Raw genomic sequence first — 60,948 nt, 5'->3', positions numbered from 1 at the left:
TATTCTGGAATGTTCCACCACGCCATCTGTAAAGCAACGCAGGATTCATTGTTTCTGTCCCAGGTCAGCACGGAGACACCCACCCTGTATAACCCAGACTCCACAATTCAGTACAAGGGCATTCCAGCCACTGTGTTTGCACCAATGCTGACAGTCTCTCAAGGCCCTCTCCCCATAATCCCCACATATTTAACATGGCCATTCCACCCAACCTGCACCTCTTGCTTTTGAACCCTGATGGTTGCTTTCTAGTCAGCTAGATTGACAAATGGAGTTAACAAAGCAAACCTGGTTAAAGTCCTGTATTCTGGGGAATAGCAGTGAAGATGAATACTTGTGACCAACTGCATGCTCCCTTCCTGATTATTCCACAATAGTAGGACTCTCCTTTGCAGAGAGAGTGAGCAGATTAGTTACAGAAATCCTTTGCATGCTGAAAACCACAAGAGGAGAGTGAATCAAGTTGGAAATCTTTTCACTTTGAATGCCAGTAAAGGACAAGAAAAATCAGACCAAAAATATTTTAATTTCCAAATACAGCAACAGCTCAGAACAGGATTGTGAGTACACAATAGTCAAAATTGGATCAAACTTCATTCTCCATCCAGTCAGTTGAGGGTGAGCCTGTCAAACAGGTACTCTCCCATGCCATTCTCAGGGACTCCCAGTCTCTTCAGGTTGGTGATGTGATCGCCAAGCTTCTTGATCATCTTCACTTGTTCATCCAAGTAGTGAGTCTCCAGGAAGTCACACAGCTGAAACAGGAAGACAGAAATCAGTGAGTTCTATTATCCAGATGAAATATCCCTTCTCCCACCATCTGCACATCTTGGCATGCTAAGGGGCAATTTAGCATGGCCAATCCACCTAACCCACACATCTTTGGACTGTGGGAGGAAACCCATGAGGCAGCAGTGCTAACCTCTGCCACATTACATGGGTAATGTGTAGATTTAACCTGAATCACCCAAAGTGACAAGTCACAATTCCATTAAACTGAGTGAATGGATCAAGAAACATTGCTGCCTCAGAATGGATCATTTTAGTGATCAGGTTCAGTGTCGGTGACCTTTGCAGAACAAACCCACAAGTGGGAAACAAGGCTATGGAATTCTGTGGCAGGGGGATTTGTAGATTCCAATATCATCTCAACACCACTGTGGAAAACCCATTACACAACTTACATGAGGGTCAGTGTTCCCAGAGGAGAGTTTGTGCAGATCCAGCAGACTCTGGTTCACATTCTTCTCCATCTGCAGAGCTCTCTGCATGGCCTCCAGACCATTGCTCCACTCATCCTGCTCTGGCTTCTGGAAGAGGGGAAAAAGCTTCATTATTCTATTGGGGAGGGGGAAGGTGACAATTAGTCCATGGAGCGGCATGCTGAGTATTAGAATCACTGGGATGACATTGGAGACCATTACTGGACAAAGTTCAGCTCATTAACTCTGCTAGTTAGTTACAACATCCCCAATTTGCTCAAGTTCCTCAGAACAGAAATTTACCCATCAATGTTTATAGCTTTACCCCACATTCACCACCAGTTGCCTGTGCAAGCACCAGAGTTAATAGACCAGAAGATAGTTCCTCTTCCAATCATTTGATCAGCTGATCTAAAGATCCACATCACACCAACTTATCCTGTACCCATCCTCACTTTGCACCAACATTTGAAATGAGATGGAAGTTGTTCAGAAATCTGAATTGCATCTTAGAAGGTTCTCCCAAGAGAAAGATCCAACCTTGACATCCTCCAGGATGAGTCTGCCTCCACGTTTATTCTGGAATTCCATCAGTTTCTCAGCGTGTTCCCGTTCCTCATGTGACTGCTCCTTGAAGAACTCAGCAAAGTGACTCAGGGCAACATCATCCCGGTCAAAGTAACAGAACTGAGGAGAGGAAAACAACAAGTGAAGAAGAGTGACCAGGTCAGAGCCAAATCTTATCTCCAGCCAGTAAAGAAATAAAAGGCAGCTTCATGGTAGATTTGTTATTGATTCCTTACAACTGGTTCTCAGTGAGGAGCTCCCAGTTACTAAACTGAGCTGGGAAAATGAAGTCACAGAATCCCTGCAGCGCAGGAGGCCATTTTGCCATCAAACCTGCCCAGAAATCCCACTCAGGCCCTGGCTCTATCCCACAAATTCACCCTGCTAATTCCCATGACACAAAGGGGCCATTTAGCATGGCCAATCAACCTCATCCATGCATCTTTGGACTGTGGGAGGAAAAGAGAGTACCCAGAGGAATCCCACACAGACATGGGGAGAACATCTAAACTCCATACAGAATGTCACCCAAGGCCAGAATTGAACCCAGGCCCCTGGCACTGAGGCAGCAGTGCTAACCACTGTGCCACCTGAAGCCACTAATTAGTGTTTTGCTAAATACAGCAAGTCCTTGTGTGCAGTTGAACTAATGTGTCAATACAGAATATTAAAGGAACAATAATGTTAAAGACTTTAATTTCTGCAGTGAAAAAGTCAGCAAGACATTTCCCCCGTGTCAGTGATGGAACAAATCTTTCCAATTCACTCCAATACAAATCATTGCTTCCTGTACAATAGACACAACAGGAATTAACTAGGAGCTAATAACTGGCCACAACTAGACAGCCAATGTTGCACTAACTAGTCACTCAGGTACATTTAATTGCTCCCTTAGCCAAGCTGGAAATGTCAACGATAGGAGGCGGCCATTTGGCCCTTCAAGCCTGCTCCAGCATTCATTACAATCATGGTTGATCCTCCAACTCAATAGCCTGATCTTGATTTCCCCCTTAACCTTTGATCCCATTCACCCCAACTGCTATATCCAGTCACCACTTGGAAAGTTAATCAGGTGCAGACTTGTACAAACTGAATCCTGTATCAGAAACAGGAACGCTGGAGTTAGTTTCAGATTTAAGCATTTCAGGAATAGCACACAGCTATAAAGAACAAGAAACACACTCCTGTCTGGAGAGGGTGTTCATTGTATGGAGACTGGGAATGTCTGCATTGACCTGGGGAAATTCAGCTTGCTCAGAATATCACCGTCTTAATTGAGAAATAGGGGTTCACCCTCCCAGGAATAAAGCTCACCATGGAGAGGTAAACATAGGAGGAATAGAGCTCCAGGTTGATCTGCTTGTTAACAGCATCCTCACAGTCCTTGTGGTAGTTCTGACGCACTTGGGAAGCCATCTCACTGAGGATAAGAGTCACACAACAACAAGCTGACCTCTACCCTCACAAGCTCTTGTATTTATACCACTGGGACATCCTGCATTCAAACTGGGAATGACATCACCAATGATGATTGACAATCCCTGACAACCAATCAGGACTCTGTTGTGAATCCCAGGCACCAATGAAAGAGGGAGTGGGGTGTGTTACCCAGAGCCAATCAATTCTGTGGGATACAGACAGGTTCAGGTGTTTTTTCTGGGATTGGAAAATTGGAAGTGGAGGAGGCCATTCAGCCCCTCCATCCTGTTCCACCATTGAATTTGATCATGGCTGATCATGAGTTTCACTCTATGAATCTGCCTTGATTCCACATCCCTTCATAACCTGAGCTAACAAATAGCTCGCTAGCTCAGTTTGGAAAAGTTTCAATAATTCTCAACATTTTCGTGGTGAGACTTCCCGATTTCCATCTTCAGTGTGAAGCAGCGCTTCTTAACAACCTCCCTGAACAGTCCCGCTCCAGCCTGAAGACTCTGCTGCCCCTGTCCCGGACTATCCCACACCAGGAAATTGTTTCTCTCCATCTACCCTCTAGTTATCCTCCTAGACCCCGGTGGGACAGAAGTCTGCAACAATGTTCCTCCATCAGGCTCTGGCTTGGGCCTCACCCCATGTATGTGGAGTCTCCACATTTTCCCCGTGTCTGCATGGGTTTTCTCCGAGTGCTCTGGTTTCCTCACAGTCCAACCATGTGCAGGTTAGTTGGATTGGCCAGGTTAAACTGACTATTAGTGTCAGGGGGATTAGCAGGGTAAATGCACGGGGTCATGGGGATAGGGCTTGAATTGGGCTGTTGTTGGTGCAGACTCAATGGGCCAAATGGCCTCTTTCTGCACTGTCGGGATTCAATGATTCTAAGTAAGCCCCATGTCTTCCAGTTTAGTTAAATCTACCCCATAAAATCTATTAATCATGTCACCCCATCAGCGCAATTGATATATATAAATATATATTCACTGTCTGTGTGGAGTCTGCACGTTCTCCCAGCCTCTGTGTGGGTTTCCTCCGGGTGCTCCAGTTTCCTCCCACAGTCCAAAGATGTGCAGGTTATGCTGATTGACCACACTAAAATTACCCTCGTGTCGGGGGATTAGCAGGGTAAATATGTGGGGTTGCGGGAATAGGGCCTGGGTGGGATTGTGGTTGATGCAGCCTTGATGGGCTGAATGACCTCCTTCTGCACTGCAGGGATTCTATGTTATATTTATGTTTAAGGGGAATGTTTAAAATTCATCTTTATCCTGCAGGCAGTCAGTGTGTCTGGAAAACATTTAGCTCAGATGTTGTAAAAGCAGGACGATTACTCCTTTCACATAGGAATTTCTTATTTTGAGAGAGGCAAAAGACTTTAGTTTACACAGAAAATTCTTTGGGAAGTTAATTGACAGGGTCATGTGATGATGTGGTTAATGGGCAGAGTTGGGTCTGCATTCGGGAGAAGAAGATTTTGCAGTTTAAATTTTCATTTCTAGCTGGGAATTGTTTGAAGACAAAGGCTTCTGCAAGCTGATCTGAAACTCAGTTTTCTCTCTGAATGCTTCAGGAATGTTAGCACTTATTATAGCAAGTATATGTATGGTTGCTAACTATTTAAAGTGGCATTTAAGTCTGAAAGAGGAATGTTGCTTATTTGGAACGGAAACAGTGATAAGCTAAAAACTAACGATGCATCCTTTCATTTTTAAATATTATTAATGGTTAAACTGCTTCATTTGTTAGAGTTATATTTAAATTCTGTTATTAAATAAAGCATCCTATCCTCACATTTATACCAAAATAGAAACATTGTTGGGATCTAGTCAGGAGTCTGAAGGTAGCTTGAGGTTCTGATCCAGAACCCTAACAATCATCTCAAACACATCAATTATAGTCATCGCTTATTCTTCTGTACTTGAGAGAATGCACGGCTGTTCTGTGCAAACTGCCTCATCATTTAACCCCCTTAACCCGAGTATCATTCTGGTGAAGTCCTCACTTCAAAGCCAATATATCAGAACTAAATGCCGTGCTTAACATGTGCTCAAACCCATACTTTATACACTCCAGCTGATTGGGGTGAAGATTAAAATTCTATTTGTCTTTTCAATTCATTAGTGTGTCTGTGCAATAGTTTTTGTCATTTCTGACATGGACCCATAATTCCCTCTGCTCCGTCACTGTTCCCCACATTGTTCAGCAAACACTTTGATTGGTGTTCCCTGCTCCAAAGTGGATGATCTCGCTCTTCCTTGTACTGAACTCTTGGTGTTGCACTCCTCACCCATATACAGCAAGACCCAGAGAACATTCTAGCGTAGGTTGAAAAGCAGCAAGTTAACTCTTGTTTCGACTGGGCAGATGGTGGAGGGAGTGATTCATATCACCCCACAGTCCCAAGCCTCTTGGGAGAGATGCCACCAATGGGCACAGTTCCAGGATGCGGTGAATGTCTTGTGGTCACAAAGGGCTTTGTCCAAGCACATGGACACTCCATGGCCACCCAGCTGGACAGCAGACACTTTGACAAAGGCCTATGGTTACTGGTTCAGAGGGAACTATTGGGAGATTCTTTCCACGTGCTTGGAATTCCATATCACAACCTGGAGTGAAGTAGGGATGATGAGCTCACAGAGAGGAATAATCCATTCCCCTTTCTGGAAACTTGATGTACAAAGACATTAACATGACTGGGATTCTATAACTGAAGACTCATTTCATTGACATTCCCAAATAAGATTCTAAAATTTCCTGGTGAATGCCGCTGTGGCAACAAAGCTCCAATCCTTTCCTGCCTTGGACAAAGCAATGGAAATCCAGTAGGATTTGGGAATGACAATTGTGACTGAATGTACAAGATTAAATGCAAATAGGGTGGCACAGTGGTTAGCACTGCTGCCGTGCTGTGCCAGGGACCTGGGTTTGATTCCCAGCTGGGGGTCATTGTTTGTGTGGCGTTTCCATGTGTTTCCTCCAGGTGCTCTGCTTTCCTCCCACAGTCCGAAAGATGCACGGGTTAGATGCATTGGCTGTGCTGAATTCTCCCTCAGTGTGCCTGAACAGGTGCCAGAATGTGGCAACTCAGGGATTTGCACAGTAACTTTGTTGCTTTGACTGCAAGTCCACTTGTGACACTAATAAGCTTTAAAAACAGTTTTATGTCTTGATGCAGCCTTGATTCCACATCCCTTCATAACCTGAGATAACAAATAGCTCGCTAGCTCAGTTTGGAAAAGTTTTAATAACTCTCAACATTTTCAGGGTGAGACTTCCCGATTTCCATCTTCAGTGTGAAGCAGCGCTTCTTAACAACCTCCCTGAACAGTCCAGCTCCCGTCTGAAGACTCTGCTGCACCTCTCTCGGACTATCCCACAAGAGGATATAGTTTCTCTCCATCCATCCTCTAGTTATCCTCCTAGACCTAGATGGGACATAAGGCAGCAACAATGTTCCTCCATCAGGCCCTGTCTTGGGCTGTGGCTTGGGCCTCACCCCATGTAAACCCCATGTCTTCCAGTCCAGTGATATCTGCCCAATCAGATCAATTCACCATGTCATCATAGTAGTGCAATTGATATGAGTATCTGGAATTAGGAATCTACCGATGACCATGAAATCATTGTTGATTGTCATAAAACCCATCTGGTTCACGAATGTCCCTGAGGGAAGGAAATCTGCCTTTCTTACCCAATCTGTCCTTCATGTGAGTCCAGAGGCACCGCAATGTGGTTGACTCTTAAAATGGCCTCAGGGATTGGGCAATTAATGCTGGCCGAGCCAGTGACGCCCACATCCCATAAGCGAATCATATACATATATAGAGAAATGTTTAAAATTCAGCTTTATTCTACATATTCTGTGTTTGGAAAAACATTTAGCTCAGATGTTGTAAAAGCAGGATAATTACTCCTCCCACATGGGAATTTGTTACTTTGATAGAGCCAATGGACTTTAGTTTACACAGAAGTTTCTTTGGGAAGTTGATTGACAGGATCATGTGATGAAGTAGTTCTTGGGCAGAGCTGGGTCTCTGGCAGAGGGAAGACATTTTTGCAGTTTAGAGTTGTAGTTCTAGCTGGGAATTGTTTGAAGACAGAGGCTTCTGCAAGTTGATCTGAAACTCAGTTTTCTCTCTGAAAGCTTCAAGACTGTCTGCACTCATTACAGCAAGTATTTATATGGTTGCTAACTGTATTTAAAGTGGCATTTAAGTTTGTAAGACGAATGTTGCTTATTTGGAACAAGAACAGTGATAAGTTAGAAATTAAAGTTGTTTCTTTTCATTTTTAAATATTATTAATGGTTAAACTGCTTCATTTGTTAGAGTTGTATTCAAACTGTGTTATTAAATAAAGTTTGTTTTATGATATAAGATCATTAATTTGTCAGTGGAATTACTCCTGGAGGAAGGATCCTATCCTCACATTTATGCCAAAATCCCTATTTTTTAATGGAACCTTGTTGTTGCTACAATTAACGTTGCTTTCTTTGACTTTCCTCAAGCGGATGGCATCTATTCTCCAAATTCTAGCCTCAATAATATCAGTTTAATGAGTTTGCAAATGGAAATTGAGCCGTGTGGATGGTGTTGAACACAACTGTGTCGATGTTGCCCCATCTCTTGGAGAATTGATGCATCTTTTGTCACATCCAGAACTATCTGTGACACTGACCACAGCAGTTGAAGGCACCAAACCTGCACTAGATAATCCGCAGGGAATCTACAAACCAAATCTCCAAGCCACTCATCATCCTGAGTTGGAAATATATCGACCGTTCCTTCGCAGTCGCTGGGTCAAAATCCTGGAATTCCCTCCCTAATGGCATTGTGGGTCAACTCACAGCACATGGAGTGCAGCGATTCAAGAAGGCAGCTCACCACCACCTTCTCAAGGGGAACTAGGGATGGGCAATAAATGCTGGCGTAGCCAGCGACGCCCATGTCCCATGAATGAATAAAAAAAACCTGAACAAGTTGGGGGAGAAATGAAAGTGAATCAGTGGAACTGAGCACTAATGTTCCAATGAGGTATTTCTTTTCACACCAATCAAGTATTTCTTTCGACACCAATCAAGTAAACAAACTCAAATGAACTTAGGGACAAAGTAAAAGGGGCAGCTCCCCAAAAGGAAGGGGGGAACAGCCCGAACCAAAATCAAAGTCGAAAGGAAACTTAAAACGTCAAACCAAAAGGTGATTATCGGGGTCGATAATACACCCCAGCCCCTGCGGCGCCCAGCGGTCGCGGAAGGCGTCAACCGCGCCCGTGGACACCGCATGCTCCCTCTCCAGAGACACCTGGCCGCGAATGTAGCCGCGGCAGAGGGGCAGACAGTCGGGATGGACGGCCCCGTCGATCGCCCGCTGCCTGGACCTATTGATGGCGCGTCTCGCCAGGCCCAGGAGCAGGTTCACGAGGAGGTCGGCATCCCGACCCGCCCCTCTCCGCACCAGGTGCCCGTAGATCAGGAGCGTGGGACTGAAGTGCAAACAAAACATCAGTAAAAGGTGTTTGAGGAAACCAAAAAGGGTGTGCAGCCTAAAACACAGAACGTAGACATGGTCCACGGACTCCACAAGGCCACAGAAAGGGCAGTCTCGGGAGCCCGTGTACCGGAAAAACCTACGGTTGTACGGCACTGCTGCGTGCAGCACCCTCCACCCCAGGTCCCCGAGATAATTGGGGGAGATCCCTCCGTAGAGGGACCTCCACTGGGGACCTCCGCCGCCCAGCGGCAACAAGGCCCGCCATGGTGTATCCGGGCGACGGGCGAGGACGCGGTAGTGAAAGGTGTGCAGCAGCAGCCCGTACAGGAAACGCCTCCGCGCGGTGGAAAAGGGCATGGAGGGCATTTCCGCGAGGCGGCACACGCAGTGGGGCACCTGACCTGGGGGGGGGAGGTCTAGGCTTCGGGCCAATGTGGACTTCCGTCGCCTCGACAATCACCAGGCAAGACTGTTCTCTTCCTGTTGGGAAGCACTTCAGCGGTCACGGGCATTCGGCCTCTGATATTCGGGTAAGCGTTCTCCAAGGCGGCCTTCGCGACACACAACAACGCAGAGTCGCTGAGCAGAAACTGATTGCCAAGCTCCGCACACACGAGGACAGCCTCAACCGGGATATTGGGTTCATGTCACACTATTTGTAACTCCCACAGTTGCGTGGACCTGCAGAGTTTCACTGGCTGTCTTGTCTGGAGACAATACACATCTTTTTGGCCTGTCTTGATGCTCTCTCCACTCACATTGTTTCGTTTCTTAAAGACTTGATTAGTTGTAAGTATTCGCATTCCAACCATTATTCATGTAATTTGAGTCTGTGTCTTTATAAGCTCTGTTTGTGAACAGAATTCCCACTCACCTGAAGAAGGGGCTAAGAGCTCCGAAAGCTTGTGTGGCTTTTGCTACCAAATAAACCTGTTGGACTTTAACCTGGTGTTGTTAAACTAATTCCGTCCGAGCAGGGGAACGCTCGGGCGGGATCCCACCGCACGCCTGTGCCGCCTCCAGACCGCGTGTGCACTCGGGGCCGAGCACGACTGTCCTAAGGTCTTGGATGGCTTTGGCCGCGCGCCAGACGGCCACCCCTGCGCGCTCAGCCAGCACGTCGGGGCTCATCCAGCCCGCTCCTCCGCCATCCAGCACGTCCCCGATCCTGGTCACCCCGGCGTCCACGGCCCTCCTCTCCGCCAGCCACCTGAAGTCGTAAGGCTGGAGGTGCGGATTCCTGAGCAGCGGCTCTCGCACGAGAGCCGCTACTCCTGACGGGGGAGAGCTGCGTCGCGAGGCGACAGTGTTCCAGACCGTGAGGAGGTCCTGGTAAAAGACGGGCAACTCCCGCAGGGAGGTCGGAATACGCCCCAGGTTGATGTGCAGGAGCTGCACGTCGTAATTGAGGCCATGCAACTGGCGGAAAAAATACGTCGCCATCGCACGCCATCGTGGAGGAGGCTCGACGTAAAGGTATCGCTGCAGTGTCTGGAGGCGGAAGGTCGCCACCTGCGTGCGGAGGCACACCAGACCTTGTCCGCCCTCCTCAATCGGGAGATGCAGCACCTCGGCAGCGACCCAGTGCAGTCGGTTGTCCCAGAAAAACCGCACGAGGGCTTTCTGCATATCGGTGACAAAGCCAGGGGGAGGGGCCAAAGTGACCAGCCGGTACCACAGCATGGAGGCGACCAGCTGGTTTATGACGAGAACGCGCGCCCTGTAGGACAGCACTCGGAGCAGTCCTGTCCAGCGACCCAGGCGGGCGGAGACTTTGGGCTCCAACTCCCGCCAGTTCGCCGGCCAGGATTCCTCGGCTGGGCAGAGATGGACCCCCAGGTAGAGGAGGTTGGTCCTGCTCCAGGTGAAAGGCCTGAGCTCCTCCGGAAGGGGGTCCGTCTCCCACGGACCGACCAGGAGTCCGGAGCACTTGGCCCAGTTGATCCTGGCGGAGGACGCGGCGGAGTACACCGCCTGGCATTCTCGCATCCTCCGCAGGTCAGCCGGGTCCGTGAACATGAGGAGCACGTCGTCGGCGTAAGCAGACAGGCCTCAATGAGGTAAACTCCCCCCAAGCAAATTTATGGGCTGTGGGTCCAATATTTCCCCTTCTCCAAATCTCAAGTCTGTTATGAGAGTCGAGGAAAGATTTTATCTGAAGCATGGATCATCAAGAGCCTGTCCTTTGGACACCTATATTTCCTCATTGCAGACATTAAAGTAGATCCTTTGGCGATAGGGGCAGTGGTTGAACGAGTGATAACCTGCCCTAAAATGTAGGACAAGATGGTCGATGCTCTATTATATCGATAGGTCAAACCCAAAACTTGGCAATTTCAAGTGAAGACCATATGAGGTCATTCATTCCCCTTGATTCAGCCTCCCCGTGTGACAAGAAAAGCTGATTGGATCATAGCAACACATTTATATCCATATAATCCCTACAGTACAGAAGGAGGCCATTCAGCCCATCAGGTCTGTACCGACCACAATCCCACCCCAGCCCTATTCCCATAACCCCATCCATTTACCCTGCTCATCCCCTGACACTAGGATTAATTTAGCATGCCCAATCCACACATCTTTGGACTGTGGGAGGAAACCCACGCAAACACGAGAACATGCAAATTCCCCACAGACAGTAACCCAAGGCTGGAATTGAACCTGGGACCTTGGTGTTGTGAGGCAGCAGTGATAACCACTGTGTCCATTTCCCACGTCAGTCAATTTATTATTGAATGTATTTCCACCATCCTTTCAGACAGCGCATTCCTAATCATAAATCACTGGTTAAAAATAATCCTCCACATCTGATGTCATTGCCCTTATTGACATTCTCAACTGAGTTGAAAATGAATGCTGTCATTTTTAGGCTTGGGAGAAAGCAATTGATGATTCTTATTTGGTATGAATGCACAATGAGATTAAATGATGGTGTGGAGTTTAAGTCACAGGTTTGTGATATTTATTGACTCTATTCAATCAACTACAGTTTGAAGACTTTTACTCCAGGAATCCCCATATTGCCCTCCCTTGAGGCAAGTCTAACATTTCAGGCAATATTGACCAAAGCCCAGTTGTACTTCCCTTCAGTATGAGGAAGGCAGAGACCTCCCAGACCCCATTGCTGTTATCTAGTACTATACTGAAAAGGCTTAGCAGGGCAACAAGTGGGCAGGTTCAGTTCCAAAGCATTTCACTAATAATTCTGTGGAAACTATCCACCCAGACAAAGATTTAAAACAACTCATTTGACAGCAGCTACTGGTCTGAATGATTTGAGCTGCCATTGGTGCAAAAGGCAGAGACACAATGGACATCAACAAATCTGGATTCAGCCAGCAAGGCTCAGATCTGACAATTCCTCCCAAGGAGAGAATCTAGCACTGGTGTTCAAATGATGCAAACGATTAAGCATTTATCTGGTGCCTTCCAAAAAAAAAAGGGTATCTTGGAGTTAGACTGTCAACGTAGCTGGTCCATTGGTGACTGCAAATAATTAAAACCAAGCTTCACTCCATTATGAAATGTTTATTTAGTTTGTTCATTCCCATAATGCACCTCTGGCTCAATCGCTCTAAAACCACAGGTCCAGAGATCTCAATTATACAAACTTGAACACAAAGCTCATCCCCCACAATCAGTCTAGTCACTCTCCCCCAGGGTGAGCCTGTCAAACAGGTACTCTCCCATGCCATTCTCAGGGGCTCCCAGTCTCTTCAGGTTGGTGATGTGATCTCCAAGCTTCTTGACCATCTTCACTTGTTCATCCAAGTAGCGAGTCTCCAGGAAGTCACAAAGCTGGAAGACAGGAGGACAAGTCATTAACATCGAGCAGCAAAGCAAATATCAAGCATTGGATTTCCTCAATAGATGGTGCAATGCAGAGTGACTGAAGGGGAGGGGGTGAGGGGCTGTGAAATACAAGTGCTTGTATCCCATGATTACTGGGACAAGATTATCCCCTCTCCATCACCAGATAAAACTCAAGAGCCACTCCAATAAAAAAAAGTCAGTTGGATGCAGAAATCTTGACAGTAACATTTCACTGTTTTAATTTATACAGTAGCCCAGATTACAGCATCAGTGACTTACATGAGGGTCAGTGTTCCCAGAGGAGAGTTTGTGCAGATCCAGCAGACTCTGGTTCACATTCTTCTCCAGCTGCAGAGCGCTCTGCATGGCCTCCAGACCATTGCTCCACTCATCCTGCTCTGGCTTCTGGAAGAGGGGAATGGCAGACAGTTCATTCACAATGGAGTCAAAACACATGAGAAAATAGGGATCATAACCAGAATGTTACAAGGAACTAAAGCATCACACTAATTGTATCAAAATCAAAGGGGACGCAGATATCCAACCTTGACATCCTCCAGGATGACTCTGCCTCCACGTTTATTCTGGAATTCCATCAGTTTCTCAGCATGTTCCCGTTCCTCATGTGACTGCTCCTTGAAGAACTCAGCAAAGTGACGCGGGGCAACATCATCCCGGTCAAAGTAACAGAACTAAGGGGTGGGGGAAGAAAGGAGTAAATTTATTTTTGGAATTAGAGACTGATGCAAATTTTTACAGATGCACCATTGAAAGCATCCTTTCGAGATGCATCACAGCTGGGTATGGCTCCTACTCTGCCTAAGGCTGCAAGAAACTACAAAGGGTCATGAATATAGCTCAATTAAATTTTAAAAAGTTACACAAAACCCAGAGGGCAATTTCTCTCCAGTGAGTTTAGTTTGATTCATGGTATTTTTCCCATCATTCAGAGGGACATTAAGCCAATGCTTGACTTCAGGAAGCAGAAAGGAGAACATGTCCCTGTCTATGACAGGGAGGTCGGAATGGTCAAGAGCTTCAAGGTTAGGTGTTCAGATGGCCAACAACCTGTCCTGGTCCCCACAGGTCAACACCATAGTTAAGAAAGCCCACCAACGTCTCTACCTTCTCAGAAGGAAATTTGGCACGTCCGCTACAACTCTCACCAACTTTTACAGATGCACCATAGAAAGCATTCTTTCTGGTTATATCACAGCTTGGTATGGCTCCTGCTCTGCCCAAGATGGCAAGGAACTACAAAGGGTTGTGAATGTAGCCCAATCCGTCATGCAAACAAGCCTCCCGTCCATTGACTCCATCTACACTTCCCGCTGTCTTGGCAAAGCAGCCAGCATAATTAAAGACCAGAAACCCCAGACATTCTCTCTTCCGTCAGGATAAAGATAAAGACCAACATCACGTACCAACCGACTCAACAACAGCTTCTTCCCTGCTACTGTCAGACTTTTGAATGGACTTACCTTGCATCAAGTTGATTTTTCCTCTGTGCTCTAGCTATGACTGTAACACTAGATTCTGCACCCTCTTTTCCTTCTCTATGAACAGCATGCTCTGTCTGTATAACACAAAATAAATATTTTCTACTTTATGCTCAAATGGCTCCATCTGTTCCCAGGTGGATATAACATGGTCTATTTGGGTGAAACTATTTGATCATGATCTCCCCATGAGAGAGAGAGAGCTCGCTGCAACTGGAATCTTGCTGTGCATAAATTGATTGCTGAATTTCAGAGTGAACAATTTATCACAACAGCTACTGAGGCAACTCAAGGAAAGAGGCACTATACAAATGCACTAACCCCCCACAAAATGGACCAAGCAGCATCCTTCATTCTAGTTTCACTGCAGATCAAGAATCCTGGGCACCCCGAACACCACCAGGACTTTTCTGGTCATTAATTGATAGTTACAAGCAGGGACTTGCTAACATTTCCCCAGCTACAGTCACCCGCATTGAAGCTGAACCTTGTCTAATGTTAACAAGCACCTGACCAGCTTTGTGCTCAGTTCCAAACTCAGGCAGCAGCTGAACTAGTTTCATCCATTAAACCCCTCAATGGAGAGCAGCTGTTACAAGGAGCAGCCCATTCACTCAACATCACCCTGGATGACACACTGGAGACACTCACCCCTCAATGATTCTCTCACCCCCAGGGATGAGAGACAAAATAAATAGGTTTTAGTCACAAGTAGACTGACATTAACACTGCAATGAAGTTACTGTGAAAATCCCCCAGTCACCACACTCCAGCACCTGTTCAGGTACACTGAGGGAGAATTTAGCATGGCCAAAACACCCTAACCAGCACATCTTTTAGACTGTGGGAGGAAACCAGAGCAATCCCACACAGACACAGAGGACATGCAGAAACCACATAGACAGTGACCCAAGCATCAAACCCAGGTCCCTGGTACTGAGGCAGCAGTACTAACCACTGTGCCATTAGTATCATTTATAAAGTCACTTCATTCAACTAGAGAAGATCCCACATTTCAGACCACAGTGACAAGGAACACAAAGCTCACCATGGAGAGGTAAACATAGGAGGAATAGAGCTCCAGGTTGATCTGCTTGTTAACAGCATCCTCACAGTCCTTGTGGTAGTTCTGACACACTTGGGAAGCCATCTTCACTATTACTGCCACCTAGAAAGTTTTAGAACTGCCCCTTTCTAACACAAGCTCTTGTATTTATACCACTGGGACATCCTGCATCCAAACTGGGAATGACATCACCAATGATGATTGACAATCCCTGACAGCCAATCAGGAATCTGCCATCAATCCAGCCTCCAATTATCACAGGGTGTGGGGGGGAGGGGGGGAGGGGGTGGGAGCCAGAGCCAATCAGAGCTTTGGAAACCAGGCAGGTTTGGGAGATTCACCGCGATGATGTCACTGCTTTTGGGTCCTCGACCATCTTCCCGCGTGAAAATGTCTCATTGTTTAACCCTCTCATTTTAATTGGACGATAACTTGTTCCTTTGGCTGAAGTGGGTGTTATAATCTGGACAGGTTTGTTATTGGCCAGCGACAGCGAGGCTGATACAATATTCAAAACTATCCCGTCGTCTTGAGGGAATTTTCCTCCGAGGAAAGTGAAGCTGAGGCTGCAACCAGATCAGCCATGATCTTATCAAATGGGCAAGCATGCCCGATGGGCTGAATGGCCTAACCCTGCCCCTAATATGTATGTTCCTCAGGGAAACAAGTCCCTTCAATGAGCCTCAGAATATTGGAATCAGATTGAAACGCTCTCCAACAATCTGACTCGTCCCTTTGAGGCAGTTCTGATTTCCAGCGATATTTCGACACCTGATCTCAGTGCAAAGGTCATTCAGCTTTTCAATCCTAGCTTTGGTGATGTGATGTGTTGCCTGGTATTAAATCTGTGCTCCCATCAATCCCTTTAAACACAAACGCAAAGGCAGCAACTGGATTCCCAAGAAACGGTCGTAACCGCTTCAGAGAGCTGGAGGAAACCGTGGAGTCACCTTTGTGTAGGGGATACTTGCAGCTCATCCATGTCTGAGATTAGCAGACCAAAGCAGCCGATAATTGTCTTTCACCTTTTGTTGATATTTTGTTTGTCCCACGCTCCTGATCTATGGACACCAGTGCGGACAGGGGCTGCGGGGGTGGAAGACAGAAGACCTCCTCGTGAACCTGCTCCTGCGTCTGGCCAAACTCACCATAAACAGGTCCAGGCAGCGGGCGACCGAGGGTGTAGTCCAACCCAACTATCTGAACCTCTACCACGACTACATTTGCGGCTGGGTGTCCCTGGAGAGGGAGCATGCGGTGTCCGAGGGCACAGTCAACACCTTCCGTGCCCGCTGGGCACCGCAGGAGCTGGGGTGCATTATTGACCACTTTAATCGCATTTTAATTTGATGTTTTAAGTTTCCTTTCCACTTTGTCTTTTGTTTCGGGTGGATTCCCTCCTTTCGGAAGCTGCCCCTTTTAATTTGTCCCTGAGTTAATTTGATTTTGTTTATTTGGTCGGTCAAAAGATTGATAATTGCGTTTCCTTTTCTGAAATATGGAGCAATGAAATCCATCGACATTCCAAACCCACACCAAACTTGAACATTTTAGGAGCTGACTAGCATTTAAAATGTGGTGCCATCAATCTCCAAATCTACCTTCTGGATATCTAATCTCAAAGCAAAATCATTCCGTTGTTCCATCCTGGATTTGATGCCGTGATGGTTCCCCTTGGGCATGAACATGGTCTCTCTGGAGACTAATTCCATCACACCCAGTGCAGGATGCAACTGAATTCCTCACCCTGATTGCACACCCTGGATTGTTCCAGCTAGATTTGCATTTCCAGCTAGAATCCCTATTGTGCAGAAAGAATCCAGTTTGCCCATCGAGCCAGCATCGACAATGATTCCACCCAGGCCCTATCCCTGTAAACGCATATATTGACCCGACTAATCCCCCTGACACTAATGGTTAATTTAGCATGACCAATCAACCTAACTCGCACATCTTGGAGTGTGGGAGGAAACCGGAGCACCCAGAGGAAACCCACGCAGACACGGAAAGAACATACAAACCCCACACAGGCAGTGACCCAAGCCGGGAATCGAACCTGGGTCCTGGCACTGTGGGGCAACAGTGCTAACCACTTTGCTACCATGCTGCCCTCCTTTGAGTCACAGAAGACAAATCCAGTATAATTTGCAAAGAATAATTGCAGTTTGGTGTGTGATGTGTAATGGGACAAAGTGATTCATTTTATTGGGTTGTTGGAATGATATAGCGCAGAGGAGGCCATTTGGCCCATTGTGTCTCTATCTGCCCTTTGAGATGTTCAATATCCCCCATTCCCCCTTCCCATATCTGTCTTTAAATATATATCCAATACCATTTCATTATGAAGTCTGCTTCCACCATCCATTCAGGAAGCCATTGTTTTGTAAATTGAATATCTCCAATCCGCTGAATTCATTGAGTAGCTGTTTGCCGGAAGCGTTTCCGGAGGAATGTCTATTTAATTTAATTTGATGAGATCCATGCTCTTCCTTTGGAAGGATTATATTTTGCTGATGTTTAGTTCCATCGACATTACTCTGCCTCCAGTTCCATATCTCACTCTTCAGGGGTTGATTCCTAACTGCCCTCTGAAACAGCCTGGAGCCCATTCAGTTCCAGGGGCAATTACAGATGGGCAACAGATGCTGGCCTTGCCCCCACATCCCAGGAAAGATTAAAATAACCTTAGGGTTCTAACATTTCCTGATGAATGCAGTTGGGGCAACAAAGCTCCAATCATTTTCAGGCTTGGAGAAGCAATGGAGATCCATTGGGATTTGGGAATGACAATTCGGATTGGGAATGAATGGACAACAAGATTAAGTGTAAATGCTGGTTTTGAGTTTTATAAATTGGTGAGAGATCACATGACACCAGGTTAGAGTCCAACAGGTTTATTTGAAATCACAAGCTTTCGAAGCGCTTTTTAAGGCAAGGATAGATAAATTTTTGAACACTAAAGGAATTAAGGGTTATGGTGGGCGGGTGGGTAAGTGGAGCTGAGTCCACAAAACGATCAGCCATGATCTTAGTGAATGGCGGAACGAGCTCAGGGGGCCAGATGGCCTACTCCTGCTCCTAGTTCTTATGTTATGTTCCTTCATAGGGGAAGTGACTTCACCTGACAAAGGAGCAGCGCTGCCAAAGCTTGGGAGTTTAAATAAACCTGTTGGACTATAACCTGGTATTCTGTGACTTCTCATCTTATTCCCAGGTCCCACACCAACATCTCCACATTATAAATTGATGTAATAGGGAGCGTTTAGCTGGTTTTGTAATGACTATATTCAGCCCTTCAATAGGAGAGATCACATGACACCAGGTGATAGTCCAACAAGTTTATTTGAAATCACAAGCTTTCGAAGCACTGCTCCTTCATAGGGGAAGTGACTTGACCTGACGAAGGGGCAACACTCTGAAAGCTTGTGATTTTAAATAAATTTGTACTATAATCTGGCATCGCGTGACCTCTCATCTGGTTCCCAGGTCCAACACCAGCGTCTGCACATTGTAAATTGATGTGATAGGGAGCTTTTAGCTGGTTTTATGACTATATTCAGCCCTTCGATAGGATTAAATTTTACATAAGGAATCCCCATATTCCCCACTCTCAAGTATCACATTTCAAGCAATATTGACCAGACCCCAGTTTAATTCTTTAAATGGGACATGGCCATCACTGGCTTATTGCCCATCCTTCGTTGCCCTTCAGGTGGTGAGCTGCCTTCTTGAATCACTGCAGTCCATGTGCTGTGGGTTGACCCACAATACCATTAGGAAACTCCAGGATTTTGACCTAGTGACTGCAAAGGAACAGCAACATATTTCCAAGTGAGGATGAGTGACCTGGAGGGGAATATGCAGGTGGTGTCCCCCTGTCCTTCTCGATGGAAGTAGTTGTGGGTTTGGAAGGCACTGTCTAAGGATCTTTGGCAAATTGCTGCAGTGCATCTTGTAGATGGTACACACTGCTGCTACTGAGTGTTAGTGGAGGAGGGAATGGGTGTTTGTGCATGTGGTGTCAATTAAGTGGGCAGCTTTGTCCTGGATGGTGTCGAGCTTCTCGAGTGTTGTCAGAGTTGCACCCATCCAGGCAAGTGAGGAGCATTCCATCACACTAACTCATCATTGTTATTCCCTTTAGTACCAAGAGCCAAGACCTCCCGTAAGCCTGGTCTATATCGAGACTGAATGGCAGTAAAAAGCTATTTCACAGCAAGTGCTTGGAAAGATTTGCTCTTGGGGCAAAAAGCAGAGAATATTTATCAACAGATCCCGTTCCAGCCAGCTAGGCTCAGATCTGACAACTCCTCCCAACCAAGACACTGGTCTTGAAATGGTGTCAAATTTAATGTACAAAGAACAAGTTAGACCATCCACAATGCTACTGGTATGTCAGTGACTGCATTACTGGATGTAATTACAACACAGGCAACATTCACTCCATTACAAATGATTTGTTTATTCCCACAATGCCACAAATTGACAGCTCCAAAGATGTCAATTATACAAATAACATGCTTATCCTGTGCTGTGAATTCAGTCACTCCCCCAGAGTGAGCCTGTCAAACAGGTACTCTCCCATGCCATTCTCAGGGGCTCCGTCTCTTCAGGTTGGTGATGTGATCTCCAAGCTTCTTGATCATCTTCACTTGTTCATCCAAGTAGTGAGTCTCCAGGAAGTCACAAAGCTGAAAGGGAGGAGGATAAGTCATTAACATCTCACAGCAAAGCAGATATCAAGCATTGTACCACCTATTGGAGGAAATCCAAATGAGGAAAAAAGTGCTTAAATCCCAGGATTAGAAAACCATAGAAAATTACAGCACAGAAACAGGCCTTTTGGCCCTTCTTGTCTGTGCCGAACCATTTTGTGCCTAGTCCCACTGACCTGCACTTGGACCATATCCCTCCACACCCCGCTCATCCATGAACCCATCCAAGTTTTTCTTAAATGTTAAAAGTGACCCTGCATTTACCACTTTATCCGGCAGCTCATTCCACACTCCCACCACTCTCTGCGTGAAGAAGCCCCCCCTAATATTCCCTTTTAACTTCTCCTTTCACACTTAACCCATGCCCTCTGGTTTTTTTTCTCCCCTAGCCTCAGCGGAAAAAGCCTGCTTGCATTCACTATCTATACCCATCAAAATCTTATACACCTCTATCAAAGGAAAGGAAAAGGAAAGGAACATGGTGGACAGAGTACCCTTCGTTGTCCAGTACTTCCCCGGAGCAGAGAAGCTACGGCATCTCCTCCGGAGCCTTCAACATGTCATTGAAGACGAACATCTCGCCAAGGCCATCCCCACACCCCCACTTCTTGCCTTCAAACAACCGCACAACCTCAAACAGACCATTGTCCGCAGCAAACTACCCAGCCTTCAGGAGAACAGTGACCATGACACCACACAACCCTGCCACAGCAACCTCTGCAAGACGTGCCAGATCGACACAGATGCCACCATCTCACGTGAGAACACCATCCACCAGGTACACAGTACATACTCTTGCAACTCGGCCAACGTTGTCTACCTGATACACTGCAAGAAAGGATGTCCGAGGCATGGTACATTGGGGAAACTATGCAGACGCTGCAACAATGGATGAATGAACACCACTCGACAATCACCAGGCAGGACTGTTCTCTTCCTGTTAGGGAGCACTTCAGCGGTCACAGGCATTTGGCCTCTGATATTCGGGTAAGCGTTCTCCAAGGCGGCCTTCGCGACACACGACGGCACAGAGTCGCTGAGCAGAAACTGATAGCCAAGTACCACACACACGAGGACAGCCTCAACCGGGATATTGGGTTCATGGCACACTATTTGTAACTCCCACAGAGTTTCACTGGCTGTCTTGTCTGGAGACAATACACATCTTTTTAGCCTGTCTTGATGCTCTCCACTCCCATTGTTTTGTTTCTTAAAGACTGGATTAGTTGTAAGTATTCGCATTCCAACCATTATTCATGTAAATTGAGTCTGTGTCTTTATAAGCTCTGTTTGTGAACAGAATTCCCACTCACCTGAAGAAGGGGCTTAGAGCTTCGAAAGCTTGTGTGGCTTTTGCTACCAAATAAACCTGTTGGACTTTAACCTGGTGTTGTTAAACTTCTTACTGTGTTCTTCCATTGAGCCAGTGTCTAATCCAATTTACTACCTCCCCATGTATACCTAGCGACTTAACCTTCCTAACTAACCTCCCATGAGGGACCTTGTCAAAGGCCTTGCTGAAATCCAGGTAGACAACATCCACCACCTTCCCTTCATCCACTTTCCTGGTCACCTCCTTGAAAAACTCTGAGATTGGTCAAACATGACCTACCACATATTACTGGGACAACATTGTCCCCCTCTCCATCACCAATCCCCTGATAAAGACCAAGAACCACCCTAATGTCAGTTGGATACAGAAAACTTGTGTAACATTTCACTATTAATTTATCCAGTAGCCCAGATTACAGCATCAGTGACTTACATGAGGGTCGGTGTTCCCAGAGGAGAGTTTGTGCAGATCCAGCAGACTCTGGTTCACATTCTTCTCCATCTGCAGAGCTCTCTGCATGGCCTCCAGACCATTGCCCCACTCATCCTGCTCTGGCTTCTGGAAGAGGGGAATGGCAGACAGTTCATTTAGTGAAGTCAAAACACACAAGTGCATCACACTAATTATTGGATTAAAGTCAGTCCAAGGGGATGCAGATATCCATCAAATCCAACCTTGACATCCTCCAGGATGAGTCTGCCTCCACGTTTATTCTGGAATTCCATCAGTTTCTCAGCATGTTCCCATTCCTCATGTGACTGCTCCTTGAAGAACTCAGCAAAGTGACTCAGGGCAACATCATCCCGGTCAAAGTAAGCAGACTGCAGAGAGACAAATGGAAGAGTCAGGTTTGATCTGATTTACAGCCAAAATACAAACACAGCTTCACAAACAAGTTACCCATTCACTACCTCAGCACTGGAGATTCAATGCATATTGTAAAGTCCTCATGTTGTAGGAGACCAGTTACAATGCATTTCATACGCAAGTCAATATTATTCTTTGTGTAATCGCCTCAGGTCAGTCTTCCATCACCAACACCTATTTACACACTGAATAAAATACTGCTTCAGCAGTTACAGGGGAGGCGATGGCCTAGCGGTATTATCGCTAGACTATTAATCCAGAAACTCAGCTCATGTTCTGGGGGACCCAGGTTTGAATCCTGCCACAGCAGATGGTGGAATTTGAATTCACTAAAAATCAGGAATTAAGAATCTACTGATGACCATAAAATCATAGTTGATTGAGAAAAATCCATCTAGTTCACTAATGTCCTTCAGGGAAGGGAATCTGCCGTCCTTACCTGGTCTACCCCACATGTGACTCCAGAGCCACAGCCAACGTGGCTGACTCAACTGCCAACCAAGGGCAACAAATGCTGAACAGCAAGTGACACCCATGTCCCACAAATGACTAAAACTAGTCAAGCCCCACGACCTACATTACTTCAAGCAGCTCCCACTGATTCTTTCCTATCAGGCAAGCGTCCACTTGTTCAATTTTTTAAAAAAAAGGGAATTTATATTCCAAGGCCCTTGAACAAATTTATTGACAATCCCCTATCTCACTCATTTTAAAAATGGGATTATTTGCCCCAAGTACCTGCCTGCAATTCACATCTGGTATCACAAGGAGAATATCTCACCATCATACTCAAAGCCCTTCTGCAAAGTGGACACCAGAGACACCATCTCCTAGAACCCAATTAGCTTTAGCTCAGGGCTAGTCAAGATTAGGATATTAAATTTAATGATCTGCCATGATCAAAATGAATGGTGGAGCAGGCTTGAAGGGCCGAATGGCCTCCTCCTGCTTCTAGCTTACACTTTTTCTTTTATACCTGGCATCGACAGTCCTCTTTCAACCATTGTATCAATTTTGTATCAACCCATTACAGATGCTTAATGAAAGCTGGCCATGTAAAACCAGTTACCAATTACAAGGGCAACAGTGGCAAGCACTGCTGCCTCAGTCAGGGTTAAATTCCCAGTTCAGGCCACTGTGGAGTTTGTATGTTCTCCCCATGTCTGGGAGAGTTTCCTCCCACAGACCAAAGATGCGGGTTACGTGGACTGGCTATGCTAAATTGCCCCTTAATTTCAGGGGGACTAGCAGGGTAGATACATGGGGTTACAGGGCTGGGACTGTGGTTAGTGCAGACTCAAATGGGCCAAATGGCCACCTTCTGCACAGTAGGGATTCTATGATTACAATATTGTGCAAATATATTTAACTCAATGGCAATGTTAGAAACAAGAGGTCAACAGGGTCATAGTTCTGACTCTGGTGAAAACAATCATACAGCTTAAAGATTATTATAGATGATACAGGTGTTATAATCACTGCAAAAGAGGTTTATTACTGACCATAAAATAAGTTGCACTACATTAGAACTTTTATAAAACCAATGCATTCATTGTATACAGACCAACAGGTTATTCAAAAACACTAAGTTTCTTGAAAAAAAACAAAGCTCACCATGGAGAGGTAAACATAGGAGGAATAGAGCTCCAGGTTGATCTGCTTGTTAACAGCATCCTCACAGTCCTTGTGGTAGTTCTACTGCACTTGGGAAGCCATTCTAACTCACTAGACTCTGACATTGATGCAAGTGGGACCAACTCATCTTAAATACCAAGACTCACATTCCAATTGATGCTACACCACTCCCAGTACCCAATCAGAACTACAAGCTCCTTAGAGGGCACCAATCAAGAATGGAATGCAGTGGATATGATCATTTGGACCAGGGAACATTCTGATTGGATGATTAGAGCAGGCAAGTGCAAAACTGCAGCACATGGGAAGCAAAAATGACCAATCATGTTCTTCGGTCAAAGTCGAAGGAACTTCCTACGGACCTGCCAGTCCTGACGGAATCAGCAATTTCTCATTCTAGGACAGCTTAGGCTCATGGGGTTGGGGTGAGGGCTGGGGGAGTGGTGTCACTCTGACTGCCTACTTCTCTTTCACAATCTTGTGGATCCCTGGGTGACCTCTACAGAGGGCGTGTGTGGCAGGCATCCATCAGTACACCTGGTGCCGTCTGCAGTCAGTGGGCACCTAGGGTATAGACTGTCTTGCAGGTGTCATTAACAAGATCCTGCTTTAGTAGGGCAAGTACCTTTCTAATGTACTTTACCCTCACGTTGGCATAATCATTTTTTATTCATTCATGGAACATGGGTGTCATTGGCTGGGCCAGCATTTATTGCCCATCCCTAGTTGCCCTTGAACTGAGTGTCTCGCTCAGCCATTTCAGAGGGCAGTTGAGAGTCAACCACATTGCTGTGACACTGGAGTTACATATAGGCCAGACTGGGTAAGGATGGCAGATTTCCTTCCCTAAAGGACATTAGTGAACCAGATGGGTTTTTCTGACAACCCATAATGGTTTCAGCATTGTCAGTAGATTTTTAATATTTTTTATTGAATTCAAATTCCATCATCTGCCGTGGTGGGATTCGAATCCGGGTCCCGCACAAACTCCGGAAGCACAAAGATGGTAATGGGCTGGAGCTTTTATTGCCCATGTTGGTTTGACCTGACAAGGATATTATCAAACTAGAAAGAGTGCAGAAAAGATTTACTAGGATGCTACCGGGACTTGATGGTTTGAGTTATAAGGAGAGGCTGGATAGACTGGGACTTTTTTCTCTGGAGCGTAGGAGGCTGAGGGGTGATCTTATAGAGATCTATAAAATAATGAGGGGCACAGGTCAGCTAGACAGTCAACATCTTTTTCCCAAAGGTAGGGGAGTCTAAAACTAGAGGGCATAGGTTTAAGGTGAGAGGGGAGAGATACAAAAGTGTCCAGAGGGGCAATTTTTTCACACAGAGGGTGGTGAGTGTCTGGAACGAGCTGCCAGAGGTAGTAGTAAAGGCGGATACAATTTTGTCTTTTAAAAAGCACTTAGACAGCTACATGGGTAAGATGGGTATAGAGGGATATGGGCCAAATGCAGGCAATTGGGACTAGCTTAGTGGTTAAAAAAAGGGCAGCATGGACAAGTTGGGCTGAAGGGCCTGTTCCCATGCTTAAACCTCGATGACTCTATGACACCATTGGCCTTCATAGGGTCTGGTGTTAATGTTGAGGGAGCTCAATGCAACTCCCTCCTGACTGGATACCACTATGCTACCACCTCTAAAACGTATTTATTAGTATCACAAGTGGGCTTACGTTAACACTGCGATGAAGTTACTGTGAAAATCCCCTCGTCACCACACTCCGCTGTCTGTTCAGGGAAGAATTTAGCACGGCCAACGCACCTAATCGACCTGTCTTTTGGAGTGTGGGAAGAAACCGGAGCACCTGGAGGAAACCTGCGCAGACATGGGGCGAACATGCAGACTCCGCACAGACAGTGACCCAAGCCGGGAATCGAACCCGGGTCCCTGGTGGTATGCCCTGTTGATATGCCAGGGTGGGTGTTGGAGAATGCTTGGACAGTGGTTGAGCTGTATAACTCTATGAGAGTGACTGTTGCTTTACTAGGACAACTCTCCTAATTCTGGCACAAGTCCACAATGGTTTATGAGGGACTTTCAGGGTTGGCTAGATGTGCCTTTGCCATTTCCAATGCCTAATCTGATGTCAGGTGGTCCATCCTGATTTAATCTGACTTGACCTTTTGGTCGTGGTTTGAAGCCTCTGATGGACTTGCTGGGCCTTTACAGAGAGCAGGTCAGAGTCAGCACATTGCAGATTTCTTCATTAAATTTACATTTCCCAGCTGCCTCGGTGAGGTGTTCTTTTTCTTTCTAGAAGGAGGCCATTTGGCCCATCGAGCCCGCACCAACACCAGACCCACCCAGGCCCCATCGCTGCAACCCTCCTAATCCCCCTGAAACACTAAGGGATGGCACAGTAGCACAGTGCTTAGCACCGCTGCCTCACAGCGCCAGGGACCCGGGTCTGATTCCCGGCTTGGGTCACTGTCTGTGCGGAGTTTGCACATTCTCCCCGTGTCTGTGTGGGTTTCCTTCAGTTTCCTCCCACATTTTGAAAGACGTGCTGGTTCGGGTGCATTGACCCGAACAGGCGCCAGACTGTGGCAACTAGGGGAATTTCATGGTAACTTCATTGCAGTGTAAGCCTTACTTGTGACTAATAAATAAACTTTAACTTTACTTTAGATAGTGAGATAATCACTACACTAATTCAACACTGAGCAGGGGTCATCCGGACTCGAAACATTGGTTCTATTCTCTCTCCACAGATGCTGTCAGACCTGCTGAGATTTTCCAACATTTTCTGTTTCCGATTCCAGCATCCACAGTAATTTGCTTTTATTCTAATTGGCTGAATTGCACCCTCCCCCATCCTCTCTCCTTTGTTAACTGGGGCCTGGTTTCATAGAGTCATAGAGGTTTACAGCATGGAAACAGGCCCTTCGGCCCAACATGTCCATGCCACCCTTTTTTTTTTAAACCCCTAAACTAATCCCAATTGCCTGCATTTGGCCCATATCCCTCTATACCCATCGTACCCATGTAACTGTCTAAACGCTTTTTAAAAGACAAAATTGTACCCGCCTCTACTACTACCTCCGGCAGCTTGTTCCAGACACTCACCACCCTCTGTGTGAAAAAATTGCCCCTCTGGACACTTTTGTATCTCTCCCCTCTCACTTTAAATCTATGCCCTCTAGTTTTAGACTCCCCTACTTTTGGGAAAAGATATTGGCTATCTAGCTGATCTGTGCCCCTCATTATTTTATAGGCCTCTATAAGATCACCCCTCAGCCTCCTACATTCCAGAGAAAAAAGTCCCAGTCTATCCAGCCTCTCCTTATAACTCAATCCATCAAATCCTGGTAGCATCCTAGTAAATCTTTTTTGCACTCTTTCTAGTTTAATAATATCCTTCCTATAATAGGGTGACCAGAATTGCACACAGTATTCCAAGTGTGGCCTTACCAATGTCTTGTACAACTTCAATAAGACGTCCCAATTCCTGTATTCAATGTTCTGACCGATGAAACCAAGTATGCCGAATGCCTTCTTCACCACTCTGTCCACCTGTGACTCCACTTTCAAGGAGCTATGAACATGTACCCCTAGATCTCTTTGTTCTGTAACTCTCACCAACACCCTTCCATTAACTGAGTAGTTTGATTGATGGCTGATTCCTGATAACCATTCCTAAATAGAAGATAGTAATTGTAGATTATTGATAAATGGATGGCATTGGTAATGTATCTTTCATATTTGTATTTTGAATATTTGTAACTGTTTTTGTAATAAACAAATGAAATTCTCGATTGAGTCCTATTTGATGGCCCAATCAGGGACCCTCCTGTTCTACGTTAAAAAAAGGCAGATTCCTGATTGGCTGTCAGAGAGTGTCAATCATCATTGGTGATGTCATTCCCAGTTTGAATGCAGGATGGCCCAGTGGTATAAATACAAGAGCTTGTGTTAGAAAGGGGCAATTCTAGAACTTACTAGGTGATAGTAATAGTGAAGATGGCTTCCCAAGTGTGTCAGAACTACCACAAGGACTGTGAGGATGCTGTTAACAAGCAGATCAACCTGGAGCTCTATTCCTCCTATGTTTACCTCTCCATGGTGAGCTTTGTCTCTGACACTTTCAATGAGGATTATGAATTTGCACTGAACTGCTCCAATGAGCTGTAAATGCAGTTTATTGAAGAGAGGGTTTTTTGGAATTTTGTTATTGAAATGTTTGCTAAATGGAACTTGAACTTTTTTGCCACTTTATAATCTGCTAATATCCTTTCCCTTTGATTCTGTCTGTTTCTGATTTATTTTTGATGCCTGCAATAGTTTCTGAAGTATTTGGATTTTTGAATTATTTGTGTAGCTAATAAAACTCTGACCAAGCTATACTTCTGTCATGTGACTATCTATTTCAAAGGGTCTACCTTCTCTCCCTTAAGTCTGGAGAGACTAGAGGTCATCTAATGACTTCAGTATGATTCTGGTTGAAGTAACTTAATCAGTTAATAATTTGTGAAATTAGACTATTTAGTTGCATGTTTTCATGAATTATTAAACCACCCCTCTAATTGCTAAGAGGGGATTATCCACCCCCTCCCCAGGATAAGGGTGAGATTATCCACTCCTGGGGTAGTGAATAAACCTGTGGATCTTTTTGTGAAAGAAATGTATAATTCTCATGTGGTCAGCACTGCTGTCTCAGTGCCAGGGACCTGGGTTCAATTTCTGGCCTTGGGTCACTGAAGTTTGCACATTCTTCCCCCATGTCTGGACTGTGGGAGGAAACCCACAAAGATGTGTGGGTTAGGTGAATTGGCCATTCTAAATTGACCCTAGTGTTGGGGGATTAACAGGATAAATGTGGGGATAGAGTCTGGATGGGATTGTGGTTGGTGCAGACTCTGGGCCAAATGGCCTTCTGCACTGAGGGATGCTATGATTTACCCTGGGTACAATTCCAGCCTCTGGTGGTTGTCTTGTTTGCACATTTTCTCTGGGTTTCCCCTCTCGATCCAAAGATGTGCAGGTTAGGGGGATTAGTGTCAGAGGGATTAACAGTAAATGTGGGGTTATGGGAATAGAGCCTGGGTGGATTGTGGTTGGTGCAGATTTGATGGGCTGAATGGCCTTCTGCACGGTAGGATCTCTGATTTAACATGGTGTCTCTCCCTGCAGTCCTCTTTCTTTGACCGGGATGATGTTGCCCTGCGTCACTTTGCTGAGTTCTTCAAGGAGCAGTCACATGAGGAACGGGAACACGCTGAGAAACTGATGGAATTCCAGAATAAACGTGGAGGCAGAGTCATCCTGGAGGATGTCAAGGTTGGATTAACTTCTGTAATTTCCTTGATTGAGTTACAATGTGAACCATTTACAAATACAACATGGTCAAACTGGGCTACACCAGTCTGTTCTCCAGAGCTGTCTCCTCTCGCTCACTTAGCCCATCAGTAAACGTCTAGTTTGTTCCACTGTTCCAATTTGCCTTGTCAAATTCAACTTGTGGCTGTGACTTAATGAAATTAACTTTCTATTCCAACTGCTTCAGACTTTTCACTCTTGCAATAGTTTCTCATTTCAATTAATTGTGAATGAAATCTTCCAGAAGCCAGAGCAGGATGAGTGGAGCAATGGTCTGGAGGCCATGCAGAGAGCTCTGCAGATGGAGAAGAATGTGAACCAGAGTCTGCTGGATCTGCACAAACTCTCCTCTGGGAACACCGACCCTCATGTAAGTTCTTCCATTGAGGACTTTCAATAATCTGGAATTAATGGTAACCTAGCAGCCCTTGAGTATGCCAAGGATCTCCATTCTGAATTGCTTTAGTGCCTAGTAAGTGGTCTGTTTTAGAAGGGGTGAGGTAGGTTGGCTTAAGGTGGTCATAGTAGAGATTAGATCCTGGAACAAACTGGGCAATATTCCATCAATCATATGACCTTGTTGCCTTGTGCATACTAAAGCATTAAGTCCCTTCCCCCTGCCTTTATCTGCTGCTGGATATAATCCTTTCCCCTTCCCTTCCAGCTGTGTGACTTCCTGAAGACTCACTACTTGGATGAACAAGTGAAGATGATCAAGAAGCTTGGAGATCACATCACCAACCTGAAGAGACTGGGAGCCCCTGAGAATGGCATGGCAGAGTACCTGTTTGACAGGCTCACCCTAGGAGGGAAGTGATTGCTGGGATCAAACTTGTGTTCAGTATCCTATGTATAACTGGCCTTTTGCCCTGTGTACCAGGAGCCATTGATATCTTGCTCCATTGAGAAATAAATCAATTGTTCAACATGGACTAGGTTTGTTTTTAGTGTCTTTTCAGTTGAGATAACATGAGGTTTCTGCCATTGTAAATTAGATTACACCTATGCCAACATTTAATTGTTTTAGTGCACTTAGTGTTGCAATACTTAGGACTGATGTATTGCACCACAGACTGACACTTGGCCTACAAAGAACTGGAAGCTTTAGACACTAGCTGCAAATTGCTTTCAGGACATTCATCCAGCACTCAGTTTAAGGCGCCATATTGAATGGGTTGTGACACTACACTGGGTAAACCACTGTACAGGGCACAGCTGATGGTAAATGCTAAGCTGGTCAAATCAGACTTGAGATCATTGTCCTCTAACTTCATTTCCAAACTCCTAGGTTTTGAAATGCAACAAATGGGGTGGGGGGAAAGGGGATAATAGGGTCCACAGGACCACTCTCCTATCTGTATGATAACACCATGGTGGCACAGTGGTTAGCACTGCTCCTTCACAGCACCAGGAACCCAGGTTCAATTCCCAGCTTGGGTCACTGTCTGTATGGAGTTTGCACATTCTCCCCATGTCTGCATAGGTTTCCTCCGGGTGCTCAGATTTCCTCCCACAATCTGAAGATATGCTGGTTAGGTGCATTGACCTGAACAGGTGCCAGATTAGGGCAATTTCATTAACTTCATTGCAGTGTTAATGTAAGCCTTATTTGTGACACAAATATAGATTACGATCAATCCAGTAATTTAAGGTAAAGCAGCATTTTTTTCCTTTTCTGTAAGCTTCCTTTATACACAGCTCACTGAAAAGTAAACAGCTATTCCTGCTTCCTGTAGGTCTTGGTATTTAAATCTACCATGTCTCAAATTTACCTTAATCTCACTTGAGTAACATTAACTCTATCCAAATTTCCTTCACCCCTTGTATCTTTCCTGTAAGTCCTTTAACATATTCAAATTCTGCAGCTATTAATCCTAACTTGCCTTAGGTAGACATCTGTTTGAGGTGGTTCTAGGCTCATTAACACAAAATGCCCCAGCCTATTCACACCCCTGTCTTAATTACTTTAGTTCAAATGTGTGGCTATTAATATACAAAATATTCCCATTTCTTGCCTTTCCCCTGATATTATTAAAATGCACTGAACTGTTAGTGCTTATCATAGAATCCCTACAGTACAGAGGGGGCCATTCAGCCTGTCAAGTGTGTACCAACCACCATCCCACCCAGGCCCTATTCCTGTTGCCTTACTAGTCCCCTGACGCTTGGGTCAATTTAGCATAGCCAATCCACTAACCTGCCCATCTTTGGAGTGAGGGAGGAAACCCACACGGAGAACTGGAATTGAACCTGGGACCCTGGTGCTGAGAGGCAGCAGTACTAATCACTGTGCCACTGTGTCACCAACAACTAGCAGCCCTATACACACACACAAGTTCCCTTCACTGCTGGTACTAAAGGGAGCTAAAATTAGGTCACTGGGCAAGCAACATTCCATATTTAATTACTGGCCTAATAAGGGAGGAAAAGTGACAGTTCCCATGTTGGAAGATTGAAATTAGTTTGTAAATCTATCCTCGTTCCCAATTGGATATGCTGTTCAGTAAAAATTTGGAAAGGACAGTGAAAGTGCCCATGCTGTATTGCAAGGCGTGAATACGGGTGACACAGTGGGTTAGCACTGCTGCCTCACAGCGCCAGGGACCTGGGTTCGATTCCCGGCTTGGGTCACTGTCTGTGTGGAGTTTGCACATTCTCCCTGTGTCTGCGTGGGTTTCCTCCCACACTCCAAAGATGTGCGGGTTAGGTTGATTGGCCGTGTTAAATTGACCCTTAGTGTCAGAGTGGATTAACAGAGTGGAGTTACGGGAATAGGACCTGGATGGGATTGTGGTCAGTACAGACTCATTGGGCCGAATGGCCTCCTCCTGTACTGTAGGGATTCTATGATTCTTTCTCTTTGTTTTGCATAGGATAATATTGTATATTTCATATCAAATAGGAATCAACTTTTTCATATTCTATTGGTCTCTTCCAGCCCCATAAATGATTGAAGCTTCATTTCTACAGTTGCATTTATCTGATGTTCAACATTTTCTCCTATTGCTCTCTCCCTTCACCTCTACCCTGTCCCAGACTTAATTACCCTCATTATCTCACTCTGAAAGCAAAAGTAACTAATTAATTTTAGGAATTTAGTTGAGAACTGCAATGAAATTAAGTTAAAATTTATTTATTAGTCACAAGTAAGGCTTACATTAACACTGCAATGAAGTAACTGTGAAATTCCCCCAGTCTCCACACTCCGGCGCCTGTTCAAGCCAATGCACCCTAACCAGCACGTCTTTGGAGTGTGGGAGGAAACCGGAGCACCCGGAGGAAACCCACACAGACACAGGGAGAACGTGCAAACTCCACACAGACAGTGACCCAAGCTGGGAATCGAACCTAGGTCCCTCGCGCTGTGAAGCAGCAGTGCTAACCACTGTGCCACCGTGCTGCCTCTAGAGTCTTCAGTTATTGGATATACGGTCACGTTCATATCTTTGCATCTCTGGGGGATTTTCACAGAAACTTCATTGCAATGTTGATGTCAGCCGAGTTGTGACTACTCTCCTTATACTTCACACTCCAGCACCATTCACAAATTGTGAAGAATGATTCTTCCCCACCGGGAGTTTTCTGTACTCCGCACCATCCCTACTCCCTATAGGTTGTGATACTGGATTCAAAGAGTTTCCCGTGGGAAGGATCAATCGAAGATTCCATCGAAACCAAAGGCTTTCAAAGTCTCTGTTGTCCATTGAGTGTCATGATGTGGAGATGCCGGCGTTGGACTGGGGTAAACACAGTAAGAAGTTTAACAACACCAGGTTAAAGTCCAACAGGTTTATTTGGTAGCAAAAGCCACACAAGCTTGTGTGGCTTTTGCTACCAAATAAACCTGTTGGACTTTAACCTGGTGTTGTTAAACTTCTTACTGTCCATTGAGTGAACATGTGATGTCCATGTGTACCTTGCATAAGTTATTGAGCAGAGAAGAATGTGGGGAACTGGATCATACTTCCTTCTTCTGGAAGGACTAATGTCTTTCATCAAATGCACAAACCAAATTCTTAAAAACGGTGAGGTAAATAAAATATTTCACTTCCTACCATGCTTGACCTCCCTTTAACTCCTCCCAGCAACCTAGAAACCAAATCCCAAAAACTATTCCATAGAAGTCTCGAAAACATTAACGTTACAGCACAGGAACCGGCCCTTCGGCCCACAATGTTGTGCTGAACATGATGCCAAATTAAGCTAATCCCTTCTGCCTGCCCTTGCTCCATATCCCGCTATTCCTTGCATATTCACATCATACATATCAAATTCTGCTGATACCCCATTTATCTCCTAACCCCTTTGAATGGATTCAAATGTTGACGCTGCAACTGTAATACTGATTTGATTTATTATTGTCACATGTATTAGTATGCAGTGAAAAGTATTGTTTCTTGCACAATATACAGACAAAGCATACCGTTCATAGGGAAGGAAAGGAGAGGGTGTAGAATGTAGTGTTACAGTCATAGCTAGGGTGTAGAGAAAGATCAACTTCATGCAATGTCGGTCCATTCAAAGGTCTGACAGCAGCAGCAGGGAAGAAGCTGTTCTTGAGTCGGTTGGGACGAGACCTCAGACTTTTGTATCTTTTTCCTGATGGAAGAAGGTGGAAGAGAGAATGTCCGGGGTGTGTGGGGGCCTTAATTATGCTGGCTGCTTTTCCGAGGCAGCGGGAAGTGTAGACAGAGTCAATGGATGGGAGGCTGGATTGCGTGATGGATTGGGCTACATTCACAACCTTTTGTAGTTTAGAAGTTGATTCGATTATGATTAGGAGTTGATTTTGGGAATGTACATGTGAACTGCAATGAAATTGCTGTCTTCAGTGATTGCATCTTAATATCTTCGCCGCTCTCGTAGTTTCCAGGAAGCTTTCAACTTTGCTATTGTGAAAAAATACATGAATCCCAAAATGTGCTGCTTCTCAGCATGAACCTTTCAAACCCAACATCTACCCAACTCCCTCCAGGTTACCATAGAGAATCCAAACAATTTCCTGTGGAAAGAATCAATCAATAGTTCCCTCTGAGCCAGTGACGCACGGATCTTCATCAATGCCTCAGCTGTCCATCTGGTTGGCCATTGAGTTACCATGTGATGTCCACCATAAGTTTAAACAAAGCCCTTTGTGACCACAGGGCATTTCGGGTCCTTTTTGACCAGAACGGGTGTCAATACCCAGATACATTTTCTTGTCAGGTGGGTCAACTGTGCCTATTGGTGCCATCTCCCCGCAGAGGCTCGGGCCTGTTGCGTGACTGGTGGCTCCAGATGTGAATTACTTCCTCCCCCATCTGGCCCACTCAAACCGGAGTTTTAATCCAAGGAAACACATCAGCCAATCCAGGACTGATCCATATCTGTAATGAAACCAGATGTGAACACATGGGATCTCAGAGGAACAGTAACATGAGGGGAAACAGGGAGAGATGTGGATTATTTTTAAGCAGTTAGTTGGTACAATCAGGAATTCTCTGTCTGAAAGGATGGGGGCAGGTTCAATAATAAATTTGCAGTTTATTTATTAGTGTCATCAGTAGACTTACATTAACACTGCAATGAAGTTACTGTGAAAATCCCCTAGTCGCCACAGTCCGGCGACTGATCGGGTACACTGAGGGAAAATTTAGTACAGCCAATCCACCTAACCAGCACGTCTTTCAGACTGTGGGGGGAGACCGGAGTACCCGGAGGAAACCCACGCAGACACGGGGAGAATGTGCAGACTCAGCACAGACAGTGACCCAAGCCAGGAATCGAACCCGGGTCCCTGGCGCTGTGAGGCAGCGGTGCTAACCACTGTGCCACCGTGCTGCCGGATGTAGACATGAAAAGGAAATAGATTGGCAGGGTTATCAGGGAGATAGTTCGATTGGCGTTGGCTATTGTCCGGCATTCATGACGTGAATGTTATTTGCCATTCACCAGCCCCAGCCTGAATGCTGTCCAGATCTTGCCGCATATTAACACAATCTGCAGCATCTGGGTTTAGTCCCATTGTGCATTTTATACTAAATAAGAATCATCCTTTCCAAATCTTACTCTATCATAGAATCCCTACAGTACAGGGGAAGGCCATTCGGCCCATCGCATTTGTACCGACCACAATCCCATAACCTCACACATTTACCCTGCTAATCCTCCTGACACTAAGGGACAATTTACCATGGCCAATCCACCTAACCTGCACATCTTTGGACACTAAGGGGCAATTTAGTGTGGCCAATCCACCTACCTTTGGACTGTGGGAGAAGAACGGAGCACCCGGAGGAAACCCACACTGACACGGGGAGAATGTGCAAACTCCACACAGACAGTGGCTGAGGCCTGAATTGAATCTGGGTCCCTGGCGCTGTGAAGCAGCAATGCTAATCAATCTGCCACTGTACTCCATTTGTCTCATTCACTTCTATGGATGGGTTCAAATGCTGCAAAATGTAATTATCCAATCTTTCCAAGTTAATTTTAGGAATAGTGCTGGGAACAGCGGTGAGGGTAGTGAAATTCCAGTCTTTAGTCATTCCATGTTAATATTATCGCCTCTCCCGAGAGGCTTGTGCCTGTAGTGTGATTGGTGACTCCAGATGTGAATCAATGCCACCTCTATCAAGACCAGAGTTTTAATCCAAGGAAAGGAATCTCATCAATAAATTGAGGACTGATCCACATCTGTAATGAAACCAGATGTGCCTACATGATATCTCAGAGAGAGTAAGGTAAGGGGAAATGCCCAGGGAGAGAATTATTTTTGCATACTCCAGTGGTTAGCACTGCAGCCTCACAGCGCCAGGGATCCGGGTTCGATTCCCAGTCCCAATTTGGGTCACTGCCTGTGTGGAGTCTGCGCATTCTCCCCGTCTCTGTGTGAATTTCCTCCAGGTGTTCTGATTACCTCCCACAGTCCAAAGATCATAGAATCCCTACAGTGCAGAAGGAGGCCATTCGGCCCAATGGAGTCTGCACCGACCACAATCCCACCCAGGCCCCATTCCTGTAACCCCTCATATTTTATCCTGCTAATATCCCTGACACTAGGGTTAATTTAGCATGACCAATCAACCTAACCTGCACATCTTTGGACTGTGGGAGGGAACAGGAGCACCTGGAGGAAACCCACGCAGACACGGGAAGAATGTGCAAACTCCACACAGACAGTGACCCGAGGCTGGAATCAAACCCAGGTCTCTGGCGCTGTGAGGCAGCAGTGCTAACCTCTGTGCCACCGTGCCACTCTAATGATTTTGATTTGATTTATTATTGTCACATGTATTAGCGTACAGTGAAAAGTATTGTTTCTTGCGCGCTATACAGACAAACCATACCGTTCATAGAGAAGGAAACGAGAGGGTGCAGAATGTAGTGTTACAGTCATAGTTAGGGTGTAGAGAAAGATCAACTTAGTCCATTCAAAAGTCTGATGGCAGCAGGGACGAAGCTGTTCTTGAGTCGGTTGGTACGTGACCTCAGACTTTTGTATCTTTTTCCCGAAGGAAGAAGGTGGAAGAGAGAATGTCCGCGGTGCATGGGGTCCTTGATTATGCTGGCTGCTTTGCCGAGGCAGCGGGAAGTGTAGACAGAGTCAATGGATGGGAGGCTGGTTTGCGTGATGGATTGGGTTGCACCGTGGTTAGCACTGCTGCCTCACAGCGAAAGGGACCCGTGTTTGATTCCCGGCTTGGGTCACAGTCTGTGGGAAATGTTCACGTTCTCCCCGTGTCTGCGTGGGTTTCCTCCGGGTGCTCCGGTTTCCTCCCACAGTCCTAAAGATGTGCTGGTTAGGGTGCATTGGCCGTGCTGAATTCTCCCTCAGTGTACCCGGACAGGCGCTGGAGTGTGGCGACTAGGGGATTTTCACAGTAACTTCATTACAGTGTGAATGTAAGCCTACTTGTGATGAATAAATAAACTTTAACTTTGTAATTAACAAACTTGGCCAAAGGTGTTTTGACGAAAAGAGAAATTTAGCATGTACTTTGCAGTGTAGGACTCTGAGACACTTTCAGGGTTTAAGAATCTCAAGAACCTTCAGAATGGGAGCTGGGGGGGGGGTTACCAAAGATGAGAGACTTCAATAATGGTGAGAAGTTGCAAACCTTAAGACTGTTCGCCGCATGGACGGGAAGATTAAGATGTCACCTCCTAGCCTTTGTTCAAGTCCTGAAAACCATGAAAAGTTTTGATAGAGAAATATTATTCCCTGTGATGAGTGGACGAAACCAGAAACCAAAATTATTGGAAGGAAAATCTAGAGGAGGGATGTGGAGCCATTATTTTACTGGGAGATTGCAACTTTTTTTTTCTTTATTCTTTCACGGGATGTGGGCATCACTGGCAAGGCCAACATTTGTTATCCGTCCTCTATTGCCCTTGAACTGAGTGGCTTGCCAGGCCATTTCAGAGTGCGGTTATGATTCAACCACATCGCTATGGGTCTGGAGTCACCTGTAGCCCTGACCAGGTAGGGACAGTAGATGTTAGTAAAACAAAAGAGATAGTCAGCATAGTGGTGAACATGCCCCTGTCTACATCAATGGGGATGAAGTGGAAATGGTCGAGAGCTTCAAGTTTCTAGATGTTCAAATCACCAACAACCTGACCTGGTCCCTCCACACTGGCGCTATAGTTAAGAAAGCTCTCTACTTTCTCAGGAAGCTAAGGAAATTCAGCATGTCCGCGACAACTCTCACCAAGTTTTACAGATGCACCACAGAAAGCATCCTTTCCAGATGTATCACAGCTTGGTCTGGCTCCTGCTCTGACCAAGACCGCAAGAAACTACAAAGGGTTGTGAACATAGCCCAGTCCATCACACAAACCAGCCTCCCATCCATTGACTCTACACTTCCCGCAGCCTCAGAAAAGTAGTCAGCATAATCAAGGACTCCATGCACCCAAACATACTCTCTTCCAGGGTGGCACGGTGACACAGTGGTTGGCACTGCTGCCTCACAGCTCCAGGGATCTGGGTTCAATTCCTGGCTTGCATCACTGTCTTTACCGAGTCTGCATGGGTTTCCTCCGGGTGCTCCGGTTTCCTCCCACAGTCCAAAAGACGTGCTGGTTAGGTGCATTGGCTGTGCTAAATTCTCCCTCAGTGTTACCCGAACAGGCACCAGAGTGTGGCGATTAGGGGATTTTCACAGTAACTTCATTGCAGTGTTAATGTAAGCCTTACTTGTGACACTAATTGATAAATTTTTAACTTTAACCTTCTTCCGTCGGGAAAAAGATACCAAAGTCTGAGGTCACGTACCAATCGACTCAAGAACAGCTTCTTCCCTGCTGCCATCAGACTTTTGAATGGACCTACCTCACATTAAGTTAATCTTTCTCTACACCCTAGCTATGACTGTAACACTACATTCTGCATTCTCTCTTTTCCTTCTCACCTCTGTACTTCATGAATGGTATGCTTTGTCTGTATAGCATGTAAGAAACAATAGGGGTACATGTTCATAGCTCCTTGAAAGTGGAGTCACGGGTGGACAGAGTGGTGAAGAAGGCATTCGGCATGCTTGGTTTCAGTCAGAACATTGAATACAGGAGTTGGGACGTCTTGTTGAGGTTGTACAAGACATTGGTAAGGCCACACTTGGAATACTGTGTGCAATTCTGGTCACCCTATTATAGAAAGGATATTATTAAACTAGAAAGAGTGCAGAAAAGATTTACTAGGATGCTACCGGGACTTGATGGATTGAGTTATAAGGAGAGGCTGAAGAGACTGGGACTTTTTTCTCTGGAGCGTAGGAGGCTGTGGGGTGACTTTATAGAGATCTATAAAAGAATGAGGGACATAGACAAGGTAGATAGTCAATATCTTTTCCCAAAGATAGGGGAGTCTAAAACTAGAGGGCATAGGTTTAAGGTGAGAGGGGAGAGATACAAAAGTGTCCAGAGGGGCAATTTTTTCACACAGAGGGTGGTGAGTGTCTGGAACAAGCTGCCAGAGGTAGTAGTAGAGGCGGGTACAATTTTATCTTTTAAAAAGCATTTAGACAGTTACATGGGTACGATGGGTATAGAGGGATATGGGCCAAATGCAGGCATTTGGGATTAGCTTAGGGGTTTTAAAATAAAAAGGGCGGCATGGACAAGTTGGGTCAAAGGGCCTGTTTCCTTTTCACTGTATACCAGTACATGTGACAATAATAAATCAAATCAAATCAACTCTCCTTCCCGACAAGGGGCATTAGTGAACCAGGTGGGTTTTTACAACAGTCGATGATAGTTGTCATGGTCATTGTTATTGAGATTAGCTTTCAATTCCAGCTTTATTAAACAAATTTAAATTTCACCATCTGTCATGGTGGGATTTGAACCCATGCCCCCAGAGCATTAGCCTGGGCTCTCTGGATTACTAGTCCAGTGACATTGCCACTATGTCACAGTATCCTTGGACCTGGGACACACAATCTGAAACAGTAGTAGAATTCTATTATATGAATAATCTTAGAGGGGAGTTAAACAGCTTGAAGCATAGGAATAAAAAGTAAGGATGTGGCATTAAACAAGACTGCTTCAATGAGGAGCCAGTCCAGACAAGAAGGGCCGAATGGCTTCTTTCTCTGCTGTAGGTTTCTATGGCCCAAAAGCAGTGACATAATTGAGGCTAATCTCCCAAACCAGCCTTGACTCTGGGTCCCTTTTTGTAATCTTGAAGAGCCTGTGAATCATGTCTACGTTGAATGTCAAAGGCTGCACTCCCTTTTTAATTAGCATAGTAACTTTTTATTGATGTTTTGTTTGCTCTTCAGCCCCACGCTCCTGATCTACAGGCACCGGTGCGGAGGGGGGGCGGGGAAGGAGGATGAGCTCCTTGTGAACCTGCTCCTGGGCCTGGCAAAGCTTGCCACCTACAGGGTCCAGGCAGCGGGCGGTCGAGGGGGTCATCCGACCCGACTGTCTGCCCCTCTACCGCGGCTACATTCGCGGCCAGGTGTCTCTGGAGAGGGAGCATGCGGTGTCCACGGGCGCGGTTGACGCCTTCCGCGACCGCTGGGCGCCGCAGGGGCTGGGGTGTATTATCGACCCCGATAATCACCTTTTGGTTTGACGTTTTAAGTTTCCTTTCGACTTTGATTTTGGTTCGGGCTGTTCCCCCCTTCCTTTTGGGGAGCCGCCCCTTTTACTTTGTCCCCAAGTTAATTTGAGTTCGTTTACTTGATTGGTGCCGAAAAAGCTACTTGATTGGTGTCGAAGGAATTCCTGATTGGCTGTCAGGGATTGTCAATCATCATTGGTGATGTCATTCCCAGTTTGACTGCAGGATGTCCCAGTGGTATAAATACAAGAGCTTGTGAGGGCAGAGGTCAGCTTGTTGTTGTGTGACTCTTATCCTCAGTGAGATGGCTTCCCAAGTGTGTCAGAACTACCACAAGGACTGTGAGGATGCTGTTAACAAGCAGATCAACCTGGAGCTCTATTCCTCCTATGTTTACCTCTCCATGGTGAGCTTTGTGTTCCTTGTCACTGTGGGCTGAAATGTGGGATCTTCTCCAGTTGAATGAAGTGACTTTATAAATGATATTTCTCTTGTCTTCCATCCCTGGGGGTGAGTGTCTCCAGTGTGTAATCCAGGGTGATGTTGAGTGAATGGGCTGCTCCTTGTAACAGCTGCTCTCCATTGAGGGGTTTAATGGATGAAACAAGTTCAGCTGCTGCCTGAGTTTGGAACTGAGCACAAAGCTGGTCAGGTGATTTCCAACAATTTTTTTTTGGGGGGGGTGGGGGGAGGAGAGCTCCCTCTGGATGTGGGTCTTTTGAGCATAGAAAGAAGAATTATTTGTTAAACACCTTTTTTAAAGTAACACAAATCATCAGATTACGTTGACTGGACACTGAGCAGATTCTGTTCTGATTTTAATTCTTCACTGACAGGAAGAATGTGAGTTGAATTTGATGGGATGTGGAATAAAATCCCTGCTTTTGGTAGTTTCTCTTTTTTAAAATCAAATTGAATTTGGCTAGGTCAGCTTATGAAATCATCTCTCTTTTCAGAGCTCACCTATTAAATAGAGATATTGGCCAGGGATTTGGGCCCCTTAAATCATCTCTACTTTAGAGACTGCACTATCCTGCTTGGCTAGGAGGGTCTATAGAAATTAGACCAGGCCCCTTGAGTCCTAATCCATTCAGTATGATTATGACGGATCCTTGATCTCCATGCCATAATCCTCCTTTCTCCCCAAATCTTCAGTTACTTGTCTCTAACTTGAATATGTTTCATGACTTGACCTTCTATAGTGAATTCTGCTGGTTCATAACTGGGGGGTGAGGGGAAATGGCCAGCCCTATTAGAATTGTTTCCATCAGACCTTCCCTTATCCTTCTAAACTAGTGAACACAAGTCCATTCAAACCAATTCTCCTTGTAGTCCCACTGTCAACCCTGCTATCAGCCTAGTGAACCTCTGCCCTCTATGGCTGCCTGGTATATAATTGCAGTAAAACATGTCTACTTCCAAACTCTAATGTTCCTGCAATGAAGGCCAACATGTCTTTCTCTCTGCTTGCTGCCTCCATGTTCATTGACTGGTGTACAAGGACACTCAGATCCCTCTGTACATCCCCACTTTCCATGTACAACCATTTTAAATATTATCCCCTTTCTGTTTTTCATACAAGTGTATAATTTTCCCTTTGGCCATGTACTGCATCTGCTGTCTTTGCCCCTCACTCATCTTAACCACCTTGCACCCTCGGCTATCAATTCTGTCTGGTTCTTGTCATCAGCAAGCTTGGAAATGTTACGTTTGGTTCCCTCATCCTGGTCACATGTGTGTATATATTGTCAACACTGATCCTTGCAGGACCTCACTGGTCACTGCCACTTGGGGGGAGAAAGACTCATTTATTTCCACTGTTTCCTGTCTGTCACCAATTCTCAATCCAAGCAATACATTGCACCATTATTCCACATGCTTTAATTTTACCCACTAACACAACGACAGACCTGGCAAAAAGCCTTCTGAAAGTCCAAAGGCACATCAACTGATTCTATTCTCTAGTTACATCCTCAACTCCAGTAGATTTGTTGGCATAGTTTGCCTTTAAACCCATGCTGGCTTTGTCCAATCCCATTAATGCTTTCCCAACTGTTTTCACATACTCTAGCATCTAGCTAACTACTCTTCCCCCTTTAAATAGTGGGGTTACATTTGCCATATTCCTATTTCTTGGGACTGCTCCAAGAGTCTACAGAATTTTGGAAGAGGGCCACTTCCTTTAATACCCTGGGACATCGATTATTGAGCTTTTAGCACCATTTTCTTGTTCATAGTGAATTCTTCAATTCCACCCTGATGCCTGAACATTTCTAGGAGGTTATTTTAATCCTTTTTTTCTGTGAAGACGGAAGCAAAACCAGTTCAATTCTTCTGCCAAATACATTTTTCTTTATCAGATTTTCCACCCTTCATTAGGGGTGGCAGTGGTTAGCACTGCTGCCTCAGTGCCAGGGACCCATGTTCAATCCCTGGCTTGGGTCACTGTCTGGAGTTTATGTTCTCCCCATGTCTGGGGTTCCTCCAGGTGCTCAGATTTCCTCCCACATTCTGGAAGATGTGCATTGACTTGAACAGGTGCTGGAGTGTGGGGACTAGGGGAATTTCAGACTACTTTGCAGTGTTAATGTCAGCCTTACTTGTGACTTTACTTAGAATTGATTTGATTTAGTAAACACCAATACAAATCTGTCAAGTATCTCCTCCAACTGCATTATACTTTCCAGTGTGATGGTTTCTCATTCATCCTCCAAAACCTGGATGTAACTCCCTTGGCTAAAGCTACTTCACTGTGGCCTGGTTATGGCAGATGTTACTGTAAGGGTCAAAGTGGCTGTTCCCACGACCTCACTGCCAAGCTGAATAGACAGGTGTTCCTGCATCCAGAGTCATATCTATTCTGTGTCTGGGCAGTGACTACCTATTCATGATTGTTTCTCTGAGAATTTCCTGATGAGTTCTGCTAGTTAAGGGTTCCCAGGCCTTTGTCTCCACTTGCCTTTCCCACTGTGCCTTTTGGTAAGCTGCATTGGCCAAAATGTATTAACACAGTAAAATACTTGAAATATATTTAGAATATCAGCTTATTTTTAAAATCAGTTACTTCTCACTGCATCTACATGACTGAGTTATCATTTAACTCTTTACCATTAGCTCTACCAGTACCTGTAAGCTGTCTAAAACCTAAAATGTAAAATCACTTTCAGGGACCTACATTAGTGTTTTACTAACTTTTTTTCTCCCTTTACAGAAGCTTCTGTGATCAGTTTCACTTTCCCATCTTCAACAACTTTTTTTCTTTTGCTGAATAAATAGCTAGTTTTAAAATTCTCTCCTCAGTTCTGTTTCTTTGACCGGGATGATGTTGCCCTGAGTCACTTTGCTGAGTTCTTCAAGGAGCAGTCACATGAGGAACGGGAACACGCTGAGAAACTGATGGAATTCCAGAATAAACGTGGAGGCAGAGTCATCCTGGAGGATGTCAAGGTTGGATTTAATAGCAGAAGTAGCTTCCTCCCTAGTTCATTTTGATTCCATAGTTGTGCTGTGATTTGATTTATTATTGTCACATGCATTAACATAGTGAAAAGTATTGTTCCTTGCGCACTATACAGACAAAGCATACCGTTCATAGAAGGAAAGGAGAGAGTGCAGAATGTAGTGTTACAGTCATAGCTAGGGTGTAGAGAAAGATCAACTTAATGCAAGGTAGGTCCATTCAAAAGTCTGACGGCAGCAGGGAAGAAGCTGAGTTGGTTGGTACATGACCTCAGACTTTTCCATCTTTCCTGACAGAAGGTGGAAGAGTGTCTGGGGTGCGTGGGGTCCTTAACTATGCTGGCTGCTTTGCTGAGACAGTGGGAAGTATAGACAGAGTCAATGGATGGGAGGCTGGTTTGCGTGATGGATTGGGATACATTCACTATCTTTAGTGTCTTGGGGGCAGAGCAGGAGCCATACCAAGCTGTGATACAAGCAAAGAATGCTTTCTATGGTGCATCTGTCAAGTTGAGTCGTAGCTGACATGCCAAATTACCTTAGTCTTCTGAGAGGGGAGGGGAGGGGGGGAGGGGGGGGGAGAAACCAGGACAGGTTGTTGATCTCTTGCTGGCTTCTGGTTGCACCTCTTATTTTTCATCCCAAAAAATAAACTCTTTTCAGAAGCCAGAGCAGGATGAGTGGAGCAATGGTCTGGAGGCCATGCAGAGAGCTCTGCAGGTGGAGAAGAATGTGAACCAGAGTCTGCTGGATCTGCACAAACTCTCCTCTGGGAACACCGACCCTCATGTAAGTTTGGAACTGTACAAACATTGATCCTATTTGGAGACATTCATAGGGATGGGGTTTAGACCAAGTGGGTACTGGAAGGCTGGCCCACTGAGGGCAGGACAAAAATGTCCCAGTCATTCTGGAATCTGAAACCAGGCTTTGAGTCACTGGCTTGGCCAGTATTAATTGCCTATCCCTAATTCTCATTTGAAGTCCACCACATTTCTGGTCTCTCACGTAGACCAGACAAGGTAAAGATGGCAGTCTTTCCCTAAAGGACATTGAGTGAGCTAGATGGGGGTTTTATGACCAATGGGTCCATGCTCCACATCAGACTTCAATTCAAACTGTGGCAGGGTTTGACGCCAGGTCCCTGGTGTACTATCTATCCATAACTATTTTCCTAATGTTAACTTTCCTGCATGTCTAATTGCATCACCATATTAATTCCATCCAAGAGGATGAAAATCAAACTTGCCTGGCACAACTTGGACAGGTCTTTATCTGCTGCTGGACATAATTCATTCCCATCTCCTTCCTTTCCAGCTGTGTGACTTCCTGAAGACTCACTACTTGGATGAACAAGTGAAGATGATCAAGAAGCTTGGAGATCACATCACCAACCTGAAGAGACTGGGAGCCCCTGAGAATGGCATGGGAGAGTACCTGTTTGACAGGCTCACCCTGGGAGAGTGACTGAACTGAGCACTGGGATCCAGCATGAGACCCTGTTTTGATGTAAATACAACTGTAAATTAAAAACTACTTGACATGAGACTGGATTTTGTTTTCTTTTCAGTGAAGCAAGAAATATTACAAGAGCAGTTACTGGTGATGTTGTTCTAGGAAGAATGGTCTGTTTCTTTGTTCTCCATGATAAATGGTGGCACAGTGATTAGCATTGCTGCCTCTGCCAGGGGCCAGGTTAAATTCTGGTCACTGGAGTTTGCACATTCTTCCCTATGTCTGCATGTTTCCTCCCACAGTCCAAAGATGTGCAAGTTAAGGGATTGGCTGTACTAAATTGCCCCTTGGTGTCAGGGGATTAGCAGGGTAAATGTGGGATTACAGGAATAGGGCCCTGGTGGAGATTATGGCTGGTGTGGACTCAATGGGTCAAATGGCCTCATTCTGCACCATAGGGATTCTATGGAATATTCTCTACTGTGCTGGCAACACTCCTAGTCAGAAATATGGGACACAAATACTAGACTGATATCTATCCCAGTCAAATATCCATTCCAGCAGCTTTTTATTGAGATGGCAGCATTGCTGTTCCCTAACTTGTCCTTCAACAGATTAGACTTCAAGAAGTTCAGAGTCAACTATATTGCTGTGTCTTTTACCCTAAAGAGCATTAACGAGCCATCTTGTAGTTTCAGTCTCCATTCTAGAGACTAGTTTCATACTCCAGATTAATTATTTGCAATCCACCAGTTTCCATGGTGGAATTTGAACTTCTGATTCCCAGAGCATTCAGTGACTTGTCCAGTGCAATTTTTTAATGCACCCACTATCTTCGTGTTTTGTTAAAATATGAAGGATATTCAACTTCAGTTGAGGAATCAACCCCATCTGAGCCTATGCTTAGTCCTGGGAAGAACAATTTTAACAAAGCTTTTTTTAAACAATCCCTTTGTTTTTAATCTTGCTGTGACTGGCAGCTGACACTTAACTATTCATAAGGGCTATTAAGATTTAGGAGCGGAAATGGCTATTCAAATTGAATTCCCAGGAGTAAAGGGAACTGCATTGGGTGATAGGGAAATCTGTCTGAAATTAATGTCACTCACCTTGTTTTGCGGGAGTGAATCTCATGTGGTTCTGAAAACCTTACACTTGTACTCACCATTGATTGACGGGATGGAATAAGCTACATTGACAATGTGAACTTGCATAAGTTATTGAGCAGAAAGGAATGTGTGGAATGAGATTATACTACTTTGTACATTTCATCAAATATACAAAGGAAATAAAAACCAAAGGAAATAAATATTTCACTTCCTAGTATGCCTGACCTTCCCATATCCTCCTCCAGCAACCTAAAAACCAAATTCCAAAAACTGTTCCATAAGTCTTCGGAACAAGAACAGGCTCTTCAACCCACAATGTATTGCTGAACATGACGCCAAATTAAACTATTCCCTTCTGCCTGCCCTTAGTCCACATCCCACTATTCTTTGTATATTCATATCATACATATCAAATTCTGCTGATGCCCCATTTGTCTCCCAACCCCTTTGAATGGATTCAAATGTTGACACTGCAATGATTAGGAGTTGATTTTGGGAATGTACATGTGAACTGCAATGAAATTGCTGTCAGTGATTGCATCTTGATATCTTCGCCGCTCTCGTAGTTTCCAGGAAGCTTTTAACTTTGCTATTGTGAAAAAATACACAAATCCCAAAGTGCGCTGCTTCTCGCCATGAACCTTTCAAACCCAACATCTACCCGACTCCCTCCAGGTTACCATAGTGAATCCAAACAATTCCCCGTGGAAAGAATCAATCAATAGCTTTATAGAATAGAATCCCTACAGTGCAGAAGGAAGCCATTCGGCCCATTGAGTCTGCACCGACAACAATCCCACCCAGACCCTTTTCCCGCAACCCCACATATTCACTCTACTAATCCCCCTGACACTAAGGGGCAATGTAGCATAGCCAATCAACCTAACCTGCACATCTTTGGACTTTAGGAGGAAACCCACGCAGACACGGGGAGAACGTGCAAACTCCACACAGACAGTGACCCGAGGCTGGAATTGAACCTGGATCCCTGGCACCGTAGGGCAGCCGTACTAACCATTGTGCCGCCGTGCCAACTCAGACCTCAGAACCGCAGTAATGTGAGGGAAGAGACATGCGGAGGATTATTCTTAAGGAAAATGTTGTTATGGTTTTGAATGGGGAGGTGATGGCCGAGTGCTATTATCGCTCGATTATTAATCTGGAAACTCAGCTAATGTCCTGGGGACCCGGGTTCGAATCCCACCATGGCAGATGGTGGAATTTGAATTTAATAAAAAAATCTGGAATTAAGAATCCACTGATGACTATGAAATCATTGTCAATTGTTGGAATAATCCATCTGCTTTACTAATGTCCTTTAGGGAAGGAAATCTACAGTTCTTACCTGGTCTGGCCTACATGTGACTCCAAAGCCACAGCAATGTGGTTGACTCTCAACTGCCCTCTGAAATGACCTAGCAAGTTGCTCAGTTCAAGGGCAACTAGGGATGGGCAATAAACGCTGGCCCAGCCAGCGACGCCCATGTCCCACGAATGAATAAAAACAAACAGTGCAATGTCTGAAAGGCTGGTGGATGCTTCAATAATGATTTTGAAGAAGGAAATTGATACATTGCAGGAATTTTGCAAAAAAGCAGGAGTGGGACTCATTACATCTTTGTTTCAAAGGGCCAGAGGTTGAATGGCCTCCTCCTGTGCTTTCTGAATCAACAGTGAGTTCAAGAACATCTGAATATCTTTTCAATCAGATACAAATAATCTTCATCAAGATTGAAAGTTGACCAGAAAAGGACTCACCCAACATACAACACTGACGGGCAGGAAGAGGTCAGCCACTTCTTCCAGCCTGTCCCAGAACAGCTCCCCAGTTCCTTGCAATCAACAAACCCAACCAGGTTATTAAAAGCTAAGTGACAAGTTATTATTAAATTTAAATGAGAGAAAAACCAAGAAACTAATATCACATTGGAGTGAGGTCCAGGAACCCAAAAGCAGTGACATAAGAACTAGGAGCAGGAGTAGGCCATCTGGCCTCTCGAGCCTGATCCAACATTCAATAAGATCATGGCTGATCTTTTTGTGGACTCAACTCCACTTACCCGCCCACTCACCATAACCCTTAATTCCTTTACTGTTCAAAAATGTATTTATCCTTGCCTTAAAAACATTCAATGAGGGAGCCTCAACTGCTTCACTAGGCAGGGAATTCCACAGATTCACAACCCTTTGTGTGAAGAAGTTCCTCCTCAACTTGACACTCATTCAGACATCATCATTGAGACTCATCTTCCAAACCAGCCTAGATTCCAAAGCTCTGATTGGCCCTGGATCTCACCCCCTCCCCCTGCACCCTTTGTTAATTGGTGCCTGGATTGATGGCAGATTCCTGATTGGCTGTCAACCTGCTCCTGGTCCAGGCAGCGGGCGATCGACGGGGCCGTCCATCCCGACTGTCTGCCCCTCTACCGCGGCTACATTCGCGGCCAGGTGTCTCTGGAGAGGGAGCATGCGGTGTCCACGGGCGCGGTTGACGCCTTCCGCGACCGCTGGGCGCCGCAGGGGCTGGGGTGTATTATCGACCCCGATAATCACCTTTTGGTTTGACGTTTTAAGTTTCCTTTCGACTTTGATTTTGGTTCGGGCTGTTCCCCCCTTCCTTTTGGGGAGCCGCCCCTTTTACTTTGTCCCTAAGTTAATTTGAGTTCGTTTACTTGATTGGTGCCGAAAAAGCTACTTGATTGGTGCCGAAAAAGCTACTTGATTGGTTGTCAAAGATTGTCAATCATCATTGGTGATGTCATTCCCAGTTTGAATGCAGGATGGCCCAGTGGTATAAATACAAGTTGTGTTAGAAAGGGGCAGTTCTAGAACTTTCTAGGTGGCAGTAATAGTGAAGATGGCTTCCCAAGTGTGTCAGAACTACCACAAGGACTGTGAGGATGCTATTAACAAGCAGATCAACCTGGAGCTCTATTCCTCCTATGTTTACCTCTCCATGGTGAGCTTTGTGTTCCTTGACCTGAAATGTAGGATCATCTCCAGTTGAATGAAGTGACTTTATAAATGATATTAATGGCACAGTGGTTAGTACTCCTGCCTCACAGAGCCAGGGACCTGGGTTTGATTCCTGGCTTGGGTCACTGTCTGTGTGGAGTCTGCATGTTCTCCCTGTGTCTGCATGGGTTTCTTCTGGGTTCTCTGGTTTCCTCCTACAGTCTGAAAGATGTGCTGGTTAGGTGTATTGGCCATGCTAAATTCTCCCTCAGTGTACCCGAATGGGTGCTGGAGTGTGGCGACTAGGGGATTTTCACAGTAACTTCACTGCAGTGTTAATGTCAGCCTACTTGTGACTAAGACTTATTTCTCTTGTCTTCCATCCCTGGGGGTGAGAGAATCATTGAGGGCTGAGTGTCTCCAGTGTGTAATCCAGGGTGATGTTGAGTGAATGGGCTGCTCCTTGTAACAGCTGCTCTCCATTTGAGAGGTTTAATGGATGAAACTAGTTCAGCTGCTGCCTGAGTTTGGAACTGATGAGCACAAAGCTGTGAAGAGGATGTAGACTGATATTCACTCAATGGAATGGATCAGTAAACCCTTGTGTATCTGGGTGTTTATACACTTTCTGGATGGAGGACAAAGACTTATTGAATGTCCTTTGTACCATTATTGTCAGTTTAATTCTCTGTTTCCATATGCTTGGACAGAGTGTAACCTTTCTGCTTGTTTCATAAACAAGATTATCTATTTTCAAATGCTAAAAGCAAAATCAATGTTGCTATTTAGCCAGTAGAATTAATTCTTGAACAGTTCAGAACAAAGGTGTGTGGGTTAGGTGGATTGGTCATATATTGCCCCTTAGTGTCAGGGGAACTAGGTAGGGTAATGCATGGGGATAGGACCTGGGTGGGATTGTGGTTGGTGCAGACTCAATGGGCTGAATGGCCTCCTGTACCGTAGGATTCTATAACAATGGGAGATGTTAGATTTTAAACTGGCTTTAAATTCTCCCTGCAGTTCTGTTACTTCGACCGGGATGATGTTGCCCTGAGTCACTTTGCTGAGTTCTTCAAGGAGCAGTCACATGAGGAACGGGAACATGCTGAGAAACTGATGGAATTCCAGAATAAACGTGGAGGCAGAGTCATCCTGGAGGATGTCCAGGTTGGATTTTAATGGAATGAGTGACCTTGTCTTGACTTCCCCTTGTGCTAACTTCATTTGAAATGCTGCTTAATTCAAATTCTGTATGATTGATAATGCCCCTCCATATGGACTACAGGATGTAGCTCTCACTGCCACCCAGATATAAATGCTGGCCTAGCCAGTGACACCCATCCCATGAAAGTAATTTGTATCCTTTTGACACCTTGTATTTTGTTGATTCCATTGTGAACAAACAGTCTGTCTTCCCCTCTTTCAGAAGCCAGAGCAGGATGAGTGGAGCAATGGTCTGGAGGCCATGCAGAGAGCTCTGCAGCTGGAGAAGAATGTGAACCAGAGTCTGCTGGATCTGCACAAACTCTCCTCTGGGAACACCGACCCTCATGTAAGCTACTAATCCTTTTGGGAATGGGTCAGCCTTGTCCCTGAAGCTAATCAAAAGATCTCTGACAATAGCTGCTGTGGTGTCCTTAAATCATCATTCTAATGACACTGTAATTCCACCAACTTTAAATGTATCACTTGATATCCTCCAGTCCCAGGGGAGCTTGGATTTGTATCTGTTAGTGGATATAACTACTTTCCCTTCCTCCTCCTTCCAGCTGTGTGACTTCCTGGAGACTCACTACTTGGATGAACAAGTGAAGATGATCAAGAAGCTTGGAGATCACATCACCAACCTGAAGAGACTGGGAGCCCCTGAGAATGGCATGGGAGAGTACCTGTTTGACAGGCTCACCCTAGGGGAGAGGGACTGAATTTACTATAGAGGTTGCAAAAATTAATATTCTGACAGGGCACCTATATCAAATGAATAGCTGGGATGTGATCTTGCAAAAAAGAACTGGAAATAAATTGTTTTGCTGCTTTGTAAAGTTGAATTGCTTTATTTTTTGAGGATTCAGTGTAACTTGGATTTTTTTTTTTACAACATTGACCAAGTGCAAGGTGTGTCTTATGGTTCCAATTAGCATAAATAGAAAACTGTTTCCACCAATGATAACACTTTGCAGTTTGTTGTGGTACTTGCTCACTTCTTACCTATTATTACACAATTTCAGTTCAAATCTTCCCTGGCCAAAAAAATACAATTTGGCTATTTAAGCTTTGACCAACTAAGACCCAGACAAAGTGTTTATGAAATAATTATTTTAAATTTGACTTTGGGCTTGGGTGAGCAGATGTTTCAATCCAAGTATGATACAAGTTATCAAGAACCAACCTTGTACCAATTACAAGAATCAAACATGATACAGTATAAACCTTGCTAGCTGGCTCTGGTGTTCCAAGTCAAACACCATCCCACAGCCATACACACTTTTCTAGAGTTTACATAGGAAGCAAGTATAATCACAAGATGCTTCAGCTTTTTAACACTTGCTCTGAGTTGGTTCTTTTGCATATTGGATCAGTTCTCTGGAGCTTTCAGCACGCCTTGAGACAGGAACTGAACAGAAACTTCCATACCAGTGGGGTTTGGAGGTGAGGGAGGAAAGCACTATTGCTTCATCCACTTCAAGTTGGCACTGAAAAGTGAAACTAAAAGCGGGTAGGGCCTGGGTGGGATTGTGGTCGGTGCAGATTCAATGGGCCGAATGGCCTCCTTCTGCACTGTAGGGTTTCTATGATTCTAAAAGCTGGACTTTTGTGATGCATAGCTGTCCCTAGCCATATGACAAACTGTCAGCAAGCTGAAAGGGTGATTTTTTTATAAACCCCAGGAACCTGCATTAATCCAGATTAAATCAACATGATGCTCATGATGCTGCTTCATTAACAATAGAGGACATTGGTTACAGACATCACGGTACCCAAAGGAACATAAGCAAAATATTTAAGGCACAGTACTGTCTCAAAATCCTGTCTACAATTGTTAAACTTCATTACTGCAGCTTCAGATTTCCCAATGAACTTAGTTTTGAATGCTCTGTATAAACAGCACTGTGGGTGTACAGTTATAGAAAGGATATTATTAAACTAGAAAGAGTGCAGAAAAGATTTACTGGGATGTTATTGGATCTGGTTTGAGTTATAAGGAGAAGCTGGATAGACTGGGACTTTTTTCCCTGGCGCATAGGCAGCTGAGGGGTGATCATATAGAGGTCTATAAAATAATAAGGGGCATAGATAAGGAAGATAGTCAACATCTTTTCCCAAAGGTAGGGGAGTCTAAAACTAGAAGGCATAGGTTTAAGGTGAGAGGGGAGAGATACAAAAGTGTCCAGAGGGGCAATTCTTTCACACAGAGGGTGGTGAGTGTCTGGAACGAGCTGCCAGAGGTAGTAGTAGAGGCGGGTACAATTTTGTCTTTAAAAAGCATTTAGACAGTTACATGGGTAAGATGGGTACAGAGGGATATGGGCCAAATGCAGGCAATTGGGATTAGCTTAGTGGTTAAAAAAAGGGAGGCAAGGACAAGTTGGGCCGAAGAGCCTGTTTCCATGCTGTAAATCTCTATGACTCTCTCACCTGCATTTTCACTGGACCTGTAACTCCAAGGACCCTGGGTAATGCTGTGGGGACCTGGGTTTGAATTCCATTCTGGGTAATGATCGGGGGTCCAATCCCACCACAGCAGATGGTGAATTTGAATTCAGTAAAAATCTGGAATTAAGTCTAATAATGACCACAAAACCATTGCCATTCTGGTTCACTAATGTCCTTTAGGGAAGGAAATCTGCTGTCCTTACCCGGTCTGGCCTACATGTGACTCCAGAGCCACAGTAAATGCCCTCTGAAATGGCCGAGTGAGACACTCCGTTCAAGGGCAATTAGGTAAATGCTGGCCCAGCCAGTGACGCCCACATCACAATGACTTAAAAAAATAATTTTCCATGAATTTAAAAATCCCAATATCAGTAACTCATCTAAAATTATATCTGGACATCATGAGCATTTCATAACTAATGTACTCATCCTTTCCAAATCCACTGGCATGGTGGTTAGCACTGCAGTCCCACAGTGCCTGGGATACAGGTATTCACATCACCAACAAACTGTCCTGGTCCCTCCCAAGCCGATGCTATAGTTAAGAAGGACCACCAACGCCTCTATTGTTTCAGAAGATCAACTCTCACTAGCTTTTACTGATGCACCATAAAAAGCATTCCTTTTGGTTGTATCACAGCTTGGGATGGCTCCTGCTCTGACCAAGACCGCAAGGAACTTCAAAGGGTCGTGAATGAAGCCCAATCCATCACACAAACCAGCCTCTCACCCATTGATACAGTCTACCATTTTCCGCTGCCTTTGAAAAGCAGCCAGCATAATTAAGGACCCCACGCACCCCGGACATTCTCTCTTCCACCTTCTTCTATCAGGAAAAAGATACAAAAGTCTGAGGTCACGAACCAACCGACTCAAGAACAGCTTCTTCCCTGCTGCTGTCAGACTTTTGAATGGACCTACCTCGCATTAAGTTGATCCTTCTCTACACCCTAGCTATAACTGTAACACTACATTCTGCACTCTCTTGTTTCCTTCTCTGTGAACGGTATGCTTTGTCTGTATAGTGCACAAGAAACAATACTTTTCACTGTATCCCAATACATGTGACAATAATAAATCAAATCAAATCAAAAAATCAATTCTGGCCTTGGGTCACTGTCTGTGTGTAGTTTGCACATTCTCCCCATGTCTGCGTGGGTTTCCTCCGGGTGCTCCGGTTTCCTCCCACACTCCAAAGATGTGTAGGTTAGGTGGATTGGCCATGATAAATTGCCCCTTACTGTCCCAAAGTGGGTAGGTTGGGGGATTAGCAGGGTAAATATGTGCGGTTATAGTGATAGGGCCTCGGAGGAATTCACTCTCGCAGATTGGGTGCAGACACAATGGGCCAAATGGCCCCTTCCGCACTGTAGGGATTCTATTCTACGAGACATTTTCACGCTGGAAGATGGTCGAGGAACCCAGAAGCAGTGACATCATCGAGGTGAATCTCCCAAACCTGCCTGGATTCCAAAGCTCTGATTGGCTCTGGCTCCCACACCCTCCCCCCCGCAACACCCTTTGTTAATTGGTGCCTGAATTGATGGCTGATTCCTGATTGGCTGTTAGCGGGCGATCGACGGGGCCGTCCATCCCGACTGTCTGCCCCTCTACCGCGGCTACATTCGCGGCCAGGTGTCTCTGGAGAGGGAGCATGCGGTGTCCACGGGCGCGGTTGACGCCTTCCGCGACCGCTGGGCGCCGCAGGGGCTGATTATCGACCCCGATAATCACCTTTTGGTTTGACGTTTTAAGTTTCCTTTCGACTTTGATTTTGGTTCGGGCTGTTCCCCCCTTCCTTTTGGGGAGCCGCCCCTTTTACTTTGTCCCTAAGTTAATTTGAGTTCGTTTATTACGTTGGTACCCGAAAAAGCTACTTGATTGGTATCGAAAGAATTCCTGATTGGCTGTCAGGGGTTGTCAATCATCATTGGTGATGTCATTCCCAGTTTGAATGTAGGATGTCCCAGTGGTATAAATACAAGAGCTTGTGAGGGCAGAGGTCAGCTTGTTGTTGTGTGACTCTTATCCTCAGTGAGATGGCTTCCCAAGTGTGTCAGAACTACCACAAGGATTGTGAGGATGCTGTTAACAAGCAGATCAACCTGGAGCTCTATTCCTCCTATATTTACCTCTCCATGGTGAGCTTTGTGTTCCTTGTCACTGTGGTCTGAAATGTGGGATCTTCTCCAGTTGAATGAAGTGACTTTATAAATGATATTAATGGCACAGTGGTTAGTACTGCTGCCTCAGTACCAGGGACCTGGGTTTGATTCCTGGCTTGGGTCACTGTCTGTGAGGAGTCTGCACGTTCTCCCCGTGTCTGTGTGGGTTTCCCCGGGTGCTCTGGTTCCCTCCCACAGTCTGAAAGATGATGGGTGCATTGGCTGTGCTAAATTCTCCCTCGGTGTACCCGAACAGGTGCTGGAGTGTGGTGACTAGGGGATTTTCACAGTAACTTCATTGCAGTGTTAATGTCAGCCTACTTGTGACTAAAACTTCTCTTTACTTTCACCCCTGGGGGTGAGTGTCTCCAGTGTGTAATCCAGGGTGATGTTGAGTGAATGGGCTGCTCCTTGTGCCTGCTGGGCACCGCAGGGGTTGGGGTGCATTATTGACCCCAATAATCACATTTTAATTTGATGTTTTTAAGTTTCCTTTGTACTTTGATTTCTGTTCGGGCTGTTCCGCCCCCCCCCCCCCCCCCCCCCCCCCTTTTTGGGGAGCTGCCCCTTTTTACTTTGTCCTGATTTAATCTGAGTTTGTTTACTTGGTTTGGTTTGACCTAAAAAAAGAGGACAGCTGCTCTCCATTGAGGGGTTTAATGGATGAAACTAGTTCAGCTGCTGCCTGAGTTTGGAACTGAGCACAAAGCTGGTCAGGTGCTTGTTAACATTAGACAAGGTTCAGCTTCAATGCGGGTGACTGTAGCTAGGGAAATGTTAGCAAGTCCCTGCTTGTAACTATCAATTAATGACCAGAAAAGCCCTGGTGGTGTTCGGGGTGCCCAGAATTCTTGATCTGCAGTGAAACTAGAATGAAGGATGCTGCTTGGTCCATTTCATGGGTGGCTTTTGCATTGATGTGTCTTTCACTTCCTCAGGTTGCCTGGGCTATTGAATGAGGAATAAATTTGTTCTTTTTCTAATTGAGGAAGTTTTCACTAATTGCCAGCTCTCCTATGAAGTAATTGTGGTGAACCATCGTTGGTTCCCACTGGATAGTACTGAGCCAGGGTCTGGCCAGTACTACAAGGATGTACATATGTTACTGTTGGGTTGTGCTACTTGTTGCTGTTGGGGTTAGGGTGGGGTTGTTACACCTTTGTACTGTAGTGTTGTGGTACATCCCAGTCGGGCTCCGCCTCCTGGGAGAGGTATAAAAGTCCCTGCTCTGGCCGGGACCCCTTCAGTCTGGGATAGTGTATATAATTATTGGCTGCTTCATTACAGTAAATAAAAGCCTTTTATTTACCGAGCATCTAGCCTCGTGATTGAGAAGCGCATCAGTAATTAAACTGTCTAATTTGGTGCTATTTGTTGAGGGGCCAATGTTGTCCCGAACACTGGAGAGAATGTTATCCAGCAATGTTTCTGAAGAATGTTCTGTCCACCTTAGAACAGGTGGAGCCTTAATACGATGCATCAAATTAATTTCATTTATTTTCATATTAGTTTACATATGTATTCAGAGTACATGGGGGAGGAGGGGGTGTAGAATCTCGTGTTAGTCATAACTAGGGTGTAGAAAGATCAGGTTAATGTAAGGTAGATCCATTCAGTAGTTGGTTGGTATATAATCTCAAACTTTTGTACCTTCCCAATGGGAGAAGATGGGAGGGAGTCCTTAATTATGCTGGCTGCTTTTCAGAGGCAGCAGGAAGTGTAGATGGAGTCAATGGATGGTTTGTGTGATGGACTGGGTTACATTCTCAACCCTTTGCAGTTTTGGTCTGAGCAGGAGCCATACTAAACTGATGCATCTGGAAATGATGTTTTCTATGGCGCATCTGTAAAAGTTGGTGAGTCGTACTTGACATGCCAAATTTCCTTGGTGTCCTGAGTAGATGTGTCGGTGGGCTGTCTTAATTATAAACTATAGGCATGAATCAAAATTCCAAGCTTCCTGATTTTGTTTGCTGGATCTTTTGGCTTTGTTTTGTACAGAAACTAGCAGTTCAGGATTAATAGTTAGTAGATTTGAGTTGGGGAAACAATTGATAGATTTTGTAAAATTCTCTTTCCTCAGTTCTGTTACTTTGACCGGGATGATGTTGCCCTGAGTCACTTTGCTGAGTTCTTCAAGGAGCAGTCACATGAGGAACAGGAACACACTGAGAAACTGATGGAATTCCAGAATAAACGTGGAGGCAGAATCATCCTGGAGGATGTCCAGGTTGGATTTGATGGATATGTGCATCTCTGGCAATACCAGGGTGTGATGCAAAGATTTTCTTGTGGTGCATTGGTTGCTAGTAACATGGACTGCTTTTTGTGTTGCCTTGAACTTCCTCCTGTTTGACTCCATTATGAGTGAAGTGTCTGCCTTTCTGCTTCAGAAGCCAGAGCAGGATGAGTGGAGCAATGGTCTGGAGGCCATGCAGAGAGCTCTGCAGATGGAGAAGAATGTGAACCAGAGTCTGCTGGATCTGCACAAACTCTCCTCTGGACACAGCGATCCCCATGTAAGTTGTTTCCTTGGCACCAACCCTCCCTTTGATCGGTTCAAATGCTCCACATGTATCTGTCCTGGGCTTTGGGGGAAGAGATGATTGAGGATAGGGAGGTGAGCTAATTGGACAACTGGAACTAAATGTGATGCTAGAATCTCAAGCTTACTGGACCATGAGGTATCCAGTTCCATTGTAGTACATTGCTAACCTCCCAGTGCAAATACAATCTCTTGTGGGGGAAAGTTCCTGGCAGATGTTGATTTGTAACATTTTCTTTTCCAGCTGTGTGACTTCCTGGAGACTCACTACTTGGATGAACAAGTGAAGATGATCAAGAAGCTTGGAGATCACATCACCAACCTGAAGAGACTGGGAGCTCCTGAGAATGGCATGGGAGAGTACTTGTTTGACAGACTCGCCCTGGGGGAGAGTGACTAATGCAGGGGTCAAGAGCTTGTTGTATTTGTTACTACTCTAATTGAAGGCAAAAGCCAATATTCTTATTGGGTCTGTCAAAGATTGTGACCTGGTCTTTCAAAATAATTATGAACTGTAAATAAACTTGTCCTGTTTGAATCATTGGTTTTCTGTGGTTGATGTTGCACCAGTTCTTTTTATTCATTCCTTGCACATGGGTGTCGTTGGCTGGCCAGCACTTGCTGTCCATCCCTACTTCACCTTGAAGATGGTGGTAAGCTGCCGCCTTGAATCACTGCAGTCCATGTTCTGTGGGTTGACCCACAATACTGTTAGGGAGGGAATTCCAGGATTTTGACCCAGCAATATATTTCCAAGTCAGGATGGTGAGTGGCTTGGAGGGGAAATTGCAGATGGTGGTGTTCCTATGTTTCTGCTGCCCTTGTCCTTCTAGATGGAAGTGTTCATGGGTTTGGAAGGAGCTGTCTAAGGATCTTTGGATTTCTGCAATGCATCTTGTAGATAGTAGTAGCGATGTGTACTGAGTGTCAGTGGTGCTAGTCAAGTAGGCTGTTTTGTCCTGGATGGTGTCAAGCTTGTTGGAGCTGCAGCCATCTTGGCAGTGGGAAATATTCCATCACACTCCTGACTTGTGCCTTGTAGATGGTGGACAGGCTTTGGGGAGTCAGGAGGTGAGTTACTGGCTGCTGTATTCCTAACCTCTGACCTGCTCTGTAGTTGCTTTGTGGTGAGTCCAGTTGAGAAGTTACTCAGCTGTCATACCTAAAACCATTTAGGATTTGAATGTTGAAGGTCTAGTTTCCTGGCACAATTCCTTTACCTCTCTCCTCTCTCAAAAGCAGTGATATGTTTACGTAGTGCTGTAAAAATTTGACTGAGCAGAAGGTGTGTATAGCTCCAAGCAGCAAGAAGAGCAGGAACTAAAATTCTCAATGATAACTCTAGCAGCTTGTGTGCAAGCAGACAGATACTGGATTTTTTCCTGTCTTTTATCATTTCAAACCCATGTCCTGCCTTTCATCCCTGGCCAAAATGAGCTATTTAAGCTTCCATCAATCCTGGTTCTGACTGGGATCAACCTGGACTGACCCAGTGGTTAAATTCATGACTTGCAGATTGAGATGACATTTTGAGGTTATGTTTGACATAAACCTCCCCTACCACACCCTAAAGGGAACTAGGCATAAGTGCCCATGATGCCATTGCCTGGCAATAGTCTAGGTTAAGGAGGTCAGTTGGGAATATTTGTGCTAAATCAGGTAAGATGGAAGGGAGAGGAACAGGTGTGGAACTATACTGCAATTCCATCTGGTTCACTAATGTCCTTTTAGGAAGGAAATCTGTCCTTACCTGGTCTGGCCTACATGACGCCAAATGTACAGCAACAGGGTTGACTTTGGTCCCTGAAATAGGTTTTCCATCAATTAATAAACCCAGTAACTCAGATTTGGGCATTATGAGCATTTTATAACCAATAGAACTTATCCTTTTGTTAGGGATCAGGCCTCAAGGTATCTATTACGAAGTTAGGCTAGACCCACCAACCCCCAAGTATTTTTGATTTTCTCATCAGTGTGAGGATAAAGTATTTCACTCCAGGTGTGATTCTATCGACCCATGAGGAAGCTTGCATCAACATAAACTTGTTGTGGTTCAGGTCAGACTCTCCAGTGTTTTAGGGAGCCAACCTGGATCATATGTTTCACCTCGGGTATGATTCAAGTGACACATTAAGGAGCTTTTATCAAAAAGTTTAGTTAAGAATGGAGATAACAACATGTATAGTAAGAATATTAGCAATAACTGATCCATTACAAACAAAACAACCACAATGTATAAACAAAGATGTTCCAATCAAACCGATTCCCACAAACAAAACCCTGCCACAGGTTCAACACAGCAAAGACTAAGGCTCGCGTGAAACTGGATCTGAGTCCTTTGGATGAATGCTGCAGTTTCTGATCCACTCAACAGTTTGAAATCAGAATAGCTTTCCAGAGTGGATTCTTCTCTCCACGAAGGCCACAAGCCTTGCTTTCAGCGAGTCAGCATTTCCAAAAAAAGGAAGAGACATTTCTTTCCAGCTTGATGTCCCTTCTAAAACTCAAACTGCAGCCAAACAGAAAATGAAACATTAAAAGTACTCGAAAGGCAAAAAAATCTTGTCCAGAACACATGACAATCCTAACAATTACGGAGTCATAGAAGATCCCAAAGTAAAAATAAACAAGCCCCATTTAAGTAGCAATGAAAGGCCTCCTTAACAATAAAAGGGTGGCACTGGTTAGCACTGCTGCTTCACAGCTCCAGCGACCCGAGTTCGACTCCTAGCTTGGGTCACTGTCTGTGCAGAGTTTGCACGTTCTCCCTGTGTCTGTGTGGGTTTCCTCCGGGTGCTCCAGTTTCCTCCCACAGTCTGAAAGACGTGCTGGTTAGGTGCATTGACCCGAACAGGCGACTAGGGGATTTTCACAGTAACTTTGGTGCAGGGTTAATGTAAGCCTACTTGTGACTAATAAATAAACTTTAAACTTTACTTCCTCAAGACAACTTGGCAGCAATGTGAGCTACAGAGAACACAACTTTTTTTTTAAATCTCTTAAACGTACACTAATGTGACATTAACTATGACAAAAAGAACTGCCATAACTTTTACCAGTAAAATTCCTTAAGCATAACAAGATATAATTGATAACTGCTGGTCTATCTCTGTTAGTTCCAATTTAAGCAATATTGCTCATAGCCTGAGGCTCTTCTTAAGAATCAGTCAGAAAAACACACAGGTTTACATGGGTTGCCAGTCCTCAAGATTTTTAACACCCCTGGAGAGAGATACCTACTTTCCAATGCCTCAAAGGATTTTCTGGTCATTACCCGTCCACGTAACATTTTCTTCTTTCATCAATTTATGAACCTATTATCAGCAACCCCTCTATAGATTGATGGAACACGCCCATGGAGAGGAATGGGAGCTGGCCGAGAAATCCCAGTGACCAGAGTTTAAATCCCACCTCGGTAGATGGTGAAATTTGAATTCAATAAAATTTTGCTATTAAAAGGAGGTCTAATAATGATTGTTGTAAAAACCCATCTAGTTCACTCACGTCCTTTAGGGAAGGAAATCTGTCATCCTTACCTGGTCTGGATGACATGTGACTCCAGACCCACAGCAATGTGGTTGATTCTTAACTGCCCTCTGAAA

At 45.1% G+C, this 60,948-nt stretch overlaps 6 protein-coding genes and 1 pseudogene across 6 annotated transcripts; 4 read left to right on the top strand and 3 right to left on the bottom strand.

The window, feature by feature from the left end:
• Positions 1 to 608: 608 nt before the first annotated feature.
• On the bottom strand, positions 609 to 3,185 carry LOC144508879 (ferritin heavy chain B-like). The gene is made up of 4 exons (XM_078237093.1): positions 3,084 to 3,185; positions 1,743 to 1,889; positions 1,185 to 1,310; positions 609 to 755 (listed from the first exon to the last, which is right to left on the bottom strand). The coding sequence occupies exons 1-4, from the start codon at positions 3,183 to 3,185 to the stop codon at positions 609 to 611; spliced, it is 522 nt and encodes a 173-aa protein (XP_078093219.1).
• Positions 3,186 to 12,340: 9,155 nt separating this feature from the next.
• Positions 12,341 to 15,160, bottom strand: LOC144509499 (ferritin heavy chain B-like). The gene is made up of 4 exons (XM_078238406.1): positions 15,059 to 15,160; positions 13,057 to 13,203; positions 12,791 to 12,916; positions 12,341 to 12,496 (listed from the first exon to the last, which is right to left on the bottom strand). Exons 1-4 carry the CDS (start codon positions 15,158 to 15,160, stop codon positions 12,341 to 12,343), a joined length of 531 nt encoding a protein of 176 aa, XP_078094532.1.
• Positions 15,161 to 19,619: 4,459 nt separating this feature from the next.
• LOC144509068 (ferritin, higher subunit-like) lies at positions 19,620 to 23,707 on the bottom strand (annotated as a pseudogene).
• A 3,891-nt stretch (positions 23,708 to 27,598) lies between these two features.
• On the top strand, positions 27,599 to 29,771 carry LOC144509067 (ferritin heavy chain, oocyte isoform-like). The gene is made up of 4 exons (XM_078237378.1): positions 27,599 to 27,700; positions 28,769 to 28,915; positions 29,199 to 29,324; positions 29,619 to 29,771. Exons 1-4 carry the CDS (start codon positions 27,599 to 27,601, stop codon positions 29,769 to 29,771), a joined length of 528 nt encoding a protein of 175 aa, XP_078093504.1.
• Positions 29,772 to 40,302: 10,531 nt separating this feature from the next.
• On the top strand, positions 40,303 to 44,930 carry LOC144509072 (ferritin heavy chain B-like). Its single transcript, XM_078237381.1, has 4 exons — positions 40,303 to 40,410; positions 43,305 to 43,451; positions 44,127 to 44,252; positions 44,781 to 44,930. Exons 1-4 carry the CDS (start codon positions 40,309 to 40,311, stop codon positions 44,928 to 44,930), a joined length of 525 nt encoding a protein of 174 aa, XP_078093507.1. The 5' UTR covers positions 40,303 to 40,308.
• A 3,951-nt stretch (positions 44,931 to 48,881) lies between these two features.
• On the top strand, positions 48,882 to 50,907 carry LOC144509497 (ferritin heavy chain B-like). The gene is made up of 4 exons (XM_078238405.1): positions 48,882 to 48,986; positions 50,003 to 50,149; positions 50,409 to 50,534; positions 50,752 to 50,907. Exons 1-4 carry the CDS (start codon positions 48,885 to 48,887, stop codon positions 50,905 to 50,907), a joined length of 531 nt encoding a protein of 176 aa, XP_078094531.1. The 5' UTR covers positions 48,882 to 48,884.
• A 3,768-nt stretch (positions 50,908 to 54,675) lies between these two features.
• On the top strand, positions 54,676 to 57,746 carry LOC144509496 (ferritin heavy chain B-like). The gene is made up of 4 exons (XM_078238404.1): positions 54,676 to 54,777; positions 56,885 to 57,031; positions 57,195 to 57,320; positions 57,591 to 57,746. Exons 1-4 carry the CDS (start codon positions 54,676 to 54,678, stop codon positions 57,744 to 57,746), a joined length of 531 nt encoding a protein of 176 aa, XP_078094530.1.
• Positions 57,747 to 60,948: the final 3,202 nt, after the last annotated feature.

This window comes from Mustelus asterias, chromosome 21, assembly GCF_964213995.1.
Source record: "Mustelus asterias chromosome 21, sMusAst1.hap1.1, whole genome shotgun sequence".
Classification (NCBI taxonomy): domain Eukaryota; kingdom Metazoa; phylum Chordata; class Chondrichthyes; order Carcharhiniformes; family Triakidae; genus Mustelus; species Mustelus asterias.
Note: the sequence above shows the minus strand (reverse complement) of the source record. Positions and strands in the feature narration are given on the sequence as shown.

Excerpts from the sequence above, each read along its gene's own strand:
- LOC144508879 (XM_078237093.1), bottom strand. The coding sequence starts at position 3,185 with ATGGCTTCCCAAGTGCGTCAGAACTACCACAAGGACTGTGAGGATGCT. Across the intron at positions 1,890-3,083 it reads CCTATGTTTACCTCTCCATG|TTCTGTTACTTTGACCGGGA; the intron begins GTGAGCTTTATT and ends TCCTCTCCTCAG. Across the intron at positions 1,311-1,742 it reads TCATCCTGGAGGATGTCAAG|AAGCCAGAGCAGGATGAGTG; the intron begins GTTGGATCTTTC and ends CCCCTCTTCCAG.
- LOC144509499 (XM_078238406.1), bottom strand. The coding sequence starts at position 15,160 with ATGGCTTCCCAAGTGTGTCAGAACTACCACAAGGACTGTGAGGATGCT. Across the intron at positions 13,204-15,058 it reads CCTATGTTTACCTCTCCATG|TTCTGTTACTTTGACCGGGA; the intron begins GTGAGCTTTGTG and ends CCCACCCCTTAG. Across the intron at positions 12,497-12,790 it reads CTGGGAACACTGACCCTCAT|CTTTGTGACTTCCTGGAGAC; the intron begins GTAAGTCACTGA and ends CCTGTCTTCCAG.
- LOC144509067 (XM_078237378.1), top strand. The coding sequence starts at position 27,599 with ATGGCTTCCCAAGTGTGTCAGAACTACCACAAGGACTGTGAGGATGCT. Across the intron at positions 27,701-28,768 it reads CCTATGTTTACCTCTCCATG|TCCTCTTTCTTTGACCGGGA; the intron begins GTGAGCTTTGTC and ends CTCTCCCTGCAG. Across the intron at positions 29,325-29,618 it reads CTGGGAACACCGACCCTCAT|CTGTGTGACTTCCTGAAGAC; the intron begins GTAAGTTCTTCC and ends CTTCCCTTCCAG.
- LOC144509072 (XM_078237381.1), top strand. The coding sequence starts at position 40,309 with ATGGCTTCCCAAGTGTGTCAGAACTACCACAAGGACTGTGAGGATGCT. Across the intron at positions 43,452-44,126 it reads TCATCCTGGAGGATGTCAAG|AAGCCAGAGCAGGATGAGTG; the intron begins GTTGGATTTAAT and ends AACTCTTTTCAG. Across the intron at positions 44,253-44,780 it reads CTGGGAACACCGACCCTCAT|CTGTGTGACTTCCTGAAGAC; the intron begins GTAAGTTTGGAA and ends CTTCCTTTCCAG.
- LOC144509497 (XM_078238405.1), top strand. The coding sequence starts at position 48,885 with ATGGCTTCCCAAGTGTGTCAGAACTACCACAAGGACTGTGAGGATGCT. Across the intron at positions 48,987-50,002 it reads CCTATGTTTACCTCTCCATG|TTCTGTTACTTCGACCGGGA; the intron begins GTGAGCTTTGTG and ends TTCTCCCTGCAG. Across the intron at positions 50,150-50,408 it reads TCATCCTGGAGGATGTCCAG|AAGCCAGAGCAGGATGAGTG; the intron begins GTTGGATTTTAA and ends CCCCTCTTTCAG.
- LOC144509496 (XM_078238404.1), top strand. The coding sequence starts at position 54,676 with ATGGCTTCCCAAGTGTGTCAGAACTACCACAAGGATTGTGAGGATGCT. Across the intron at positions 54,778-56,884 it reads CCTATATTTACCTCTCCATG|TTCTGTTACTTTGACCGGGA; the intron begins GTGAGCTTTGTG and ends CTCTTTCCTCAG. Across the intron at positions 57,321-57,590 it reads CTGGACACAGCGATCCCCAT|CTGTGTGACTTCCTGGAGAC; the intron begins GTAAGTTGTTTC and ends TTTCTTTTCCAG.